This window comes from Phacochoerus africanus, chromosome 10 (assembly GCF_016906955.1).
Source record: "Phacochoerus africanus isolate WHEZ1 chromosome 10, ROS_Pafr_v1, whole genome shotgun sequence".
NCBI lineage: Eukaryota > Metazoa > Chordata > Mammalia > Artiodactyla > Suidae > Phacochoerus > Phacochoerus africanus.
Window position 1 is genome coordinate 2,267,470 of NC_062553.1, and position 68,865 is coordinate 2,336,334.

Sequence of the window (68,865 nt, forward strand, 5' to 3'; positions counted from 1 at the left end):
GGCGCCAGGAAGCATTTCTGAAAATCTGTTTTTACAGCAATTTACACAATTGCTTTCTAGTCCCAAATTTGGGAAGGATTCCACAGGCGTTGAGGGAGGTTGCGGCCTCGTCACAGGAGTCAGTTAAGCAAATTATCTGCAATTCTGGGTCCCTCTGTTCCCGTCAGGTGGCCTCAGATGTCCCATCAAAACTTCGGCCTCCTTTCCACCTGCAGGCCCTCGCCGGCCTCCGTCTCCCCACCTGGACGGCATCTCTGATCGGGCTGTTTGCACCTGCAAAAGGCCTCCCCGGAGACCAGCCCCTGGTCTGGCAGGGCCCCCGGCCTCCTTCCCACTGAAGTCGGCGTAGAGGGCGCTGGCCTCCAACGATGAGCCCGCCCGAGCTTGGGGGGCCTGGGGAGGACCCGGCGCTTGGACCCCGTCTTCCAACAGAAACCAGGGGACCGAGGAACCCGAAGCTCCTGCCCAACGGCTCAGTCGGCAGGTCCCCGCCCTTCGAGATCCAGCGTTTCCTTCTGTCGCCTCGTCATGTGACATTGTCATTCAAAACCCCCGTCAGTCCTCAGCGTTTATCGCAAAAGCCACCCCCACCTGGATTCCCACCCCCGCCCCTGGAAGCGAAGGTTGACCACGTTCAACTTTTCGTCTGTCCTGGCCTTGCTTTGGTTTTGCGGGTCTGGCACTTGGCTCCCAGTTTCCAAAGGACCTGCCATTCTGCTGTGCCTCGCATCTCGTCATCCTTCCCTCCAGGGGGCAGAGAGGCATCGAGCGCTCCCAGAGCCCCGTCCCCCATAGAGGGAAGCCCCACTTTCCATTCAACCTGACCCAACGTTGATCAGTTAGTTAACGTATGGATTAAAAGTTCTGAATGAGGTTCACAGATACATCAGCTCCCCGCTGTGTCTCCGTCTTACTCTCTCCTCGCCCCCAGGGCAGCCCCCGGGGCACGTTCTCCAGTCTCTTGTGTCTCCACCACCAGCTCCTCCCCTGAGCTTTTCCGCAAAGCTGGGAGAACCCACCCTCCTGTGTTTCATGGGGGGGGTGGCGGCTGGTCCAGCCCAGTTTTCTCTCTGGATACATCCGTCTGGAAGGTGTCGTCTCGCCCCTGCTCGCGGGGCTCCGTCTTCCCCTTTGATGACCCCGATCCTGGTCCCACATCTTCCGGCTTGTGGTTTTGAAACTGACAGCACTTAGGACTCAAACCCAGCCTAAACCCTGTTCGGGAGTTGAACCCACGGTTGTTAAATTAGAATCCCTCACCTGGTGTCCGGACTTATGGAGGGTCAGCTTCTTTGTGTCTCAGCACAGGAGGAAATCAACAATGAACTGATAAGCAAGAAATAGATTATGAAGACAGGACACTCGTGAGAGATGCCAGCGGGCAGGCAGGGGGCCTCTGCCCCGAGGGTCGGGTGGGCTCTGTTTCTAATCCACGTGGAGTGGGGCTGGGGAAGGACCCCCGCTTCCTCCTTTGTCAAAGTGCTTTTTCCCTTCCGCAGAGGCGGTCCTTAAACGCCTGCCCTTGGTGCTAACTTGAACGCAGGCCTCATTTTAATGACCTGAGGCATAGCTGGTGCTTTTATTTGTGGTTTTGTTAAGCCAGCCGGCTTCTTTCTGATGACTTTCTGGAGCACCATTAACCTCCGTGGTCTCCCGAAGCCCCCTAGGTTTCCCTGTCCCTCTGTGGTCCCCTCCTGGGACTTGCACAACTGCCCGTGCCACTGTCCTGCTCCATGCCTGTCAGCTGTGTGCTCTCCTTTGCTGTTTGGCCTCCAGGAAGTCGGCGGTGGGGGTGGGGGGCTGTGCATTTTCTGAGTAAGGAGAGTCCCATTTGTCCCTGGGTGGCGGCAGGGCTGGCCTTGGAATTCAGTGTGTGGGAACTTTCTCAGCATGGATGCCCCACCCTCTCCCAGCCTCCAGGATGCAGCTGAGAAGTTCAAGTCTACCATGGCTCGTGGTCGCCTCTGCGACCTGCCCCTGAAAACCATCCTTCAACGGTTCAAAACGCAGTGGAGCTTTGCTGGGATGAAGGCGGTGGCTCCACATCGTGCGGCGGGTGGGGGGGGGGGAGGGCTGGAGACCCCGAGGCCTGGATGGGTGGTCCCTCCCCTGCCTCCTGCCCCTCCCTCTCCCGCCTCAGCGCCTGCGGGCCGGTCCTCCCCCACGCCCGTCCCCATTCCTGCCCCATTTTCTCCCTTTGAATCCGTGTCCTCTCTCCAGCCCATGTCCTCAGAGCTGCCTCCTCAATCTTCCACCATCATCTAATTAATGTGCAAGAGTTTGTCTTTTTTGCTGATGCTCATTTTCACGGGCCGTGTTCTTATTTTGTGAATGCATTATCTCCTCTCATCTCTGAGTCACTTTCTCCTTTTCTGGGGGGTTTTTCCCCTCCGTTTACTCTCCGTTCCCTTTTTAGTTGGGGGTCTGCGTTTCTGTCTCTTGCGCTGGAGGCGTCCTCTGGCGTTGGGGACCCGGGCTCTGTGGCTGTCTTGTGCTTGTGGCTCAGGTTCCGTGACTCTTGGTCTGATCATCTGGCCTGGCCCTGGGCCCTCGTCCCCACCCCCGCCACCCTCCCCGCGCCTCTCCAACCCCTGTGTCCTCGCAGTGGCGGTCCCGTCCCCTTTCTGGCTTTGCCCGTGTTGGGCACTGGCTTCCTCGGATGAGCCCACACGTCCTGCGCCGCTGGGGGACCTCAGAAGACACATCCTTAGCTGTCCAGCCTCGTGACGGATTTGGATTCCAGCAGATTCAGATGTCGCTGTCGCTGGTCTTCTCCGTGGGCAGGAGGCAGGATGGTCCGGGAGGGAGGCCGTGGGTGACTGACGTGCTGTGTGCGTCCCCAGGCCCAGGACGCAGTGCAGGACACAGCAGACCCGGGAGGGGGCTAAGAATGAGGACAGAGTTTGCTCTCAGGCAGGGCAGGAAAAGCAACTTCGAGAGCTAAAATTTGTGTTTCTCTTTTCTGTAAGAGACCAAATAAGAAGGTCCTGGAGTCAACATGGTCCAATTTAAGTAAATGTTAAAAAAAAGTCGCTTTGCAGCGCGTGAAGAGTGGTTTATTTATCTGAGAAGTTGGTGCTTTCCTTCCGGAAGCAGTCAGTGGCCGCCCTGGGGGCAGGGCTCCTTGCTGCTCGTGGGTGTTAAAAGCCTGTCTGCGTATAAATACCCGCTCCATTGTTCACAGTCCTGTTAAACCCATGGGCGGAATCAATGGAGTGTTTCCTTTCCTCTTTCTCCCCCTTTTGAGATAAGCTGGTTAATTGGGAGTTAATTTGTTTTGGAATGATTCAGGCTTTTCTGTTTGAGGCCCGGGACTAAAAGGTCTTGCTTCCAAGGCATAAAATTTCCACTCTCGGCCTGAGAAACGCAGGATGGTTGAATGACAAATGCTATCAGGACTTGGACTTCACTGATTTTTGCTTCCCCGATTTCGGTACCCGTGGTCTGTTCCAGGCCTTTAAAACGCGGGAGAGGAACTTGGACCCTACTTGTAGCCATGGCCTCCGGCTCCCCGCGGAGCAGCCTCCGGCGGTGCAGGCAGCCTGGGGCCAGGCCAGCTCCCCGTTTTGGGTGGGGCATAGCTGCATGGGGCACGGCTGGCTCCTGGCCTCTGGGTGGGGTGGGGGACGGGAAGGGGGTGGTGTTAAGTACAGGGCACCGCGTGCTGGGAGAGATGTGGTGGCCCCAGCAGCAGAGTGTGCAGGAGGGTCTTTGGCCTTCAGGCTCTTGCTGGAGGCCCGAGGCCCAGGAGGAGGAAGCCCCTGGAGGCTGGGACCTGCAGGGCGGGGGGAGGGGGGCCTCCTTCTGGGCTGGCAGAGGGTGGAGGGCCCCTTAGGTCTCTGAGGCTTCCTGGTCCATCGGGGTCCTCCTCCTGGGACGGAGCCCAGGATTGCAGGGTGGGGGTGGGGGTGGGGGTGGGGGTGGGCAGGGCAGATTGTGGGGCGGGGAGCAGGGGAGGTCAGCTGAGATACCCGAGGATGGCCCGCGGGCCTGCGCGCGCCTGGTCTGTGGTCCCCCATCCTCCTGTGTCTCAGGCAGGGCTCCAAGCACAGCGGAGCCAGCTAGCCAAGTAATGGAGCCAAAATGGAGTGTTTCTTCTAAAGGGTGAAATAGCCCATTTTTCTTCATCACCACGGCTGACAGCCTGGAATGTCCTCTGGGCATAGAGCTCTGATGCCAGGGAGGCCGCGCAGTGGACAATCGGCCTGCTGCGCCCCATGGGTGTGGGGAGGGGGCCCTGGCGGGGAGGCCGATACAGACCCTTCTGGTCGCCTGGATGCTGCTTCTCAAAGGGTGGAGCTGAAGGAGTACAGACTCCAGGGCCCCTTCGGGTCTCTGGAGGTGTGACCTGGGAACCTGCTCCTGCAGTGGCCTGGTGTGCAGGTGCACACCAAGGCCAGGCACCTGCAGTGTCAGCCACCCCACGGCTGCCATGTCCCTCTTTGACCAGGGCCAGCTTTGGTCATGGGGCAGAAAGACCTTGGGGTCCGAGGTGTCGTGCTGCCTACGGGAGGGAAGGCCACTATTGGCTAGTCTGGGGACCATGCGACACGGGGTGTCCTGTGAACGACACTTTGAAGGGTGGGGAGCGTCATGGGCAGAGGGGCTGTGAGAAGGCAAGGCAAGGACCAGCTTCCAGGTGGCGGGAGCAGCAGAGGCAAAGGCCCAGGGGGCGAGGAGCTGGGTGGAGAATCGGGGTGCGCCTGTGTAGGCTGCAGCCCCTGCTCCTCATGGGCGGACGGCTGGACCTGAGGCCTCCTGAAGAGAAGTCGTTAGGGGGCCGTGGGCCCCGAGGGATGAGGCTCAGCAGAGCCCGCTGGTGGGGGTGGGGGGCGGCGGATGGAAGGACGCTCTGGTTTGGTGCATCGTCCCCCCTGGCTGGCAGATCCTGAGGATGAGCCTTGCCCCACCTGGATCACAGGTAAGTAGTGAGCAGCCCTCGGGGGTCGCCAGGGAGGGAGCTGCGTGCAGTGGGTAGATGCTGGTGGGACCAGAGCCCGGGTGGAGGGCCAGCCCGCTCCCCGGCTGCTCACAGCTTTCCCTCTGCCTGGGGTGCCCTCTCCACCTGGCCACCCCTGCGGGCTTTAAGGGTCCAGAGCAAGCATCACCTTGCAGAGGTTATAGCGCCGGTCACAGAAATGCCGCGTAAGGAACCCACGTGACTCAGCGGCTCGCAACACACAGCCTTCACGTCCGGCTCATGGGCCCCGCTAAGCTTGGGAGTGGCTGCTCTGAGCTGACGCCACTGGAGCGCCAGGCCGTGGGCTCACATCAGCTCTGCCCCGTGTCCCCATCGGCCCAGGGGTGCCCTCCTCACAGGGGGAGGTGGGGAGCTCCGGATGGACGACGAGCAGCAGTGTGGTGGCCTCGCAAGGCTCAGGCTCTGGACACAGGCACGGTCCCCTCCGGCTCCTTCCATCTGCCGGGCAGTGGGGGAGGGGACCTGGCCACACGGTCATCTGTGTTCCACGTACCTCCTCTAGAAAGGCTCCCTGGGTCCCCAAGATGCTGGCAGGCACCCCTTCTGATCCTGTGCCCCACCCCATCACAGCCCCACATGGTGTCGACACAGGCCGTCTGTCTGTCTAGGTGCGGGGGGGTCCCTGAGGGCAGGGCGGCCTTGATTCCCGTTGACTCTGAATGTCAGCGCAGGGGACGCCCCTCGTGAGGCCTGAGGAAAGAGGGAGAGAGTCGGGGCTGGCGAGGACCTGCCCCCGGAGCCAGATGGAGCCAGGCCCAGCTTCGGGGGGCGGCCACGTGGGGAAATGCCTGGCAGACCCCTCCTCGTTCTGTGCTGCCTCTAGCCCTCAGGCTCCCTGACAAGCCCAGAGGTGCGGGCAGCAGTGGGGAAGGGGGCAGGGAGGTACCCAGGGCGCACCCAGGCACCGGAGCACCTGTGGAAGGGGTGGCCTCGAATGCCAAGCTGCCCCCACCCAGCTCCGCAGCACAAAGGGACTGGCTTTCATCACGAGAAGTGGGGGCCTGGATTGCAACACCTCCAAACGCCTTTAAAGGGAGTAATTGCTTGCCTGAAATTATTTTAGGAGGTTTAACTAAGCCGCATGGGTGCTTTTTAAGAATACCTCTTGAGCTTGAAATTCTGCCCACGGACCCCAGGAGCGGGGGCCCTGAGTGGTGCCTGGGGGCCTGGGTCCCTCCAGGGTCTGTGCACACTCAGCCCAGCCGCGCCCCACTAGGGGGGTCTCAGGAGGGGCTTACGGCAATGAAGCCAGCCCTGCCCAGGGAGGCAGAGGCCTTTGTTACCAAGGAAACGGCCTCCTTTGCACTTGGAGAGGGAGCTGGGCCCCTCCTGGCAGGATGGGGTAGCTGAGGGCGCAGAGCTGGTGGGATGAGGGAGAGGCGGGGGCGGCGGCAGCGGCCGTCTCTTATCCGGCGCTTTTCTGAGCCCCCATTTCCTCGTCGATTAGACGGGGAAAGGCCCTTCCTCACTGGGTTCTTGCGGGGATGACCTAAGAGAACGCACGAGAAACGCCCGACACAGGACCGGCGCCAGGCTCCCCTGCAGGATCCCCGCGCGCTCGCTGGCCGGGGATGGCTGCTCTTCCGACCGGAGGAAGTGGCCACATCCGCAGAGGTGCCATCAGGGCAAAGAGGCACACGTGAGCCAGCACGGCCACCTCAGGATGCGTCAGCCGACGCGTGTGGGCAGACGCTCCGAGAAGGCTTCTAGGTAACAATTTATTTTTAAAGAAGCAACCCCAAAACAATTAAATGCAATTTATGAAATGGTAGGAAGAGATGAGCAATGAGCACAATTAGTGAAAGCTATTTAAAACGTGTCACAACCACAATGTGTCAGCTCAGGCTGGCGTCCTCGTGTTTGGACTTCTTGCTGGAAAAGACGTTTTGAAGAAAAATGACGGCTCTGGGTCCAGCCGTCTGCCTGGGGCTGTGTGAGTGGACGCCTGGCTGCTGGTCCTGCTGGGGGCCTGGAAGGCGGGACTGTGCACTGGGGGGGGCCCGGCCTCGGCCGGCACATCCAGGGGGCCCCCGCCCAGCACCCCATCTTCTCTCCCCACCCGCTGGGCCCTCAGCAAGGACCATAGTGACTAAGGGAGACGAGGCGGGCGGGGCCCCAGGGCTAGCACATCCAAGCTCAGAGCTGAGCCTGGCCCCCACTCCCATTCTACAGAGGGGAAGCTGAGGCTCATCGCGGCCGAGCGGTAAGCAGCACAGACAGGCTTCCGGCTGGGGATGCAAGTGCCAGGCCCACAGTGTAACCATCAGTCGTCCTACCTGGCTGAAAGTGGCATCCTTGCCCCCGCCCCATCCAGGCCACATCTCCCCCTCCAGGTGGACATGGCCATGGGGTGTGGCCGTGGGGGACGGTGGGTCTCAGGGCTGTGTCTGAACAGCCCGCAGGCCTGGGGCAGCCCCCCGATCCCCCGACGCTGCGCCTGCGGGGCCCCGAGAAGTGAAGACATGCCTTTCCTTAGCTCCTGGACCCCCGGATTCAACGAGGACCAGAGAGGGCGGACCTAGTCTGGGCGCACAGCCTCCACTTCCTCACCACGGCCTCGCTCACCTGACTCCCTCCGAGGGCAGAGTCCAGTGGGCATAAAACCCAGCCAGGCAGGCTGTGCAGACCAGTCAACCTTCTCCCCAGTCACGCCGCAGTTTCAATCACATTTAAACCTCAGCCCACAGCCCAGCTGATGTGGCTTTCACGTCTTTTTTCCCAGGGAATTAAAAAGGTTATAACGACGCCAAGCGGGGAGGCTCCCATAGCACGTGACGCGGGGGTGGCTCCTTCCCCGCGAGCCCCCACCCAGGCCTCCGGAGGCCGCTGAGAACCGGTCCTGCTGCCATCCCCTGCCGGCCCGGGGCCTCAGACCCCCGCCTTCCCCCATCAAGCCAGAGGAGGGTCTCCGGGGATGGGCTGCACTCAGGTCTGGGGGGAGCCTTGAGCCAGGGTGCCCATGGCTTGTCCGCAGTGGGGCCACCGCCGCCCGCTCTCCAGACTCACCGCACAGGGTCCCCGCGCCCCTGTCGTCAAGCCACTGGTGGCCTCCGAGCTGGCTGGGGTCTCAGCCGGCCTCAGCAACCTCGCCTTCCCTGCATTTGCACTTCTGACCGTATGATTCGCGCCCCGATATGGCCTTTTGCCAATCATTTGTGACCTGAAGACAAGAGGACCTGACTCCGGTCACTGGAGCCTTGTCCCCTCCCACCCCGGTCACGGCCGTGAGGGACCCCGCCTCTGCCACGTCCACTGCCGCAGCCGGGCAGCTGGGTGCCTTGAAGGTGATTCTCGTGTCCATTGTCTTCTTTCGTTTTCCCACATTTCGGCCGTGGGAGCGGTTTATCTTTGTAAAGAGAAAAGGGAAAACCAGACGCTGCCTTCTGCTGGCAGCGGGTCCCGAGGAGGCTGAGGGGGGTCTCTGCACGTCTCCCGCAGCCCTGAGCACAGTTCCCAGGGCTCCGCTCGCTGACCGGGGCTCTCAGGGCCCAGCCCCTGTGTGGGGTTGACCCCCAGCCCAGGCACAGCAGCCTCTCCTCTCCTCCCCCCCGGCTCCAGCCCCCTGGCCTGTGGCTGGTCAGCAAGTCGGTGGGGGGAGCAGCCCTCCCACTTGGCCCACCACTCCCAGCTGCAACCGGACAGCCGGGCTCCCCCGGTGGGTGTGGGGACACCTGCAACCCAGCTAACACCTGCACCCAGTGACAGCTGCCTCTCCATCCCCAGGGAGGTGGGGCAGTCGAGGCTGCTTCTCTCCAGTGAGCTTATGGCACAAGTCTGGTCGTCCCCCTAGTAGCGCCCTGATGCCTGGGACATACGCAGTGCATGCTGGCCTTGTCCCTGCCCCCAGCCTTGCCCCCACCCCCAGCCTGCCCTGCCCGGTGAACCTGCATCCTTCTTCTGAATTAGCCCAGGTGTAGCATCCTGCCTCTGGCAGGGGTCCCCTCAGTTCCCACGGCGGGGGGGTGGGGTGGGGGGGCGGGCCTGAATCACCTGAGGCCTCACACCGGACTGGCTTCAAGGGCACAGTCCCAGTGTCCTTGGAAATGGGGGCCCTCCCTCTCCCTGCCTCCGCTCCAGCCTTGGCACTCGGCGAACGCCTTACCTGGTATTCCTGTCCCCCCCTCCCCGGCAGGAGGTTAGAATTCGGGAAAACTTCACGGGAGAAGTTTTGTGACACCTCCCCCCTCCCCAAAAAAGAACTCCTCTGGGCAGAAGCCCCTCCCTCCTCTGCCTCTCCTGGCAGGGCGCCATCTGCTTCCTTCTTCGCCTGAGCTTCCGGGGGACAGGACCGTGTCGGTCTCTGTGGTGTAGACAGAGGCGGATGTTCTTACCATCGTCATTGCCCCGGGTGCCTGGGTCGGGGTGGGGGTCAGCAGGTGGAGCGTTGGTGTGCTTCCCCCACCAGGTCCGGGACCCCCGGAGGAGATGCAGGGGTTCCCGGGGTCACCTGAGAAAGCTTTGTTTCACTGGGTCTTCAGTTGACTCCCTGGAGGCAAAGCAAGCATTTCCATGATGAAGCCTAACAGGCTGGCTTCGTGCGTATTCACTCGCCCATCCTTTCACTCTGTCGGGACGCTGACAGTCACTCCCTGGCATTTACTGCCACTCCCTGGGTCAGGGACTGGTGAGGAAAGCATGGGCCCTGCTCCCTCCCGAGACCATAGAACCATCTCTGGCTCCCAGTTCTTTGACACTTCCCGGCAGTCAGTGGCGGAGAAGACCTGCCTGTTGGTGGATCCTGCCTCTGGCATATTCCAAGAGCGATTTCACCTGATCTAAAGCTTTGGCTTTGGTGAAATCGATTTCAAAGGAGAAGGAACTAATATTTCATGAAAGTCACTTAAAAATTGATCGTCCAATTTCCACGAGATCTCAGAGGTGGAGGTGCCAACAGTCGTTTGGGCTGAATTTCGGTCCTTGTTGCTCCAGGTTTAGCGTCAATGCCAGGCTAACAGCCACTTCAAACCGCCACAGCACAGGCTGTTGGCGCACCGGGCAGCTGATGAATAGTTGAAGCTTTGGGATTCCAGCGTGTGGTCTTTCGCTTCCACCAAGGCTGTGCCAGCATGCTTCCTGCTGACTTCCTCCTTGTAAAGCAAAAGGCTCAATTACGATATGCCCCGAAAGCTTGGGTCCGGGGCGGGGGGGCAGCCTGGGGCCTCGTCACAGCCCCCGAGGCCATGTGCTGTCCCCCTGCCCCACCTCCTTGCACCCTGCCAACCCTGCTAAACGCTGGGCTTCTTTCCCTCCCTCCACATCGGGTGCTGGGAGCCCCCCCACCCACCGCTGGGGTGGACCCCAAAGACCAGAAGGCACACAGCCCCTCCTCCCAGCCGGAAACAGGGGGGAGGTCGGGCACCTGGTCCTATGGGCCCTTGGCACCCCCAACCCTCTGCTCCCTGACCCTGGGTTGGTCCTGGGTACCAGAGGCCTGCATTCCCAAGGCGGGGTGGGACACTCACAGGACAGCAGCCTCAGCCCAGACCCTCCAGTGTGGCTGGGGCTTCATGCCCCCCCCACCCGCCGCCCCCGCGAACCCAAGACCCCCCATCTCCCTCTAGCTCAGCTTCCTGGGGGTTGAGACATGCTCAGTGGCTTTTTCATCTTCATCTGTGCTGACGCTGGAGTTATGGGCAGGGCGGGGCGTTTGAAAGTGTACCCCCCACGGGTGCTGAAGGCGGTGGGGGGGGGGCAGAGATCTCTGCCACACCAGCCTCAGCCCTGGGTTCTCACCCGCCTCCCCTCCCCCAGCCACGCAGCAGAGAGGAGGTCACAAGCTTTGGGCCACAGCCCACCTGCAGCAGGACCCCGGGGCCGCCCCTGTGACCCTACCCAGAGACCGTCCACAGCCCAGGCTGGGGCAGGGGAGGGGTGAGGGCTGGGGTCCCGAGACAGAACACCCAGGGGGCCCACAGCCCCTTCACCCAGAAGAAGGGAGCCCTGGGGGCCTGTGGGCGGGCCAGGAGCATGCCAGAGCCAGCTGTCCCTGGACCAGCTCTTCCCAGGCAGCTGCACTTGGTCAGGGACAAGGTCACGCGGTCTCTGGCTTCCTGTGGCAGCTCCCGTGCCTTCTCCGCCCTCTGTAACGAGGTCCGGCTCACCGCCAGCTCGCCCAGCCAAACTCCCGCCTTCCACTTGGGGGAGGAGGCCATCACCAGTCAGAAATCAAATCCTCGCATGGCATGGCTTTCTCGTGCGTGGCTGCTGCCCTGGCCCACCCCCATCACAGCATGGCTGGCACTGGCCTGTCCCTGTGACCACCTGGCACTGACAGGGACGGGGATGGGGGCTTTCAGAGGATCTGGGGTCAGCAGAGCAGGCCCTGCAAGAAGCCAGTTCTTTATTCAGAGGCGGGTGCCACCCGGGCGCCACCATCCTGTCTCCCCTGGGCTGCAGCGGGACGGGAAACAAGGAGAGCGTGTTTCTGGAGGCTGGACAGGCCGCCCCATGAGAGGGGCCCCACCGGGAGACCGTGCTGACTAACTGTCAGAGCGGGTGCCAGTGGACACAAAGGCAGGACTGGGCGGGGCCACCTGCTGGGGGCGGGGGGACACACCTGGTCCGAAGGAGCAGCGGTGCTCAGAGCCGTGGGAGCCCGGGTCCCCTCCAAAGGACCCAGGGCCCTGGCTGAGTGCAATTCCCAGCTGACCCAGCGCAGCAGAGAGCGCGAAGTTCATTCGGCTCCAACACCTCCTTACGCTTCCTTGCTGTGCGTCTCGGGCCAGCTTTTGAACCTCTCTGGGCCTCTGCTCCTGTGAAATCAGGAAGGTCACAGAATCTAGCCCAGAGGGGTGGTGTGAAGGCCACTTTAGTTACCGATGTCAAGCAGCCCTGGTTTAGAGTGAATTCTCCACGGAGGTTAAGCGGGGTCTCAAAGTGGTTTAACGTGGGGAGGCTTGTCAAGAGCCCGCCTGGGGCAGGGTGCACAGTGGGTGTTCAGGACTTATTTGGTGTTCACCTGCCTCCCCGGGGGACCCCCCACCCACCCCGGGAGATAGCTGCTCCCCTGGGAGGGTCCCTAGGCAGGGTCTCTGGGCAGAGATGGGGAGGCAGGCTGGGGTTCCCGGTCCGGAATGGAGCTCGAAGGATCAGGGTCCCCCCTCGGGGGAGGCTGGTTCTGGGGAGGGCCAGGCTGAAGCCGGGGCCAGGGCTCCTGACACCTGCGACCCCCACCCGCCTGGGGGGCGGATCTCTGGGTACACAAGGCCGCGTTCGATCAAGTCGGGCTCGGCAGGGCCTGGGGACCACAGCGACCATGACAACCAGAGCCCCAGAGTTAGCAGTGGAGGCGGGCCAGGGGTCCCTTGAGCCTCGCCCTGCCTCCTTTCCCTCATCCTGAGTCATGCTTCAGCCTCGGGGTGGACAAGGGGCCCCAGGCTCTGGGCGGCTCTGTGCAGGGGAGCCCCCGGGCCCACGAGAAGGACTTCCATTTCCTCTCCGGGGGGCTCCCCTTCACTGAAGAAAATAAAGACAAGCACAATTTGAAGAGTAAAATGTTTGCTCTTCCTAAAAGCTGCAAAAGCATCACTTCGTGGAAGAAATCTGCCAGTTAGGTACTTCGGTGGCTCCGCGGAGATCTCACCCGGTCGGTCGTGAACCGCCCGGAGCGGGAGGCTGTCTCGGGGGCGGGGGAAGTGGGCTCCCGGTCCGGAGGCCAGAGGGGGCGGCGGGAATGCAACCGACCTGAAAGTCGCCCAGGGCGGAGCAGCAGCCGCTCTAACTGGGGCCAGTGGGGCCTTCAGGACCCCAAGTCTCCAGATGAAAATCACCCCCATCCTTGGCCTCCCGGGCAGATTCAAGACAAACCTGCTGGTAGAGACGCTGGTGGAACAGGGATCTGGATTCCAATCCAGCGGGTTCACGTCCACTGCAAGCAGTGCCTGCAAAGTGGGTTCCTTCCCTGCCCGAAGGTGGACGGGAGGGGCCGTGCACACCCCAAGGGGCTTTAGAAATCAGATGAGATGAGGTGTTTGGGGCACTGGCCACGAGATGACCGCTGTCCCCGCTGCAGCCACACCCGAGACCTCCTGTGGGCAGGGCACCTGTTCCCATGGCACAGACCCCTGAGTGGGCATGGGGGGGTTGGGGGGGCCATGCCCATCATTTACCTGTTGTGTGCCAGGCTCTGCTTGGTGCCCACCACAGGCAGGGCCCTGGAGACCTGGGTGGTCACAGGAAAGATGGGGAGGGGCTGTGTCCCCACAGGGACGGGGGCGCCAAGGACAGGCCCACCAGGGCCTCTTGGCTACCAACGCTGAGGCCAAAAAACAGCCTGGGATTTTCTGGCCTGTGTCACTGCTGAGGATCTGGAGACCGGCTCAGCAGGGTCCAGTACTTTCTATCCATACAGGCTGCTGTCCAGGTAGGGCGCATGTGACAGTCACCCTGTCACTGCAGCCAGCAACCCTGAGGCTCTGAAAGACATCCCAGGAAAATTCCGATTGGTTCTGCTTGGGCCAATCACCTTTGGGGGTTGGGGGTAAAGGCTGGGCCATGTGTCCACCCAGAGATGGGGGCCAGGGGATTAGTCACCCCCAAAACCAGGAAAGGAGAGGCTGGTGACCAGAAAAGAGAGCAAGGGCCGCAAACATAATGTCCACTCAAGGCTCCCCCACTGGAACTTGGGCCATTTCTGGAAGCTCAGCTGTGTTGGGGGCGGGAAAGGACAGAATAAACATTCACCCCATTCTCGAGTAGAGGTGTGGGGGTCCCGCCCTTAGGTTTTCATGACACATGGCCCCGACTCCCCCCTTGGCTGAAGTGAAGGGTGGGCCTTGGAAAGACCAGGTGCCCAGGGCACATGCCCAATTCCCTAGAAACTAATCGGCTGGCACATGGCTAACCAGCGGGCACATGGCTTTTGAGCACCGCCCTGAGCTCTTAGAAGCCGGGGGGGGGGGGCAAGTGCCCCTGGGGAGTCCCCCGTCCCCCTGGAGGGGAAGGTCCAGCCGTGGGCAGATAGCAAAGATGAGGCAGCTGGAGGCGGGACCAGGGCAGGCTCAGGAGGGGAGACATGGCAGGTGCCTCTTAAGGGGGGGAGCCAGCGGTCGGCCTGGGCATTGGGTTTGACTTGGGATCTGGGGTGTGGTTGTGACCGGCTCCCCCCACCCCCAGCCCCCGTTGTGCTTGGCCGGTCCAGTCAGCCTTGAGACGTGGTCAGCACCCATCTGGCCGCAGGCTCCGTGGGAGGGTCCGGGCAGGAGAAAACCAGAGCTTCTTGATGAGCCTGTGCTCTGGGGGCGAGACAGACAGAAGCCAAAGAACCAAGTCAACAGAATGAACAAGATCATCACAAACTGGTGCCCTGGAGGTGCCGTCGTGGCGCAGCGGAAACGAATCCGACGCGGAACCGTGGGGTTGCAGGTTCGATCCTGGCCTCGCTCAGCAGGTTAAGGATCCGGCGTTGCTGCGGCTCTGCCGCAGGCTGGCAGTTGTAGCTCCTATTCGACCCCTAGCCTGGGAACCTCCATATGCCTCGGGGGTGGCCCCCAAAAAGCAGAAACAACAACAGCAGCAACGAAAGCAAGTTGGTGCCCCGTTCTGTGAACCCCGCTTCTGCTTCTGCCAGCGGCACTGTTTATATTTACACGGTCAAAGCTGTTGTTAAATGAATACATTAATTAGAAATAAAATAAAAGTCAGTGTCAGAGAGAGCGTGTAGATTGTTCCCACGGTGTGAACAACATTCAGGGCTGACCTAGGCCTGCACTGAGATGACAGCCCCTTTCCACAGGCCCTTTGTCACAGTCCCCGTGTTTCCAAGGAGACTTCTGGAACCTCAGGGCAAGTGCACTTGACAAACCCGCCCTTCCACTCACAGCCGCTGCCTGCTCAAGGTCACTTTATGCAGCAGTTGTTCCAACCCTCTCGTAGAGCCTTCTTGTTTTCCTGGAGCTTTTGATGATATTTATTTTTATTTTCTTAAAATTCATTTATTTATGTATTGCTTCTTAGGGTCGCATCGGTGGCATATGGAAGTTCCAGGCCAGGGGGCGTATTCGAGCTCCAGCTGCCAGCCTACACCGCAGCCACAGCCACAGCCACGCCAGACCCGAGCCGTGGCTGTGACCTACACCACAGCTTGTGGCAACGCTGGAGTTTCAACCCACCGAACGGGACCTGGGATTGAACCTGAGTCCTCCTGAATGCTGGCCACGCCCCTGAGCCACAGCGGGAGTTCTGACATTTCTCTTTAGATACGATCTTCGATATATCATCACTTCCTCCCTCGGAATGGCTGCCTCTGTGTTAATGAGCATCCTGCCTTTTCCGGAGACACCCCCCGCCCTGTCTTGACGGCTGCCATGGGGACGGCGGCCGCCTGGCCTGCTCCGAGCTGCCCTGGGCCTCCCGTCCCCTCACAGAGCCATGCTCCCCGATTCTCAGCTTCCACGGCCTCCTCTGTCTTGGTCGAGCTCCCTGTTTTTGCTGGAGCACAGCCTTGAGTAACTCTCTCATAGCAGATGCATGAAAAAGAACCCCCGCCCTTGCACCCGGGAAAGGGTCCGGGCTCCGTCAATAGCCTCTGTTTCCTCCAGGGTCTGGTTCCCTCGCAGGCTGTTGGTCAGGCGCCTGCGGATCCTGGCAACGGCTTCCCGTTTAGGAGCGAGCCCCTGAGTGGCCGCCGTGAGCCACTCATCTGGGTCCCTGTTTTACCTCTGGGGCAGAGGAGCCACGGTCCCCGGGACAACTAGCTTTGGGGGACAAGCAGGACACCCTTTCGGGACTGGCTTTCCCAAGAGCTGGAGCCTGAAAGGCTTTTGGGGGGAAGACCGTGTCCACAGGAAGTTCATTTTTGTGGTGGGACCTCTCCCCGAGGCAGTGTTTTATTACCTGGGGGTAAGGTGGCAGCCTGCGTGTAAGGGAGGGCCTGGGTGTGGCCGTGGACGCTGGGCCCCTGGGCCCTCTGCTGGGCAGGTGGGCTCCGCCCTGCGCTGCGGCTCCCCCTGCAGATTTCAGGCTCCGGAGCCCCCTCTGTCTCACCCATCCACCCGCTCGCATCCCTTTCATGGTCCTGACGTTTGTTGAAACCTCCCTTTGCTGGCTGACCTGAGTCCCTCCTAAGCTCTTTCCTCCCGAGGGCTTGCCGTGTCACTGTAGGTCCGAGGGGCCCCAGGCAGGGATGCGGGAGGCAAGCCCCAAGCCTGCCCTGCCCTCTGGAGCAGGACACCCCCCGAGGCTTGATGAGCAGGGGGAGGCCTGAGGAGGCTGTCCCTGGAGGGGGTGGCAAAGCCCCGTGGAGGCCACCAGAGAAGAGTCTGGACAAGGCGACTGACACTCCGCGGAACGTGGAAATGGGCTTCTCCAGTGTCCAGGGCCCGAGGACGAGGCTGACCAGCCTCACTTTCTGCTGCCCTCTGCGTAAACAGGCAGAGAAGACAGTGGAGGACGGAGAAGGTGGCAGGTGTTCCCAGCCGGAGGCTCCACGTGGGCCCTCAGGGGAGGGGACATGGACAGCCAGGAGCAGGCCGGGGCCGCCCCAGCAGGTGATGGTGAGCGTGAAGAAGGGGGTGTCTGCAGGGAGGCAAAGGAAACTAGCCGCGGACAGGGAGGCTCCCGGGGCTGGCAGCCAGGGAGCCAGGACCACCCAGGCCTGAGAGCCGAGACAGGAGCGTGGCCAGATCCCAGAGGGATGGCCGTGGCTCTAGCTGAGGGTCAGGACTGCCCCAGAGAAGCTGCGTCCTGGTCAACCCCGCTGGGCAGCAGTGAGCAGGCAACGACACCCCATCTTTCTCATCCTGTCCTAGCCTCTCTGGGGAGCAGGGCGGCTTCTATGGGACAAACACAGAGAGGAGCTGGAGGCAAGGGGTCCCTAGATATGGCCACACGGGTCAGAGGGCACAGGCGGGAGGGAGTCGGCGTGCCGGGGGGTACAACCAGCTGCAGCTGGAGCCCTGCTCCCCGGGCCGCAGCAGTCAACTCGACGAGAAATGTGCCCAGCCCAGGCGAAGGGAACCGCACAGCTCTCCTGCAAGACACGAGAAAAGCCCAAAATAGAAAGGTTAGGACATTCCAACAGCATCAAGATGTCAGTTCTCCCTAATTTAGGGTATAAATTTAATGGGATCCTAATAAAAATTCCAATGAGCATTTTTTCACGAAGCTGGAGTTGATATTAAAGTTCCTATGGAAAAATAAACAGGCCAGAATAGCTAGGGGAGCGGCGAGGGGGAAGGGCTGAGGGGCGGGCGTTACAACAGCCGTACAGACCCCTCCTGACGACCGCGCCGGGACAACGCAGCGAGCGCCGATCTACCAGCCACGGAGCCACGAAGACACAGAGCCAGCGGGGAGAGGAGCCGGCGTGTGGTGAAGGATGCAGTTCCATGCCCCGCAGCGATCATATGATCTGCCAAGTCAAACGGGGCTGGGACAAGTCCATCATTGTTTGGAAAGAAAGATAAAATTAGATCCATTTCTCAAGCCAGGCACAAGACTAAACTCACGAGACCAGAGATCTAAACATACGAAGCTGAAATATCCAAACCCCAGAAGCAAACGCAGGTGAATCCTTCTAGAAGCAGCGTGTAGAGAGAGGCTTTCGAGCTGCGGGTAAAAACCCAGAGCTGATAAAGAAGATACTGATGAATTGGTCCACACACACACACACACACACACACACACACGCGCGCACACACACAATTTGCATGAAAAAATAAGCAAATTAAACGACAAACTAAGAAAAAGCATTTACTTCACTGATAAAAGGTGAATGGCTTTCATATACAAGGAACTTTTTAAAAGTCGAGAAACAAAAGCGCAAAAATCATGGAGAAAAATGAGCAAAGGGCAAGAAAAACAATTTCCCCAAAAGGTTACAAAAATGGCCCTTGGATACATGAGAAGGCATTAACTTTGCTCGTATAAGAGAGATGCTGAGGGAGGCCAGGCTGAGGTGCCATTTCTCCTCCATCCGACTGGCAAAAATGCAGAAGTTTGACACCGTGCTCTGCTGGCGAAGCTGTGGACAAACAGACAAGCTCAGGCACCCCTGGTGGCAATGCAGACTGGTGTCCCCTTATGGGTGAACAGCACCCCACAAAATCTACGGGTGCATTTACCCTTGGACCCCACAACCCCACCTCTAGGAGGTACCGCGAAGATACGGCTCCAAGGACACGAAATGCAGAGGAACGACAGACACATTCATTCCGGTGCTGTGTGGAAAAGAGTGACAGCGGTAGGTGCGCGGGGCGGGGACCAAGCTTCAGCTCACCGCGGGGGCGGGGCCGGGAGGCCAAGGCGCGCGGTCTCCGCTGGGCACTGCGGGGAGATTTCTAGGGCACATTATTGAGTGAAATACTCCAAGTACAAAACAGCACACATGTGTGCTGCCCTGTGTGTAATAAAGGGCACAGCCAAACGTACGCAGGACTGCCTGCGGGTGGGAAGCTACTCAGGCAAATAAGGAGCCAATGAGCAGCCGCCCGGCAGGTGCAGGGGAGGGGGTTTGGGGGGAGGGGGGAGGAAGCAGGAAGCGGCGGCGAGGAGGAGGGGGTTACGCTCCTCTGAGGACCCTTTCCGAGCAGTTGGCCTTTGGAAGCAGATTCCTGTTGGACACATTCAAGGCCCCTCAGTTAATGAGGAGGGAAAGGGGACAATGAAATTGAAAGCAACCTGGATAGAACCAAACTACACTGTCCTTCAAAGGATGTGGGCACTTTATAAACAGAAAAGGAAACCAAACCGAATCCAGGTGACTCTGTGGTCTTGCTGGGTCAGGGGCGGCTGGGGAAAATCAGGAACGTCGGAACAGCCCCCTGTGGGGCCATCATGCAGGGGTCCAGGCATCCCCGGAGATGCTGAGGGCACATCCCCCGTGGCCCTGGGGGAAGAAGAGAACAGAGGACCAGGGGAACAGGGAGGACCAGGCAGGCGCTGGTGGGAGGGAGCGAGTCTGGGTTATCAGTGTGAACGCGCCGTCTCTAAACATGCCTCTGCAGTGCATGTGCTCGTATGCGTGTGCAAACTTGTCTGCAGTGCACGTACACGCCTGCACGTGCGCACACAGTTCCCGAATCTGTCCGCCACAGGTCTGAGAGCCCTTGCCTGTGGCGCCCAGCACCCAGACCTTCGTTTCCAAGACGTCTTCCACTGAAAGGACCCAGGCTTCTCAAGACATGGCTGGTTTTAGGGCTGGGGCAGCAGGGAAAACATACAGTGAGACTGGAACATCTGCTCTGCCAGAAAGTAAGGAGGTACTGAAAAAACAGGGTAGGATGTCACAAAGCCCCAGGAGTGCAGGGCTTTGTGCATCAAAATAATGAAGAACCCCAATGAAGGATAGCTGTTCATACTCAAGAAAGAGAGCGCTCCATCCATCCGTCTGTCCCTGCAATCCTACACACCGGCAAACCTGCACGATGGCTGATATAGATGGACGGACAGGTGGCTAGATGGAGGGATGATGGAAGAGACAGAAGAGCTGTGGCTTTACTAGGTCGCTGGATGCCAGCTTGTAAATGTGCATGAAGTACTGGGTTGGAAAGTCAACATTTGGCAACTTAAGAGTGGATCAGCAAGTCATTAATGGATGCTAAACCTGGGGGGAGGCTCGATGAGCAGCAGACTCTTTCCGCAGTGTCCTTCCCAGACCGTTTATTAGTTGCAAGGAAATAGACAGTATTTACACGGCAGGTAAATCAGACAATTCCTCGACCAGCTCATCAAGACGCATCACTGGTGGGAGGCAGGTGGATGCCGTGGGCTCTGGAAGTGGAAGCTGGGAGGACGCACCATCTATGCGGCGCCGCAGCCAGAATCGAGACATGTGGAAACATCAGACAAACCCCAAGGAGCACCATTCTATTAAAAACCCCCCACTGTAGTCTTCAAAAATGTCAGTGACATAAAAGACAAAGAAAGACTGTGGAAATGTACCAGATGAGAAGGAAACTAAAGAGGCAGACAGATAAACATGCTCCCGATCCTGGGCTAGAGAGACAGGGCGAGAACGACGGTAACAGGTCAATCGGCAAAATGGGAATTTGAGTGGCAGATTTGATAAAGGTATCAGGGCAGTGTTGATAACGGCACGGATGTTATATGAATGTCTCTGCTCCTCAAGAGTGAAGGGCCATGATACCTGCAGCTCAAACAGTTCAGAGAAAACCACACGATCATATGGGGAGAGAGAAGCGGGGCGGGGGGAGGGAAGAGGGGGGGGGAGGCGGAGTGGGAGGGGACAGGAAGGAGGAGGGGGAGGCGGAAGGGGAGGAGGGGGAAAGGAGAAAGGGGAGGGGGAGGGGGGATGAGCAGGGGAGGGGGAGGGGAGGGGGAGGGGGGAGGGTGAGGGGGAGGGGAGGGGAGGGGGAGGGGGAGGGGAGGGGGAGGGGAGGGGAGGGATCGAGGAGACCAGTGATGACATAAACCGGGTAGGACGTTAGCAGCAGTGGAATCCAGGTAAATGGTATGTGTTGTTCTTTGTGCTGTTTTTACTTCCCCAACTTTTCTGCACTTTGAGATTATTTCCAATTCAAACAACCACCGCAGGGTCCAGGTGAGGCTCCCAGACGCGGCTTAGATGTAAGTGGTTGATGTTTGCAACCACCCGTGCTCCCACCCAGCCGGCCGTTCCCGGAACCCTTGGGACAGACGATGCCAGGCGCCCGCCGTAGTCAGAGGACAGCGCGTGCAGGGTGACAAGAGCAATAGGTTACTGCAGCCACAACCGCGCTGCGTGTGTAGCGCTTACCCGTCTACAGAGCACCCACCAGCCGTGGGTGATCTTCACAGCTGTTCTGAGATGCACTTAGACTCGGTGGGATCCGTGTTATATAAATCATGGCTCAATAAATCGTAAACGGTTTTGAAAAGGGGGGGTCGTACCATTTATTTCGCTGGGCTGTGATGAAGATGGGGTGGAATCGGACAGGCATGGACTTTGGGAATTCGGAGGCGCTCAGGGACAGCCGGGGTCCCTCAGTCCGCGGGGTCAGCGAGGGGCTTGTGAAATGCCGATTCCTGGGCTCCCGTCCTCAGCTATCGATTCGGGGGCTGGAGCCTCCACGTTGGCCGTCCTCCCTGGGGAGGCTGGGCCAGAGCCGAGCTGTGGGGAAGGCGGGCAGAGACGGGGCTGCTCCCTGGACAGGAGCCGGGCCAGCCCTCCAGATGCCTGCAGCCAAGCTCTGCCTTCCTCTCCGGCGAGGGCCGGGCACTGCCTCATCCCTTATTAGCAGGGTTCTGCCCTTGGCATCCCGGGGGGGGGGTGCCAGCTGTCAGAGCGTGTGTCCATGCCTGGAACACAGCGTCCTCCCCTGAAACACAGAAGGCCCTGCTCTTTTATTTTATTATTTTTAATTGTGGTAAAATACATATACGATTTACCATTTTTAGCCATGTTTTAAAAATTTGCTTTATTGACCTATAGCTGAATTACAATGTGTTAATTTCTGCTGTACAGCAAAGTGACTCAGTTATATATACATAAGTGTTTTTCACATACTTTTCACTACGGGTCATCCCAGGATACTGCGTAGCATAATTCCCTGTGCTGTACAGTAGGGCTTTGCTGTTTTTCCATCCTGTGTCTAGTAATTTGCATCGGCTAAATCCCAGCTCCCCGCCCCTCCCTCCCTGCTCCCCCTCCCCTTTGGCAACCACAAGTCCGTTCTCTCTGAGAGTCCGTCTGGCAGATAAGGTCCTTTGTATCATAGTTTAGATTCAACAAATACGTGATATCATATGTGTATCTTTCTCTGACTCACTTCACTTAGTACGATCAGCTCTAGGCTCATCCATGTCGCCGCGAATGGCCTTATTTCATTCTTTTAAAATGCCTTCTATGTAAACCGGCGATGATGGAAAAATAAAAATCTTTAATGAAAAAGTGCATTTTAGCCATGCCAAGGGTACAGTGCAGTGGCTTTAGGCACGTTCGTCTTGCTCGAAGAGCAAGATTCGCCCCCCTCCCAGGCTGTGGGGTTTTGCCCTGGGGCCCCAGCAAGCTGGCATAGCGCTGTACGAAGCGGGGTCCCTGGGCACCAAGGAACGAGGGGGCGTGGGAGCGCCAAGTGGCCTGCGTGCCTGGGGAGTGAGAGGATGGGTGGGGAGGTGGCCAGGGGCGGGGCGGGGGTCTGCTCAGGCAGCGCCAGCGAACCCGAACCCTCAAGGAGGGGGAGAAAGACCAGCCACGCCAGCTCTGGCAGCTGGGACCGAGGGGAAAAAGCATCCCAACGCCCTTAGCCTGTCATTGGAGAGAGCGGACCTGGCCTTTTGGAGGGACACTGTTCCTTTCCCCTGGCTGCGTCTGTGTCCTCCTTACTCCAGGATGGACCCCAGCACCGCAGGGATGTCCCGTGTCACCCCTTTCTCAGCTCGCCCATGGGCGCTTCTCAACATGGACTGCATTTTAATTTTGTCCGTCATCGCATTCATTCCAAAGGCCTTTGCACAGCTCTCCTTCCTAATTCTGTCCCTCTTCCATCACGGCCTGTTTCTGTGTTGTGGCTGCGGCGCCCTCTCCCATGTGGCCGAGAACATCTGTCTTGTTAGGTCTGTTCCGACTGTTCTGTTCTCAGAGCGAGTGTGTTACCTCTAGTTCACGGCATTGCCTTTCCTCAAAAGGCTGCTGAACTTTGGGATTATACAGGCTGCTGTACGTGAAATAGCTAATCCGCAGGCACCTGCTGTGTAGCCCAGGGAGCTGGACTCAGTACTCTGAAATAACCTACGTGGGAAAAGCAGCGGAACAGGAATAGATGGATGTTTACATTTAACTGAATCTCTCTGCTGGACCCCTGAAACCAACAAGCTTTGTAAATCAACTGTATTCCAACACGAAACAAACGGATGAAAGAAATAAAAAAAAGAGATTCCCGACTCTTGGCCCCGCTGCGTCTCTCTCTGATGGTGACACACAGGCTGCATCCTCACTGCCCGCCCCGTGGAGGGTTGGGGGCCGTAACTGGGGCTGTGCCCCTTGGGGTTCTGGTGAGATGGAGGGCGGACTGGGGGTCCCAGTGCCCAGGGCTCCGGGGCAGGGGCTGGTCTCCTGAACGTGTGTCCGTTTCCTCCTCAGAGCCTCCTCTGCCTCAGGGTCCCCACTCGGTCTGGCCACCGCCCACCTGGCGGCTAGCCCCGCCCTCTCTGCTGCAGGTGGGAGGAGGTGGGGGAGGGGGTGGGTGGATGGACAGGGTACCTGCTCTTCCTGAAACGCCCCATGAGCACTGTGGTGGGGGGGGGGCAGCCCCCGGCTCCTGGCCTCCCACACTTGGCAGGTCAAGGACCCCCCAAAGTGCCCGACGCTGGCCCCTCCTCCATCCATCCTGTCCCCTTCCACCGCAGAGTTCTGGTCCTGGCCATGGGGCGCAGGATGTATGCACTTGGCTGAGAGAGCACTGCCCTTATCTGTGGGATTCGGAGCAGGGAGGCGGTGGTGTGTGCGCGCGTGTATGTGTGTGCGTGTGTGTGCACACAGGCTGTGCCTTGAAGCAGAAGTCCCTGGATGCCTGCGGGAGGGAATCAGAGCAGGAATACCTTTGTGTGGGTCATTCTGCTCTGGCCCTGGGCTTCTTAAGAGAAAAAAACCCCAACGGGTGTCTACACAGCTGTCCTCAGAGGTCGGTGTTTTGATTCCCGCGAGGCCCACGATGACACAGTGGGGGAGAGCCTCTTCCCACAGGGCAGCGTCAGCACTAGAACCTGGTCTCAGCGATGCCCGGATGCCGTCTGGGCCCCAGCGCGTGGTCCAGTCTGCGTGGCCTCGGGCTGGCCTGTCCGCCGAGGCCGGGATTTCGTTTCCTCGCAGCCCGGATCGCGTCAAGTCAGCCCTCTTCACCGGACCAGCACGCCTGTCCTGCGTCCACTTTGGGCGCTGTCACCGAAGGCAGGTGAGCGCAGGCTGGACACGGCTGGGCCGGGGAGTTGGTGCCTGGCTAGGAGGCTGGGTTCTGGGCCCCGGCGGCCCCCCCCGCCCCAGGCCAGAGGGCCGGGCTGAGGGTGAGCGGACGCGGGCCTGCCTCTGACAGCTCAGGGCCTCTGCATCTCTCTGCTTTCCCCCTGGGGTCGCCCGAGCCCACCCTCGTGACCTGATTCGCTGTTCCTCCAGCCAGTTGCCTTTGAACCATCCCTGGAAAGGACAGCTGAGAACGGGACGCACAGGGGACGCTCAGACCCCAGGGGCAGGAGAGAAGGCCCTGGCTGTGCCGATGGGACGGGAGGGTCACGCCCACCTCTCTCTCCTCCTGTCTGTCCCGGGGACTTGCTTGTGTGCCAGCCAACAGCACTGGTGATGAAAGAACAGGAGGTGAGTGAATAAGGAGCCTCAGCTGATCTCACCCCAAGCTGAGTGCCAGCTCTTCACACAGGCTCAGAGGAGCCGCCGCCGTGTCAGGACCCTGTCGGGGGAAGCAGGGGTCGAACCAGGAGCCCCCCGCCGCTGCTGCTGTGGGCATGGCTCCCCAGGGATGCAGAGAGGCACAGCACCGTGCACGTGGGGGTACCCCTTTCCCTGAAATCCCACATCCTGCTCAGACCTTCGCGTGACAGGCCCTCTGCTCCGTGATGGGCGTGTCCCCACACAACAGGAGACAGTCTCCGCCCTGTGACCACAAGTCCTGCTCAGAGAGCCACCCAGACCGCCCTCAAATAAACCAAGGGCCATACCCACGGCCCAGACCCTTCCCTTGTCAGAGATGGCTTCCCACCAGTTCCGGGAGACTCTATGTACAAAACACTGCTTTCTAGTTGGTAAGCACAACAGTTGCAATGAATGCCCTTTCCTTTTGCAAATTGTAGTCCTGGATGAAGGTCCAGGGCAGAGAACCCCCTGTTACTGGAAATGGGGCACAGCTGGAAAGGGGGCCACCCCTAAGCTGTCACACAAGGTGCCCTTGAGGGGACCTGGAGCCAAACCATGGGTGGATGACCTGCTTCCTAGGAAGGAGCGGGTTCCCTTGCCAGGGATGGGAGCGAGCCAGCCCTGGGGCATGGCACACATACACACGCACGCACAGATGGACGCAGACACAGATAGACACACACACACACACCCTCACATACACAGATATACACAAACATACACGCATCACTCACACGCACAGACACAGACAGCCATGTGCACACACAGATAGACACAGACTCACACCCCAGAAGCCAGGTCTCCTGGGCACACAGCCCGGCCCCCTGCACAGCCTGGCCCCTCCAGCGGGCCTTGCACTCCCTGCTATTAAGAGATGGGATTTTCACTGGCACTTCTTCTTCTTTTTTTTTTTTTGTCTTTTTGCCATTTCTTGGGCTGCTCCTGCGGCATATGGAGGTTCCCAGGCTAGGGGTCGAATCGGAGCTGTAGCCACCGGCCTACGCCAGAGCTACAGCAACGTGAGATCCGAGCTGCGTCTGCGACCTACACCACAGCTCAAGGCAATGCCGGATCCTTAACCCACTGAGCAAGGGCAGGGACCGAACCCACAACCTCATGGTTCCTAGTTGGATTCGTTCCCACGACGGGAACTCCCATTCACTGGCACTTGTGATGACAGGTCCTGGCCCCCTGGCCACCACCTGGAGCCCAGGCTGGGATCCCTCAGGACGTCCTGTTCAAAACGCAGGCACACGTGCACACTCGCAGGCGGAGTGTGTGAAGTCCAGAGAGCCCCGATGGGGTGACCATGCCCTTGCCTCCGCAGCCCTGGGAGGAGCCAGTGTCCCGGGGCTGTGGCTCGTCTTATTCACCAGTGGGGCGGAGCTCCTTCTGTGCCAGCTGTGCTGGGCTGGGCCAGGCCCCATTGGGTCCCCAGCTGCTTAGGGAGGTCCTGCCACGGTCTGAATGCTTGTCGCCCCAAAACTCCCATGTTGAAAGCCTAGCCCCCGTGTGATGGTATCTGTGGGCGGGCCTGGGAGGGTCTCTGATTCACTAGCTGTGGCTGGGATGAGTGTCCCCACAGAGCCCCTCGTGCCCGCCATCCCTCAAGGACCTGGGCAGAGGGCTCGGGCTATGAACCAAGGGAGGCTTCTCACCAGCACGAGCCCTCCCGTGCCGGAAGTGCTCTGGGGCTTCCGGCCTCATGGCTGTTGTTCATAAGCCAGTGGGTCTGCGGGACAGCGTGCGGGCAGGTCACACTCGAGGCCGCTTGGCCGACACGTCAGGCTGTGGAAAGGGTTTCCCTGCCTCCTGCGGTCCAGCCAGACCTTCTGGGGTTCACGTTCTGCCCAGGGCTTGCTGGGGTGGCACCACCGCCCCGAGCCTTCCTTTCCACCATACATTGGGGGCGGCGGGGACTAGGTCATGTGGGTGAAACGTCCAGGCCCCGGCGATGTGGCCTCCAAAAAGTGACTCACTCCCCCAGAAGTCCCCACAGTAGTCACGGCGGGAAGCCAAGTTTTCCCCAGCACCCCGCGCCCCGATAATTGAATAAATATTCATCTGTGTTGAGTACCAAGTACAGTGGTTTCCATGGAGACCCACTCCTAATGTCTTAATTAGACAAGGGCACGGGTTTTCCAAGGCCTAATGGCAGCATCCCTGTCCCACGGGGCCAGCCCCCGCTGACTTCTCTCTGGAAACACTAGAGAGGGCAGGGGGCCGAGGGGGCGCTGCAAGCCCCCGAGAGGAGATGGAGCACAGAGAAATCGGCTGCCACCGTGTGCCACTTTGGCCAGGTTTGTGTTGAACCCAATCCCCAGCGTGGCATCACTGGGACCCAGCACCTGTGGATGCCGCCGTCCCGCCTCCTGTCCCCCCGTGGCTGGTTTCCACTGTGAGCCCAGAGTGGCACCTGCTGGGATGGTGGGTCCAGAGCCCAGGCTTCCTGCTGCCACTGCCCCAGCTGCCCCCAGAGCCACGGTGAAGGGGAGCTTAGCCCTCAAGGACTATCGGCGGAGTCATTGCCACATGCCGTCCAGTTCCATGTGGACCTGCTTCCTCGGCTGCCCTGGCTTCTCACGCTAGCTGGTCTTGGACTCTGCCCGTCTCCGAGTTGCCACCAGAGCACGCTGGGTGAATTGGGTGCACATGGTCAGGAATGCTCTGGCAATGTCGGGGGTGGGGGTGGCGCCGGCATCACCAGGAAGGTGGATCCCGGGAAGTGTCTGGTCTAAACAAACCTCCATCTGTCCACCTCTGCCCAGGGAGCAGGGTGAGCCACGCCCCCCATGCGCCCGGCCCCACCCGGGCCCCTGCCCTCCCCTGGGAGCGGTGCGGGCCTGGGCGGCTGCGGGGGAGAAGAAAGAACGGGGCCCACGGGCCTTCTGGTTTGCCCCTCAGGGAATGAGGGTGGGCACACGAGGGCCCTGCGGTGTGGACAGCCCCCGGGCCGAGTGTGTCTCTTTGCCAGGAGCAGGCCGGGTGTGCTGGCCAGGAGCTCGGCTCTGCCGGCGGTGAGGCCTGCGGGCAGCGGCCGGGCCGTGCAGGTCCCACGAGTGGGCGATGGCAGGTGGGGGAGACAGTACCCTGGTCCTTGACCTCTGCCCACGACCCAGCCGGGGAGCGCAGGCCTCCGCGGGTGCATCCAAGCACATGTGCTGTTTTCACTTAAGAGCACGGGGCCGGTCCCCGCGGGCTGTCCACCAGGGCGTGTTTGGCAGTAGGATTTAGGCCAAGTTCAAGCGACCGTGGAGAATGACTGTCGCGGTCACCTTGCATAAATGCAAGGGGCTGCAGGGGCTGCGGGCCGCCACACGTGTCTCCTCTCAGCCTCGCAGGAGCCTCCAAGCCTCAAGTTCCCAGGTCACGTGCTCACCCCTGGGGAGTGGGCATCGCTGCCCTGTGTCCACAGGAGGCCCGGAAGATCCTGGGTGGCTGCATCAGACCTAACCGGGTTTTCCTAGCTGGGCGGCGCGGGGTCAGCACGCAGATGGCGCATTCAGAGGGGTCCCGGGGCCAGGGCGACGGCGCAGAGGGCGCGGAGGGACCACAGGGAGGTCGGGAGGACGGAGCGGCACCCGGCCTGCGCCTGGAGTGCTGGGGCAGTGCCAGGTCTGGAGACACTGAGGGGGGGGCTTTTCCAGAGTTCCTCTGCTGCCTGCTCACTCACTCTTGCGTCCTCCCAGCGGTGGTTCGGAAGGATTCTGCCCTGTGGCGGACCTGGGTGCTGCAGGTGAAGCACCGGGTTCCTGCCCAAGGAGCCTGAGCGCGTGACCTTGGCAGCCCTCGTGTGTCCGGAGGGGCCCCAGGAGGGCTTCGTGGAGGAGGTGGCTGAGCTGATTCTGACGGTGACAGAGCTGGGAAGGTCGTGCTGGAAGGGGTGCTGTGACCTTGGGGTCACACTCCCCGAGACGTAGAGGTGGGGAGACACTGGGGCCGTCAGGGGAGGGCAGAGCCGTCGGCGCCCCTGGGGTGAAGTGTGCGAGGCCAGCAGGAACAAGGGAGGCACCAGGGCCCAAGCACACTGCTTGGGCTTCCTCCTGCCCACCAGGCACCACGAGGTGTGCTCAGAGTCCCATCTGAAATGATCCCTCTCCAGCAGCAGGGAGACTGGAGGACCCGCCCCAGTCTGGGCTCAGGGCGGCTCCCTGGAGTGGCCGAGGGAGGTCGGGGGAGGAGGACGGACGGCCAGGCGGTCCCTGGGGGTTGAGGACGGCGCCCCAGCCTACAGCTTGGGACCCAGGAATTCTCTGTTCCCCTCAAGCTTCAAGGGTTGAGACCCGTTGGGGGGGCGGGGCCTCGAATGTCGCCCCCTCCTGGACACCAACCCACCTTGCACCCACAGCAAAGGCTGAGGCGCTCAGCTTCCAAAACGTACCTGCTGTCTTTCATCCCCACCAGAGTCAAGGTCAGGGCCGCCGCCCCCCAGGGCCGCCCGCGGGCTTCCTGTTATTGTGGGGCTGTTCTGATACCAGGAAGGGCGCCTCCTCGGGATTGAAAAGGACATGCTTGCTTCCGCACGGGATTCGTATATTTTTTCTGCTATAATTGAAACAATATCTGGAAGGAGGCATCTAAGTTCCCTTCTTTCCTAGAAATTGAACGATAACGTGTCCTGTCGATACAAAGCCTTTGCGGAAGTCACACACGCTTCCCTGGGGCAATTCCTATGAACTTGCAGTAAAAAGTATCTGGGTTTTAAATAGTTTCTCTAAGTATAATACCAGATCCTGATGCTATCAACTTCATCTTTTGTTCTGCTCCATTTTTGAAAGTAACTTTGTTCTCGTGTGTTCCTGCATAACAATAGCTCATAATTGGAGCTTGCCTGGAGAGGAGCCTACCTAATTAGCATTTTTAGAGCTGGGAGGGCCTTGAGAAAAATCAGAGCCAAGGGGGTCAGCCGAGCCCCAGGGTGTGGAGAGGTGCCAGAGTTTCCAGAGCGTTCGATTAAGGTGACCCCTGGGCCCTCGGTGGCAGGACGAAGGGAGCAACGGAGAAACACAAGCTGGCCTCTGCGAGCTGGAGCAGCCCCTGTGACGGGACTGGGTTCAAATCCCACTGTGCCTTAACCCCCATCCCTACCGCAACCCTGACCCCCACCGGACTCTAAGCCTAATCTCTCACTAAGCCACATCTTTAAATACTGCATCCAACCTCAAAATGAACCATAACCCACCCAACACACATTCTATGAATAAACTTCACCCCAACGCCAACAGAATCCCAGCCAAACTCCAATCTAAACTCTTACCTCCGTACCAACCCCAAAGGCAACTAAATCCTAACTCCAACCTTAATCCCACCCCCGCCCCCAGCTCCGCGAGCCCGGCCACCTTCCAACCAGGGGAGCTCACACCCCGTCCGCCCCCCGCGGAGGAGCTCTGCGTTCCCCCAAGTCCCCCACGTCCTTTGTGCTTTTCTGCATCCCTGGGTCCCTGACCACACAGTGGTCCCTTCACGGGTATTTGCCGGGTCACCCGAGTGAACAAGCCCGACATCCACGGCCACTTAACGGGCACACCTGCCCAGCAGTGCCCGTTCAGGCAGGCCTTGTGCTGTCCCCAGGAGAACGGAGTCTCCCCTTTTGCAAGAGGAGGAAACCGAGGGTCTGAGAGGACCTGGCACACAGGCGGCCACAAGGCGGGAGGGGCCTCGTCCTCCATGTGCGCAGTGCCAGTCCTGCTCCAGGCCAGGTTCTGCGGGGGACGACAGGCTCAGGCTGGGGTGGTTTGGGACAGCCCCTGTGGTCTGGCATGTCTCGCTGTGTCAGGGGCCCCTGAGGTAAGGGTCTGACAGCCTTGCGTCCACTTTGTACAGCTGGGCTCAGGTGACACGCTGAAGCCAGAGCCGCTCGTCCAGCTGGGGTGTGGTCGAGGGACTCCAGGGACCCTCCGGCCCAGAGGCACGGAGCAGCGTGGGACCACTGCCTTCGTTCCCCGAGGCTGCCGCACCAACGCCGCAGAGCAAGAGAAGTGTAATCTTGCAGCTCCGGAGGCCCGGGTGGAGGTGTCTGAAATAAATCAAGGTGCTGGCAGCGCCACCTCCCACTGGAGGGCTCTGGGGAAGGGTCCTTCCTGCCTCTTCCAGCTCGGGGGCTCCAGGCATTCCCAGGCTGCGGCGGCATCACCCTCACCCCTGCCTCCGTCTTCGGGTGGCTTCTTCTTCTGTCTCCTCCCGTGAGGACAGGGCCTGGCTGAATCAGGACCCGCCCCATTTCAGTAGGACGTCACTGACCTCCATCTCATCTGCAAAGGCCCTATGTCCAAACAAGGTCACGTTCACCGGTTCCAGGGCTTAGGACTTGAGCATGTTGTGTGTGTGTGTGTGTGTGTGTTTGGCTGGGGGGCGGGGGCAGTCCTGGGGACACAAACTCACCCGTAGTGACCACACACACACAGCTTATTTGGTGTTTTCATTAGGCGTCATCCATAAGCAACAGCATGCTTCACGTTAGGGTCTGGACCTCTGTCCTCCTGCAGCACGAGAACTGGCAAGAGTAGAACCCCCTCCTGAGGGGGGCCGCTCCCTGGGCTCCCCGCAGCCCAACCCGGCCCTCCTCCCGCCTGCGCCCTGCGGACCCTGGCGACTGGACCACTTGATCTGACCCCGTGGTTCTCACCTAGGAGGGATTCTACCCCCAGGGACGTCTGGCAATGTCTGTGGATGCTTTTGGTCGTCACACCCGGGGGATGCTACTGGTATGGGTGGGTAGAGGCCAGGGAGGCTGCGAAACATCCCGTAATTCATAGGACGGGCCCTGTGACAAAGAAGTGCCCAGCCCCACAGGTCAGTGATGCCCAGGTTGGGAAACCATCAATACGTTGACCTCGGCACACGGCTGCCCTGTTAAAGACTACCTTTCCCAGCTTCCCTTGCAGGATGACCATGTGACCACATTCTAACCAATGGGATGTCAGCATAAGGGTCTTGGGCACCCTCCAGTCGAGGATGCCCTGTGATTGGCAGGCCACGTCCTCCCACCCACCCCGCTGAGTGGACTGTGGATGTGCTGGCAGTGGATGGAGCCAGAGCAGCTAACTGAGATCTCGAGGCGAGGGCTGCCTGCTGGGGACGGCCCAGGAAATGTGGGAAAAGCACCAAGAGCCTACGCCCTGTCAGGCTGCCATGCGGGCCCCGCCTAGACCTCTGTGTGGAGAGAAATCGACCCCTGTTTGGGGGTCACGTTGTTACAGCAGCATCACCTGTACCCCGACTTACTCACAATCCTAAATCCCAGGCCAGTCCTGTTCCCTCCCGTGATGAATTTCTGGTTTAAATCAGAACCTTTCTGGGAAGGAAAAACTCGGGAAGAAAACATAGCAGATCTTGCTGAGTTCGAGCCCAGGGTCCAACACAAACATTCCAGTTCCCCGGGGCGGTGGCGAGGGCTGCAGAGCCTGCCCCCGCTGCCTTCCAGAAATACATGGGAATGATGGTCAACATAGGAGCCGGAGGAGCTTCGCGGGGTTGGGGTGGACGTGCGCATTCTTAGCTTGTTTTCCCAAACTTGTCAAGGGTTCTTCTGCATGTCCCTATCTGAAAAAAAATCAAAGCCAAACAAACCCAAACACTCTCTGAACCCCCTCCAGCTCTGGAGCACGTGTCTGATATGGTCAGATTCCCAACCCATGGGCAGGAAATTGCTTTCATTTGTTCAGCCGTTGCTGCCAGGCCTGGTCCCCAGGTTCTAGGAGGGGACAATGCCACGAGAGGGATCAGGCCTCAGGCTGGAGAGGGCGGCCCCTAACGTGCACACGGCTGCACACGGGACCTGGCCTCTCCGGGCACCCAGCTGCACAACCCTCTGCACAAGAGTCGGGGGCAGCCCAGGCTCCGGGAGCTTTTGGTCACAGTTAGAGACAGGATCCGCGTCACCCTCTCCGCTTTTGAACGCGGCACCCAGTTGGCACTCGGCAAAGCCGAGGCAGCAGGGCAGAGGCAAAGCAACGTGGCTTCAGGCGAGAAGTCGGCTTGGCCGCCCCTGGGTCTGGACCGCCTCAGCTGGGACGCGAAGGCAGGAGAGGCTTCCTGGGGCAGGGTCTACAGCCATCCCTCCCTCCATTCGCTTATTCGCCGTACTGGGTGCTGGGATGAAGGGCTGAATGGTCCTGGAGTGCCCGTCCTGAACAGCAGCCCCCAGCAGTGGGACAGATGTTGTTACACCGGGAGTCCCCAGGGAGACCACTCTGGGGAGGGCAGCGTCCTGCATGGAGCCGGGTCCCTGGTCGGGGGGGGGGGTGTCTCTGCTGGAGTGGGTGGTTACCATGGAGATGTCCACTGTGGGCAGTGAAGCTGATGGAATGTGGGTCTGGGCCTGAGCCCCCACCTTCCAGAATGCTCCTTGGGGACATTCCGCCCCAGAAGTATCCCTCTTCTTATCAAGCGGCAAAGTGAGGGTGTGGACAGCACCCAACTCTCAGAAGTCCCCCGAGAGCAACGTGAAATGTGAAGCTTTCAAGTCTGCTGGACATCCTGGCATCTCCCGGGGAGGGGGAACCTGGAGGGCCCACCCCTGCGGGAGGCCCTGCGGCCAACGCCAAGGTCATGCTGGGGGGCTGGAGGGAAGCTGCCGGGAAGCGGTGGGCTTCTCCAGGGAAGTCTCCCTCCAATGGTCAAGGCCAGGTACAGAAACCCCCTTGCCAGGGAGCCCCTCCCACCGCTCAGTTCTCCAGTCACCACACACTTGCCCAGGAAGGCAGGTCAGACTCAACTGCAGGCATGAGACTGAATTTCCCCGTGTCCCCAAGGCCAGCACAGAGCCCAGCAGAGAGGGTCACCCCGGAACCGTGTGCTTGATGCGAAAAGTCATCCAAGCTTCCCTAGGATGGACTGGGTTGTCCAGAGAGCAGGGAGCTCCCCGCTGGCTGGCTGTGAAGCAGAGGCTGGACACTGGCCTGCAGGGACATTGCCCCGTGGACTCCTTCTGCTGGGATTTGAGGTAAGAGTGATCAGCACGCTGACAGTGTCAATTAGAAGGCACTGGGAGCTTTTTGCCAAGTGCCAGCAACGGTAAGATCTTAGTTCTCTTTTGTTCGAATTTTTTTTTTCTTTTGGCAAAGGAACTCAAGCTCTCGGAACAAGTTAAACAATACAGAGATATATAAAGAAAAATCTAACATCAGCCTCCTCCAAGGCCTCCTTCCCTCCCACAGGCCAGGTAACCAGGGCTGACAGGCGAAGGTGTTATCTTTCCAGGCACCCAACACACAGGCTCCCACTTCATTCTTCAGATGCTCTGAGAGGCCAAGCCGTCCCCCCCAAGGCCCCCCAGCTGGCTAGAGAGTGTGACCCAAGCAGGTTTACGCTGCATCTCCAAGCTCTCCTAGGAGCCTCGAGTCCCCCGGCTCAGCCTGGCTCCCCTCTCCTCTCCTCGTGGCACGTGCCGTCCTGCAGGATCCACTCATCCCCCTGCTGAAACGGCCCCGGCCTCCAGCATCAGTCTACCGAGGCAGGACTGAGCAGCCCTGGGCCCCTAGCCCCACCTTGCTGGGACTTGGCCAGGCTGGCATTTTGATCTCCTTCTGCTGGACTCCCCGGAGCCAACAGTAGCCCCCGAGACTCAGCGCCCAGGAAGACCACTGAGTCTTGTGCCTCAGCTTGCAGGCGAGGAAACTGAGGCTCAGGGCAGGCGACCTGTCCAATGTCACTCAGCAACTCGATGGCTGAGACAGGACTGCGGTCGGTGATGGCAATCCCTTGTGTTTAATTCCATGGTTTGTGAAGGCCCACTACCTACTGCACTCATGCGCTCATGCATCTGTTCATCCCCAAACACAAGGTCTGAGTTCGCTTCCCATTGCCACTCTAACAAACCATCACAGACTCAGCAGCTTCTAACAGCAGATTTATTACCTCGTGGTTCTAGAGTCCAGAAGCACAAATGGCCTGGCAGGGCTGGTCTCTAGATTCTCAAGGATCCGTCTCCTCGTCTTTCCCTTCTAGAGGAGCCCGCTCTCCTGGGCTCGTGGCCCTCCTTCCATCACTCCACCCTCTGCTTCTGCTGCCACATCTCCTCCAATGCCAACCCGCTTGCCTCATTCACTTGGAAGGACCTCGTGATTATATGTGGGGTTGACTTGGATAATCCAGGGTAACCCCACATCCCAGAGGCCTGAGCTTAATCTCATCAGCAGAGTCCCTTCTGCCATGTAAGGTCACACAGGCCCACGTTTTCCAGATTAGGGCATGGATGTCTTCGGGGGTGTTATTTTGCCGACCACAGCCTGGCACAGTGATTCTCAAAGGAGGCAGGATCGAGCTGGGGACAGCAAATCCACGAGGGTACATTCAGCGGCAGCGGAACCCTCCTCCCCAAAGCCCTTGAATAACGAGGCCACTCAGTGCCTCCCTGGGCAAGAAATCTGGCCAAAGGCTGGCGGCAGGGTGAGTTCCTTTAGAGGCTCAAGATCAACAGCATTAGGGACACAGACTTTGTCCTCTGAGGGTTGTCATCTTTGTAGTCAGCTCCTCCTGGTCCCAAGAGAGCTGCTGTGGCTCCAGGCATCACATCCTCACACATGACCAAACAGGAGGGAAGGCAGTGAGTCCTCTCGTACCTCTCTTGCTTGTCCTCAGGGAGCTCTTGCTGGCCGGGACTGGGTCATGCGACCTTTCCCCTCCAGCCACTGGGGAAGGGAAAGGGGTCCATTACAATAGGCTGAGCAGTGTCACGATCTCCCCCCAGGGCTGGGAAGGGGCTCTTCTTTCCTGGCACATGCCTGCTCCCCCACCAGAACAAACCAGGTATGCAGGTGTATTCGTCATCTGGGCTGCGTAACAAAGTACTCAAAATTTACCAGCTTAAAACAACACACATTTCGTATCTCACAGTTTCCATGGGCCAGGAGTCCAGCACAGGCTAGCTGACTCCTCTGCTCATGGCCTGGAGGCTGAAATCAAGGTGTCAGCTGAGGCCACATGCTCATCTGAGGCCCAGGGATCCTGTCCAGGCTCACAAGGCTGTTGGCAGAATTCCGTCCCCTGAGGCTGGGTGGCCGAGGTGGCCTTTCTTGCTCAGGGGCTCACTCAGCTCCCCAGAGCCCCATTCAGGTCCTCACCCTGGGGCTGCCTCTCACAGCCCTGCTTCCTCTTTGTGGCCAGCGGGAGAGCACGTTTTAAAGGGCTCGCCTGATCAGGTCAGGCCCGCCGGGATAACCTGCTTTGTTAACACGAAGGCACCTGGTTAGGGGCCGAGCCAGGGCAGTGATGTCCCCAGCGCTCACGCTTGGGAGGGGCTGTCCCAGGGCCGGGTCGCTGGGGGCCGTCTGAGAATCCCTCTCCTTGGGGTGAGGGGGGAAGCGCCAGCCGCCGGGCCCACAGCTTGTGCCACCTTTTGGACAGGCTGCTGCCTCCTCACCCTCTGGTCTGAGCTGAGCCCCAACACCTTCCAGAAAGTCCTCCCTGAGCCCCAGGCAGGGAAGAAGTCCCCTCGGGTCCCAGCAGGTGCTTCTTTGGCCTCCTGGCCTCTCCCTGGAGGTCAGGCCTGTGCCTGGTGCCCCTGGGCTGGGCCTGAGTGGTGCTGAGCCCTCCACAGACAATGGCCACAGTCCACGCCCAGCCCTGAGCGGCTGTGCCCAGGGGACACCTGCCAGGCCGGCACCAAGGTCTCGTGTTCCCAGGAGAACTCTGATGCTTGGAAAGGCGATGAGGGGCCAGGCCTAGAGCTCCAGCCCCAGGAGGGCAGGGAGGGCCCCCGGAGGGGTGGGCAGACTCGTGGGTGGGGTCACTTCAGGCCTTCAGGTGCCCTCCCTCTGGGACTCTGCTTAACTGCCCCTTCCCCAGAGAGCCCTTCCAAAGCCCCCCCACTGACCGAAGCCAGCGGCTGGGGACGGGCGAGGCAAAGGTGAGTGGACAGCAGGCACGTGACAGCCAGACAGGGGACCACACACGACCTGGGGCAACCTGGGCCCTACCTTCACCTGCAGAAAGGGACGGCCACGCGGCACACGCCCTGAAGGGACACAAAGAGGGTGAGCTGGCCCATCGCCCACGGACGGCTCAGGACAGGCCCTGGCCTAAGGGTGGCTACCGGGAGCACGGCTGATGGGCAGGCCCAAGGGACAGATGGGAGTAGGGCGGAGGCTGCATTAGGACGCTTCCTGGGGCAGTGACTCCAGGAGAGGCCCAGGCACCCGGGTGCCACCACCGGCCATGGAACCTTGCGGGGGATTCCAGGGAGCCTGGTGCGGAGGGAGTGTGGAGCCGTGCGGTGAGCAGGTGAGCAGCCAAGTCAGAAGCAGGTGTTCCAGGCCCAGGGCGGGGCAACAGGGGTGGGGCCGCGCCTGGGCACCCTGGCCTGAGAGCTCTGGGCACCTCATCCTGGAGACCCTGCAGGTCTGCCGCTGACCGGGGCCAGGTGGTGGGGGGGCTCTCAGACTGCCATTCACGAGCGCCCGCAGGGTAGGTCCCAAGGGAACAGCTAGTCAGCCCGAGCCCAGAGGAGGCCAGGGCCAGGAGGGCCTGGAATGCCAGGCTCAGGCATCTGGGCAGCAGCGAGGCCCTGGAAGGGGCACCGCTCAAGCCTGGAACCGGCCGCAGAGGGGAGAGCCAGGATGGGCGGTGGGGGCGGGGAGCAAGCTTGAACCCCAGTGGGTCCCAGGCTGGGTGGGGTACACAGCTGGTGCTCAATCAGAGAAACTGACCTGCTGCCTGCCTCTGTTACACCCACTGCAAATCAAAGCCGGTTCCCAAAGCAGTTCTTTCCCCAGAGGGACTTCCGCCAGCTCTGGAAGAACTCAGCTGTGCCAAATCCATCAAAGTGACCGATACTGCAATGGATTCGGTCTGCGCGGAGGGCCAGGCCCGGCCAGCGGATCCCAGCCGCCCTCTGACAAGACAAAGTGGTTCTGGAATTCTTTAGGGAGGGGCAGGGAGCGAAGCCAGCCTCATTTTTCCCCCGCCTCATCTTTGAAAATGAAATTTCGAATAAAAGTGGGGAAAAATGGAGACACAAGCTGTTTGGTCTGGAGTCTAGGAGTGAGCCAGGCCTCCCCTCCGCTGCTGCACCAGCCACCCTGCTGGAAGGGCTCTCCTCATCCCTGCAGGCAGCCACCAAGGGCAGGGGCGCGGACAGACAAAACACCAGCCCCAGGAGCTCGAGGCAGGCACGGAGCTTCCATCCAGCCAATACCCCCACTTTACAGATGGGAACACTGAGGTCCCGGGAGGCAGCGGGGGTCCAGGCTGCCAGACAGCAAGCAAGGGGGTGAGAGGAGGCTTAAGCTCATAACTTCCACAGGAAGGAGGCAGAAAGGGCCCGCTGGCGGGGGACGCTGGGTCCGGCATGGGCGGCTCTGTGCGAGGCAGCACTGCGCTCTGCTGGGCTCCACCTGCACCGCCTACACTGCAGGCAGCTGGGGCGGCTGGGGCGTATGCAGGACCCCAGGCCCTTCGTACCATCCATCCCTCTGCCACGCTGTGACTGAGTTCCCACTATGAGCTGCGAGCCCAGCTCCGCAGAGATACGGCCTCTCCCCTCAAGTGCCCACGGCAAAGAGACGTGGTCTGGTGGTGGCATCCAGGCCAGTAAGGGCCCCACTGCGGCCTGTAAGCCCGGGGCCTCCGAGGGAGGCATCTGGGGCAACATGTTTTGAAGGGACGGAAGAGTCCAAGGGACAGACAGGACGGCGTGGCCAGCCTGGAGGAGGGCACGTGCCAAGGCCCGGAACCATGGCAGGCGGTGATGAAGGCGGTGACAAAGGGGCCCCAGGCTAGAGGGAGCGAGCTGGAGGACGCTTCACACGGGGCAGGCCGACGAAACCTGGGAGGAGCCACCTGCCACGGGGTGATGGAAATACAATCTCCCTGCAGCCTAGGAAGGCGAGCGAGGCTACAGGCACGTGCACATGTGTGGGTGTGCTGGCACAGAGTGGGTGTGTGCAGCAATGTGCATGCCCTGGTGCACACGGATATGTGCACTTGCACAACTGAGGCAGGCACCCCAATTCATGCACGTGTGCACATGGCGTGCGTGTGACTGTATGTGCATGTGTGGACATGTGTGTATGCAGCATATGTGTGTGCATGGAGACGTGCGTGTGCATGGAGACGTGTGTGTGCACACGTGGGTGGGTATGCGTGCATGCTGCCCGCAGGGGCAGGTACATGTGTGTGTGCGCTACATGCACACATGGATATGCATGTGTATGCACGCTCATGGAAGCGGGTGTGCATCTGCATGGTCTGGTGTGTGGCTGGTGAGGATGCAGCATGGGTGCACGTGCATACGTGTGTGTGCATGCATCACACATGTGTGCAGCACACCCGTGTGCGCAGGGAGCTGGTTCGAGGAGACAAGCCCCCCTCCACCTGAGTGGAGGCCCTTCGCAGAGCAGAGCACCGCGCCCAGCAGTTGCGTGCCCCGATTCCGCCCACAGCAGCGGGCCCCGGAAACAAGGTGCCACGGCCATGGGTCACGGGTGGGATGGTGGCAAGTCCACGCTGGCAGCCCCAGGATGCTCCACTTCCCTGCGGTTTTCCTTCTGAGATGCCCCACACCCCCTCCCCAACGTGCCCACCGCCCACCAGTGCGGCCTGGCTCCCACACCCGTCCTGGTCCAGCCAAGCCCGGGCCAGGCCACCACGACTCGCCAGGCAGGCAGTCTTTCTGGGCGCACACTGTCGGGCCTGTTCCAGGGCAGCGGGGGCAGCTCGTCAAACCTCAGTCTCAGTGCCTGGGCTAAGACGCCTCTCCCGTTCCTCTGCGAACAGCTCGGTCCCTGGGGCCTCCGGTGCCTGCAAGCAGACCTGCATTCGGTGCAGCCCCGAAGCCCAGACAAAGCCCTCTACGCAAGGACTCCTCGGGGACCCAGCCCTCCATCCCCGCAGCTCCGGAGCTGGGCCCCCAGGAGAGGCGCCTCCTCCTGCCCCTTCCCAGGCTATGCCAGCAGTGCCACGTCTGCTGCCTGAGGTCAAAAGCCCGGCCAGGCATCCCCAGGGGCCTGGGTTGCTTGGCCAGCCAGGCACTCCAGGTGCCCCCAGTCTGGCCTGGCCGGAGAGCCACTGCCGGGGCAGTGGGACGTCCTGTCTGCTTTGGGCCCCACGGGGCTTGGTGTCCTTTCCCCCCAAATTCCTCACACCAGGCTGGCCTTACCCGTGAACACACGAGGTATCGAGTGGAGCTGGGACCCTGGACACAGCCCTGAAAGTGCTCCTCCAGAGACAGGGAGCCTCGTGGGCAGGAGGAGGCCCACGGGGAGGTCCCGCTGCTGGGAGAAGGCCGGCTCTCCAAAGCCACATCCAACCACCGCCCCGTCCCTTCTGGGATCCCAAACCCCACCCCCACCGCAGGGCGCACAACCAAGAGGGGGCGCTCCCTCCCAAACGGTCGCTCTTTAAACACAGCGCACAGGTCACCTCCTCCAGGAAGCCTTCCTTGACAGCCTCACGCCCAGGCCAGGGGCCGTGCCCCAGAGCATTGACCGCATACACTGCACCCACCTCTGTGAGGCTCCCTCTGCCCCAGACGGAAAGCAGTCGAGGCGGAAGGCCTAAAACAGACAGGGCCGGCCCCTGCCAGCGACGGAGGATCAGGTGTGCAGCGGCCTTCCCAGCAAGGTGTACCCCTAAAGTACCCTGACTGGTGGCACCTTTTAGGCCTCCAGGACCACAGGACCTTTCACAAGTATGGTGCCTCTACCTTCCCCGGGTCGCGCGTGGTCCTGGCTTTGCTCCCAAAATTGCATAAATGCCAAGGACTGGCCTGGGAGGCTTAACCTTCTGGGGCAGGTGTGCCATCTGGAGTGTTTGATTTCCAGCCTAGCCCTGGCCTGACCCCCCCCCCCCCCACGGTGGTTAACAAGGATGCGGAGCACCACGTGGGCAACTCTGCTGGGTCCGCCTGCTCTCCTTCTAAGGCCTCTGAGCCCTTCTGGAGTTCAGAGAGGAAAGAAGCTGCGCCTAAGCCCGGCGCCTTTCTAGGCATCGCTGGGGAGTGGGGCGGGTCCAGTCCCTCCCAGAGACTCCCTCCTAGCACCCAGAAGCATCCAGCCCCCTGCCCCAGCCACACCCCCTCCCCCCACCTGAAGACGCAGAGACAGCTGTCAGCGGGCTTGGGTGCCTTTCTGCTCTGCTGGGAGGAAAGGTCCTCCGGTTCCTCCTGGTGAGAAATCGGGGGCCTGGGAACTGCAAACTCCTTCCGGGGGTGGGGTGGGGTCTGTCTCCCAGACCTCAGGCGGCCCGGAGGCGGGAGCAGCACCTGACATGGGCCAGGATCTACAGTGCGCATCTGCGGAAGGCACGGGGATGTGGGACGGGGGGCTCTGCGGGGGTAACCCCAGCAGCTCGTCCCTAAGCCGGAAAGAGGCACCCACGCAAAACCGCCCCTCCTCCGGGCAATCCAGTGTTGGGTGTTTGTCTGAGGCAAGATGTTGCACATCCCCCAGCCTTTAAAAGCGGGGCCATGAAGCATAAGAATTAAACTTCAATAATTGCCAACATGGGTGTAGAGCCTGGGAGCCCGCCCAGGGCTTCCACTGGCACCGCCGTCATGATTCATGCTCCAGCAGCGCTTGGAAGCGGGCAGAGGAGGGAACCGAGCCTGGGGGTGGGGAGGTGGCTCTGCCCCAGAGCACGGACCAGAGATGGGAGCCGGACCGGCACTCGGCAGCACCGGTGCGCACCCAAGCAGCATCGCGTCCTCCGCCAGGCTGCGAGTGGCTGGCTCTCCAATCAGGCCGCGGACCCGGAGCCGGCCGGTGCTGCGCGCCAGTGTGCGCGCCCGCGTCTGCGTGTGCGTGTGTCCGGGGGAGGTGAAGAGGCTCCCGTCTTAGAAAGAGCAAGCTTCTGGAACTCACCGCCCAGGCCAGCCGCCACTCAGCCCCGTCCCGCAGGCTGCAGACGGCCCTGGAGGGGGCGCCTTCGCCAAGCGCGCGCGCCCCGCGCCACCGCCCAGGGCTCCTCCCCGGCGCCGCGCGGGCAGGTTCGCCGAGGCGGCCGCGGGCTCCGGCTCCCGGGCCCGCTCCCCCCGGGCCGGCGGCGCTGGCCTGCCCGCCAGGCCGCCCCCGCCCGCCCGCGCCCCGCCCCGCTGCGCAACTCTACCCAAGTTGGAAGCCGAGCCCGGGCGGCGACACTCGCGCCGAGCGCACGGCGGCGGCGGCGGAGGCGAAGGCAGAGGCGGCGCAGCTCCGGCGAGCCGAGGCAGGCGAGGCGGCGCCCGCACGGCCGAGCGCGGACCGCGGGGGGCGCCCGCGCCGGGAGCAGCAGGAGGAGGAGCAGGAGGAGGACGCGCGGCGGCGCCGGCGCCCTGCCCGGGAAAGTAAAGTTGGAGCCGGAGGCGGCGCGCGGGCGCGGGGGCCCAAAGGAGCGGCGGCCCGCGCCCCGGCGCGCCGAGCCCTAGCCGGCCGGATGGGAGGCGGAGCGCCTGGGCCGCCGCCGCCTGCAGCCTGCGCCCCGGCCGGGCGCCGGGGCCGCGGGGCCGCTCGGGCACGCCCGCTGGGGCGCCGAGTCGCCGTGGGCTCGCGGCCGGGGCGCTCTCCGTGAGCCGGGACGAGGGCGGGGCCGCGCGAGGACCCTGGGACCTGCCCCCTCCCCCCGCCGCCGCGTCGCCGCTCGCTCCGGGCGCCTCCTGCTCTGCACTTACGCGTGTGGCAGCGGCGGGGAGCCCGGCAGCCGCGCTCTCCGGCGCGCCGCTCGCCCGCCGAGCCACCACGGCCGAGGGCCGGCTGCGGGGCGCCGCGGTCCCCGGCGGGCGCGCCCGAGGAGCAGGCGGCGATGCGGGCGCCGACCCGGGCTGCGGGGCGCCCGAGCTGCCGCGGCTGCGCCCCGGCTCCAGGCGGGACCGCGTAGCTTACGGGAGGACCATGGCGTCCCCGGCGCTGGCGGCGGCGCTGGCGGCGGCGGCGGCGGCGGCTGGCCCCAACGCGAGCGGCGCCGGCGAGGCGGGTAGCGGCGGGGCTGCCAACGCCTCGGGGTCTGCCTGGGGTCCGCCCCCGGGCCAGTACTCGGCGGGCGCCGTGGCGGGGCTGGCGGCTGTAGTGGGCTTCCTCATCGTCTTCACCGTGGTGGGCAACGTGCTGGTGGTGATCGCCGTGCTGACCAGTCGCGCGCTGCGTGCGCCGCAGAACCTCTTCCTGGTGTCGCTGGCCTCGGCTGACATCCTGGTGGCCACTCTGGTCATGCCCTTCTCCCTGGCCAACGAGCTCATGGCCTACTGGTACTTCGGGCAGGTGTGGTGCGGCGTGTACCTGGCGCTCGATGTGCTCTTCTGCACCTCGTCCATCGTGCACCTGTGCGCCATCAGCCTGGACCGCTACTGGTCCGTGACGCAGGCCGTCGAGTACAACCTGAAGCGCACGCCGCGCCGCGTCAAGGCCACCATCGTGGCCGTGTGGCTCATCTCGGCCGTCATCTCCTTCCCGCCGCTGGTCTCGCTCTACCGCCAGCCCGACGGCGCCGCCTACCCGCAGTGTGGCCTCAACGACGAGACCTGGTACATCCTGTCTTCCTGCATCGGCTCATTCTTCGCGCCCTGCCTCATCATGGGCCTGGTCTACGCGCGCATCTACCGCGTGGCCAAGCTGCGCACGCGCACGCTGAGCGAGAAGCGCGAGCCCGCAGGCCCCGACGGCGCGTCCCCGACCACGGAGAACGGGCTGGGCGCGGGGGAGAACGGGCACTGCGCGCCCCCGCGCCGCCCGCGCGCCGACGTGGAGCCAGAAGACAGCAGCGCAGCGGCCGAGAGGCGGCGGCGCCGGGGCGCGCTGCGGCGGGGCGGGCGGCGGCGCGCGGGCGCCGAAGGGGCCGCAGGCGCCGAGGGCACGGGGACTGAGACGGGGACGGCGGAGCCGGGCACGCTGACCGCCGCGAGATCCCCGGGCCCCAGCGGGCGCCTGTCGCGCGCCAGCTCGCGCTCCGTCGAGTTCTTCCTGTCGCGCCGGCGCCGGGCGCGCAGCAGCGTGTGCCGCCGCAAGGTGGCCCAGGCGCGCGAGAAGCGCTTCACCTTCGTGCTGGCGGTGGTCATGGGCGTGTTCGTGCTCTGCTGGTTCCCGTTCTTCTTCAGCTACAGCCTGTACGGCATCTGCCGCGAGGCCTGCCAGGTGCCCGACCCGCTCTTCAAATTCTTCTTCTGGATCGGCTACTGCAACAGCTCGCTCAACCCCGTCATCTACACCGTCTTCAATCAGGACTTCCGGCGCTCTTTCAAGCACATCCTCTTCCGACGGAGGAGAAGGGGCTTCAGGCAGTGATCCGCACACCCTCCCGGGTGCCGAGACCCTGGACAGCTCCCGGCGGAGCGGGGCTGGGGGGCGGCAGGCGTGGCCTCGCAGGAGAGAGTGGGAGCAGCCTTCCCAGAGACCAAGGATTGGCCTCCAGGGCGCGCGGCGGGGCTGGAGCGAGGGCTGGGAGCTCACGGGGCCCCCAGGGAGGGGGAAGGAGAGAGGGGAGACCCCTCTGCCCTCCCATCTCAGCAGGGGGCTGCCTCTAGGGTTCCAGGCCTGGTTCCAGCTCCAGGGGTCTGCCAAGGTGCAGCTGAGAGGTCAGAGGCACAGACCGCATTCGCATCCTCCCAAGTTGGTGAGAAAGGAGCCAGCCCCCTGCCCCAGCACACGCCCCCCCCCTCTCCCGCCCCGCCCCCGTCACTTCTGAGCAAGGGCTGACTCCCCAGGACCGGGGGGTGGCTGTCCCAGGGGAGGAAGGAGGCCACTAACAAGCTTTGGTCACTGAAAGTATTTAAATGTTTGCCAAAAATGACTGACAGCCAAAACAACCAAACTCTTTTCTAAATAAACCTTTGTAATCTAAGCGCTGAGTGCGATGGTCAGTCCTTCAGCGTGAGGGTGGGGCACCTTCCAGACCCTCCCCCCCGACCTCGAGTCACGGGTGGAAGGAGGGTGCCCCAGGCCAGAGTCCATCCTCTCCTTGCATGGGGGGATGGGCGGGGGGGGTCTCTGTTTAAAGCTACTGTTACAGACAAAATTCGTCCTTAAGTTCTTGTGCTGTAACTGGCCAAGCGCCAAAGGAGATCAAGAGACCCCTAATTAACTCCCACTTTAGCTCCTGAAGGACTGTCCTCTCTTCCTAACTGCCCCCACCCCCATCTGGCTCTCAGCTTCCCCCAGAGCCGCCCGGCCTTGCCCCTTTGCTCAGCCCTCACTGCCCACCCCCCCGGGGGGTCTGTGAGGCCAGCCACCCTGGGAGGGAGGCTAGAGGAAGGCAGAATGAGACATTAGAGACGCCCCCTGCCCCCTGCCGCCGCTCTGCGCACTCTCTTCCAGCCCCCATCACAGCCCAGGAGGTCCTGGGACAGCTGGGCTGGAGGGGCTCATGCTGGGATCCCTGCCGTGACCCTCAGAACCTCCTGTCCCTCTCTGTGCCTCTCTTGGCCGTCCTGTAGGTACCAGCCCCTGCCCAGCTCTCTCCCAGGTCACCACCCATCTGTCTTTGGCCGGGGGTGGTCCAGGGTCTGCCTCCGGAAGGGCTCCGCCCTGGGTCCTGCCCCTTTCCTGGAGTGGCGTACCAGGCCTGTCCCTGGCAGAAGCCCTCCTCTGCAGGTGCCTGGCCTCATCGCTCCAATTTAGGGTCCTCCGGATGCCCCAACCAGGAAGACCTCTCCCAGATGGCAGCCATGGTGGGGACGGGGGTGGAGGCACTGGCCGGTCAATGCCACTGAGACCATTCTGACCTCCTACCAGCCGGCAGGGGCCTGGACGGAGCGTCCATATTGTCGGCCGGCCCTGTGGCAGCCTTGCTGAGCTGGCTCAGGCAAACGCCTGCCCTCTCTGGACCTCAGTACCCCTCCTGAGGCCCGTCGTCTGTGGTCCCAATGCCAACCAAAGGGGGGCCCAGCAGGGACCTTCCCCCAGAGAGAGCCTGGCACACTGTCCCCACCCTGGCTCTTGGGCCGTGGATCCTGAGTCTCCCGCAGGAGCCCGGAGCCTGGAACACGGCCCATGGAAGAATGCCAGCAACCTTTCTCTTCCGTGACCCCGAGACTTGCACCTTCCAGGGCTGGGGGGCTGGGCGCTCCAACCCCATTCAGCCAACAGATGTTTACCCCTTGATTGCAATCGCTGCCCAGAGAGACTTTCTTTTCAGCTGGATAAACAGACAGAACCTGGCTTCTCACCCCGCCTGGCAGGGAAACACGCCAGCCGCCTTGCCCGAGCCTCCAGCTCCACGGATGAAGTGGGGGCGCTGACGCCCCCCCAAGGGTGCCTGGGAGCACTGACTGCTCCCAGCTGGATCTGGGCGCCCCGTGCTGGGGAATTTCTCTGGGGCACAGAGAAGGGGTCCAGGCCTCTGCCAGCGGCTCACAGTCCCTCACCCAGGGCTCCCCCTTCTTAGGGCATCTTGGTGTCGACTCCACAGCACCAGCTCATCGTCAGCCCCCATCTGTGGCCGAGGAAACTGAGGCTCAGAGCCGACCCTCTGGCCCAGGACCCACAGGCGTGAGAGGGTAGAGCCGACGTGAGCCCAGGAACATCCGGGTTAGGCTAGCTCTGCCCCAAGCACCCCAGCCCCAGTGTCCCATGAGCACGGCCATCTCTGGGCCTCGAAGCATTTCACTCGGCCACCGTGCTGCCCCAGGCCTCCCCTTGGGCTCTCGGGAGATTTCTGGCCAAATGTAACACCCACAAGGAGACCAGGAGGGCAGGGCCCTGGAGCAGGGAGCAGCTTCGACACAGGACTGGCCCGAGCCCACGGCTGATGTGGCTCTTACAGACATGCCTCAATGTACATTCATCTAAATTAACTCCTACATTTTAATTGGTGAGTTTGTAGAAAAGGGGGAGCCGAATCGCCCAAGGATTCCGTTATAGCTCAGCATGGAATTCAAAAAAAAATCCAGCAGCATTGTTAATACTTTAGAAGAGCAGCTCCAGTCTTTGAATCCTGCCCCCGACTCCGGGGGTGGGGGCTGAGAGATGGGAGAAAACTCATCGCCGAGGCACTTGCTGGCGAGGAAGCGGGCCTTTCCCGGCTGTGCTGGCAGCCAGCTGTATTTTTATATCACATCCGTCGGCAGGGCTCAAATATTCCAGTGCAGCCTCGGATCAAAACACTCTGCGCCTGCAGGCCCATCTTGAGTCTGGTTGGGCAGCAGCAGTGCTCTGCGAGCCAAACCCGGGCAGCCCCTGCAGCCCCCCACGTGCAAGGGGGAGGCGGCGCAGCTGAGGATGCTGCGCCCAGCAGGCGAGGAGGGTGTGGGGTCTGTGTTAGCAGAAGCCCAGCTCTTTGGAGCTGAGAAGTAGAGAATTGGGGGACCCAGGTGAGGGTCTCCTGCCCTGAGGACCCCGAGTGCCTGCCCTGGGTGGGCCATGAGCACCCCAAGGGGACTCAGTGTGCACCCCCCACCCTGCCCCGCTTACGAAGATCGGCCTCCCGTTTGACCAGTTAGACTGTTGAAAGCATCAAATGCAGCTGGGTGGGAGGGAGCAGGAGGGTGAGGGGTTTGGGTGGTAGAAGCATCCGCTTTGCCTGAGAGGGACCCTTTGAGTCTTCTCTCTGTGTGACCCCCACCCTATGTCCCCCTATCTGGGAACAGGGTCCGCGTCCTCTCCTGGCTGGGTGGGGATGCTCCGAGAGGGTACGTGACCTCCTGGCAGGGCACAATGACTCTGAAATCTGTCTGGGGAGCAGAGTCTCCTGCCAGCCCTGAGCCGAAGGGAAGCCCTAGGGACCAACGCCTTTCCCAGCAAAACCTCGGGCACAATGGGACCATTAAGATAAGGGATCCCCTGGCAGGGTGGAGTGGGAGTGCCTGCCCAGGGGATCTGCTCTCATGGCTGAGCCCAAAATGTGCCCCGAGCTGCCTGGCAGCAACGGAGAGAAAGGAAACCCGGCACATAGCTGCTGTTCTGCGGCCAAGGTGGTAGGAAAAGCTGTGCCCAGGGGGGTAGTGGCCGGAAAACCACCTGTAAGACTGCCCAGGCCATGTGCCATCCGCAGGCCTCTGTGACCTGGGGAGTGCTCCTCTGGGGGTGGGGATTTTGGGGACCAGGCTGAACCCTGGACTGGCGTTCATGCCATAGTCCTGTCGGGGTGGAGCAACGGCCAAATCTCAGCCCCCTGGGTCCAGCCTCCATCACCAGTTGCACAGACAAGGCCGTTTCCTATTCCTCTCACCAACCCCCGAGCCCACACCCAGCAGGCGGCCCTGGCTCTGAGCTGCGGGGCTGAGGAGCAGGGCTGTCCCAGGGAGGGCCTCTCTGGTGACTGAGCCAGTGGCCCTGTGCTCTGCGACCTCCACACCCTGGTGCCAGATAACACCTTAGGGCCCTGCAAAGCCGAACTGGTACCAGCCCCTCCAGCCCCTCCCAGCCCTGGCCCATCAAGCTCGGACTCCACGGCTCTCAGGCTGGCGATCGCCCGTCCCTCGTCCTGCTTCCTTTATTCATGTTCCGCCTTCTGCCGGGAGCCCCTTTCCCATAGCTACCTGAGCACCGCCCAGCGGCCCTGTAAGACTCAGACCAGGCTTCATCTCGAGAAAGGCTTTAGGGCCTCCTCCCACCCCCTGCTCCCCAGCTGCAGGTCCCCGAGGCTGGCCAGGCACTGCCCCTCCCAGTGCGGGGAGCCCAGCGTGGGGTCAGTGGGGGGAGAGACTGGACACTGGGACCGAGTGGCACCGGCCAGGTGACTGGCTGCGCAGACCCCCCCTTGGGGATGCAGGCCTGTCCTTCGTCCACAAAAAAGATCCCGAGGGCCATATCCCTGGATGCCAGCCCCAAGAGCTGCCCAGGGCAAGTCCCCCGGGCCAGACCCCCCCCCCTCAGGCCGTGCAGGGGTGCGGAAGGGGACACCCCACAGTCTACTCTATGGCTCTTGGGGGAGGCTTGGCGCAGCAGAGGCAGGCTGGCTGGTTCCCGGGCTGGGCTCGGGGGCTGCGGGGGCTCTTCGGCGGCACGTGCAGGCCCAGCTGTGGGAGCCGGCTGTTCACATATTGGTGGGCGGGTTTCTCCCCCCATTTAATTAGCTCTTAACTGACTCCGCAGCAGCCAGGAAAACAGAAGAACCTCCATGCGGGCTTCCGAAGTGGGGCTGGGCCCTTGAAGAGCTCGGCGTGGAAGTTACCCCGGGTGGGGGGGGGGGTCCAGTTCATTTGCCCCCTCCCCACTTCATAGAGGGGCCCTGAGCGGGGAGTCATTAAGGAGAATCATCACAGAATAGACGTGACTGTGAGCCGGGCAGCCAGGGCTTGCTGCGTGCCCTCTGCCTGCCAGCTTTGGGCCCGGCACTCAGGGCTGTTTGCCAGGTGCGGGTGGATGGTCCCGTTTTACAGACAAGTAAACTGAGCTTCGGAGAGGGCATGCTGGGAGGAGAGGCTGCCTCGAAGGCAGACGTCGGGCTGTTGGCGCTACTCCCCCCACCTCGTTGAATCCCCACCAAGCCCTCGGTGTAGATATTAACGAGCCTCATCTCGGGGACGAGAAAGCCAAGGCTTGCGTGGTCTGTGCCCGCATCGGCTTGCCTGCCTTTGAGCTCGTCTCCACCCTTCTTCCACCGGGAGCAACCCTCCGATTAAACGTTCAACGAACAGGATCCAACAGGGCCCAGGAATTACATATCTCTGGGATCGCTTCCTTATTTCTGATGTAATCCGCCCTCTAAAACCTCAGCGTCTATGTACAAACCATGGCATCTTAGTCTCGTCTGGATGGGAAGAAGAGGCTGGCTTTGCTTTTATTCTGTCATTTCAGAAACGATTCCCCATAATGAAACCACTTTTGAAGCTCACCCCACCCAGGACATAAAATGCCAAAATGTTTGTGGTGAACAATAATTCAGTTACCCGTTTTCTCGAGTGTGCTGCCATCGCAAATTGAATTGAAAGCCACATCAGTCCTCTCTTAATTGGTTCAAATGAAGCTGTTATTCAGAATCGGATCGCTGCTGTTGCTTCCGCGAGGATTCAGCACGAGGCCAAACAACGGAGTGGTTCCTTTGCTTCGGGCTTCGCTCAGCGAGCCCCAGGGCCCAGCAGCCCTGAGCTGGCCTGGCATTTCTGTGGGCAGGCCTGCCCTGGCTCAGGCCCACAAGGCTCTTCCCACTGGCCTCTAGGGGCTGGCCACCGGGGGAGGCCACGGACCTCTAAAGCCCTGGGCATGGGGCTAGGACTGGCAACATCCCCGGCCCCCTCTCCTGTCCCGGGACCAGCCCTCGGTGGCAGGGAGGGACCCATGCACAGCCCTGTCCCAGGACAGGAGGGGGTGTTCAGGCCAGACCACCAGCCTCCTCCATGGCCTGTGGGTAGTGGGACTAAAAGCACCCAGAGGAGTTCCTGTTGTGGCTCAGAGGAAGTGAATCCGACTGGCATCCGTGAGGATGAGGGTTCGATCCCTGGCCTCACTCAGCGGGTTAAGGATCTGGTGTTGCCGTGAGCTGTGGTGTAGGTTGCAGACGTGGCTCAGATCCTGAGCTGCTGTGGCTGTGGTGTAGGCTGGCAGCTGCAGCTCCAAATGGACCCGTAGCCTGGGAACTTCATATGCTGCAGGTACGGGCCCAAAAAGCAAAAAATAAAATAAAATAAAAGCAATCAGAGACCACCCGGACCCATTTTACTGATGGGGAAACTGAGGCTCAGAGAGGATCAAGCACTGGTCTCAGGGGCAGAGTCAAGGCCGCAGGTCGTCGTTCTCCCTGTTGTGCCCCTAAATAACCAGAAAGCTACTGAGGGAGGACCAGCCAGGGGCTTGGAGGGGCAGCCTGCCTGACCTCGCCCTGTGCCCTCCGGTTGCGGGCCTGAGGCCTCAGCAAGAAGACAGGGTGGAAGAGCTCAGGCTTCAGGATGGAACCGCGGGAACCACGGGTCCCACATCCCAGCCCCTGACAGTGCCCTCCCCCCTCCGCACCCCCAGTGCTGGAGCCCGCAGCTCGGCCCTGCGACAGGCCACGCCTTACAAGCATGGCCCCGGCTTGGGGAGTTTTCCATTTAATGAAGGGGGGTCTGCCCGCCTGAACGTTCAGCCCTAGACCCTGGGACGAACTTCCGAGGACATTTTGGGGGCTGGCAGGAAGTCAGCCAACACGGCAAACATGTCTTTCCCCCTCTTCCCACGGGCTCTCTTTAAACCCATGTTTGTGCCCATGCTGTGGCCAGAGCCGTCTGGGAAGGAAGGGGGACCAGAGTTCACGGGGCCACCCCGCACGGAGCCGCCAGGGTGCATGGTCTCTGGGAGCCCAGGGCTGGAGGGTGGCGGGTTTGGGCGGGGAGCGGGCAGCCTGGCAGCCGTCCTGGGACACTGGGGAAGGGAGGGTGCATGCAGCCCGGAGCCTCCACTCTCCCAGGGGGCTTTACACAAACGCAGCGTCAAAGGCAGTTGTTAAGAAGTTCAAGGTGGTGAGCGCCAGGCACTGACCTCCCAGCTCGGCCCTTTGGGGCCCTCCCAGCTCAGGGCCCAGTGGGACGTGCTGGTCATACAGCAGGAGCAGAACAGCGCTTTTCTCTGAAAGCAGCGGAATATCTAGATCTGACACTAGTTCCAACAGGATTTTGCCTTGAATGACCCAGATCTGTGAGGCCCTTCACTGGTTGGTATCTGCCTCTGGCTCTGGCGCCCTGGCCGAGGTCGCCAAGGGGACGTTCGTGAATTCATTCATTGGTCCAGCCAGTCGTCCACGTGCCTCATTTAGGGAGCATTCATGCGACCCCAGCTGCACATGGCCCCCCGGGGGACAATCCCAGCGACACCCTGCCGGAACCCAGGTCCCCCTCAAATGGCTGTGTCATTGTGGCGACAGCACATACTGAGGCTCATTCCTTCAAAGACCTCTGCGGAGAGCCCCCAGCCCCCCCAGCCCGGTACCCGCTTAGCAAGATAAACATCCCCCACCCCCAGAGAGTGTGCCGCCTTTGAGGGGACAGGCAGTGGCCACAAAACCACACAAGCAAACCTAACGTCACAAACTGTGCTGTGCTGGGTGCAGGTGGCCTGACCCTGGCGTGAGGGGTGGGGCTGGGGGACCAGCGGCCGATGAGCGCCTCCTCCTGGCGGGTTGGGACACAGCCTCCCCTGTAGGTGGAGTCCTGGAGCACGTGCTCTGGGGTCAGCCCTGCTGGAGTGTCCTGGGCCACCACAGTGCGGTCGCCCAGATGGGGAGGGGGGACAGCAGAGATGGGAATCCCCCCCTGCCCCCCCCCGCTGTCCTGGAGACTGGAAGGCCAAGCTCAAGGTGTCCACGGGACGGGGGCCTCCTGAGGCCTCCCTCCTTGATGTGCAGATGGCCGTCCCCTCCCTGTGTCCACGCACGGGTGTCCCTCCGTGTCCTAACCGCCTCTTCTCATGAGGACACCGGCCAACTTGGACCAGGCCCACCCTAGTGACCTCATTTGACCTTTGTTAGCTCTGTAAAGGCCCATCGCCAAGCGCAGCCATATCCCGAGGTGCCGGGGGCTTCCACCTGTGAATGTGGGGGACACAGCCCGTAACACCTCCTGGGTCCTCTTCCCGGCTGCACCCCCAAGGCCTGTCCCCTTGCTCTCCTGCCTTGCCTTCCCACTTGTGGCAGAGGGTGGTTGAGCACCTGTCTCACGGGGTCGCAGAAAGGCCCCAGGAAGGGTGCCCAGAGCCCGGTCAGCCCCCGGGAGGTCAGGCAGGCTCCCTGGGAGCTTCTCTAGTCCACACACCCAACCTGAGGGGGTGGGGAGGACCTGGGGGCCCTCAGGCAACTCCCCAGGGACCTGCAGGTGGCGCGAGGCAGGGCTGGGAGGTCCCAGGCTCAGGTCCCTGGCTGGCAGGACACCGCTGGGCCTCAGCCATCCCTGCCAGTCGGAAGAGCCTCGTTCCGTGTGGAGCTGGGCTCTGCTGCCCACCACCCCTTTGACCCTGGGCTGTTTAAACAAAGAATGTTTGTAACGGGTTTATTCATCAGAGCCAAAAACCGGAAACGATTCGAGTGCCATCAGCCGGTAAGTGGAAAAATAGACCGCGGCGCATCCGGGCAGCGCGGACCGTTCAGCAATACAAGGGGACGGACGAGATATAGACGCGGCAAACACGCTTTCAAACGCCCTCCGTAAGCGGAGAGAGCCAGACTCAAAAAGCCACACACCCTAGGGTTCCAGTCCCATGAGTTTTTAAAATAGGCCTTACATGTGAGAGCAGCTTTAAGGTCACGGCACCATCGGGCAGAAAGCACCGCGAGCTCCTGCGCTTCACTTGGGCGGCCGCTAAGGTCGTGATGTGTCGGTTTTCCGTCTGTAAAAGGAGGTACAGACCCAGGTCCGGATCTGGCAGGAGGGGCAGGGAACTCCACCACGTAGTGGGGTGTCAGCGGCCACACCCAGGGCAAGGGTGCTTCTCAAAGCTCAGTACACTTCTGGTGGAGGTGGCTGGCGGGCTGCCGGCCCCCAGGGCTTGCTGAGGGTGGGGGAGGTAGGCTCCCCAGGGTTCTGGAAAGGTGCCCCCCAGCCAGGCTGCTCAGAACTGAGGAGGAGGGATCCGCCAGCCGTCCTGGCCTCCTGCGAGGGTCATCACTTGCTGTGAAGACGGAAAACTACCAGCTTGCCCTCAGGGCTCTAGCGGGAGCCAGGCTCTTATCTCCCATCAGCAACTGGGAGACTCTGGGGCTGGCGGGAAGCGGGGGCCCTTTCTGCTCCTGGAGAACCAGGGCAGCCAGGCTGCACGCGACCCCCAGTGGCAGCCACTATCCATAAGTGCTGGACTCTAGTCGGGTCCCCATCTGGCTGGCCATGGGCAGATGGCAGGAGTCTGGAGCCATCCTGACTGTTGCCTCCTGCTGTGTGACCTCGGTATCCTCCTCGCCCTCTCTGAGCGAAGCTCTCCGTCGGGGCCATTTCTCCAGTGCCTACCACCTGCTGGTGGCGCAGGAACCCACCACCCCCTAGGGTACCAGGGAGGCTGAGACTTGGGCAAACGGGGTCGCCCAGGGCTGCTGGACCCTGAAGCTGGGGTTTGAGCCTTGATCTCAGGCCAGTGCTCCTGTGTAAGGGGCACCAGGATCCCTGCCGCTTGGGAAGAGGTGCTTAGGAAACAGGAGGCATCCCTTGCGCTGGCTCCTCTGGTTTCCCAGCTCCCAGCGGCGCTGCTGACCTGGGGGCCCGGGGAGGATGCTGCGGGAAGGCGGGCATCCCCAAGGTGCACCCACAGCTCAGAGGTGGCGCCTCCGCAAGGGGGCTTCTCAGGAAGAGCCCGGGGACAAGGACACCACAACGCAGGGCTTCTAGTGCCCTGGGACCGCCAGCTGCGAAGCAAGATATCAGCGTGAGCCAGGGCTCAGTGACGTTGTCTGCAGCCTCGGATCAGCACCGGGCTGGAGGAGCAGAGAGCACTGGAGGGTAAGCAGTGGGGGGTCGCCCGGGACACCAACCAGATAAACCAGCTCCCGCCCTGCTCAGCCAGCGGAGGGAAACCCATTCACATCAGCTTGGGGGAGAAAGCTCAGGTCTGTCTCTTCCCATCCCCCTCTGCTTGCCTGCCTACCCCTCCCCTGCCCCCCCCCCCGTCCCCAGAGACCCTGCAGGGGGCGGGATGGCCTCCCAGCCCAGTGGCCCCAGGAAGACGGGTCCTAGATCAAGTCCCAGAAGCCGGGAGGGGATCAGCCCCACACGACCATGTGGACTGAAGGTGGGAGTGGGGAGGATTCTGCCCGGAAGAGTCAGGCACTCTGACCAGGAGGACGACGGGCAGCGTGGGTGAGAGGCAGCCCCACGAGGGCCCCTGCTCTGTCCCTCTGGCCTCTGGGCAGCTGCAGGCACCACCACTGGCCTCAGATGTCCCTGCCACGCAGAGCCCCCTTCCCCGCCCCCAGCCTGGGCACCCCCCGAGGGCAGGGGTTGGCGCCCCGGGAGCATTGAGCTCTTCCTGGGGTGACAAAAGGCCCAGTCGGCCTCGGGTCTGTCTTTGCACCTGCCGTGGCTGGAGAAAGTTCTTCCCTAGACCGCACCGTAGGTCCTGGGTGGCAGGCCTGTCCTCCGCCCCGGATCACCCCCGGGGCCTCTCCTGGAGTGATCCTGCCTCAGGGCTGGGGCCCTAGCCCCCCCCCCCCCTAGTTTCTCTCCCAGTCTGGGAAGCTCTGGGCCACACAGATGTGAGCCCCATGCTGGGGTGCTAGCCCTGTTCCCAGGGACAACTCTGAGCGGCCGCGTCCTGGCGGGGCCCGAGCAGCGGACCCCCTGCTTCTGATGGAGGAAACCTCCTCAGGCCGCTGCCAAGCGCAGCCACTGAAACCTGCCCCCTGAAAGGGCCTCCCGCCCGGACATGCGGCTCCTCCGTCTCAGGGGAGAGATGCCCAAATGGTCACCAGGGCACTGCAGGGTGGAATGGGCCGCGCTCGCCCAACGAATAGCTTTCATTTGAACTCTGGGAAGGCGGCAGACGATGGCGCATTCCCTCTGGGCTGAACCCCGGGCGCCCAGCTTATGCCTTTTTCAATTTTTTTTTTAAGTCATGGTGAAATACACAGAGAATTGACCATCATCTTCCTTCCTAAGTGAGCGTCCAGTGGCATTAAACACACTCACTTTGCTGGGCAGTGGTTACCGCCCCCCGTGCCCTGAATGCTTTTCATCTTGTAAGACTGCAACTCTGTCCCCGTCCAACTCCCACTCCTTAGCCCGCCCCGAGCCCCTGCCAGCCACCTGACAGTCGCTGTCTTTATGATTCTGACCATCTAAGTAAGCATAGGGTTTGTTTTTTTGAGTCCAAGAAGCCCAAATTGGCAGATTCGTATGTCACAGCTGTTCTGGTAATGTCCCCGCCGGATGGTTTCCAGGTCCCCTTGCACACCCCCAATGACGAGGGGGTCACTACCTCTTGGTGTGGCCCATGGCTGAGACTCTGAAGGACAGGAGACTCGGGGGGTCATGTCAGCCACCTCCCTCCTTTCTCTTCACAGATCCAAGAAGCGCTGCTGAGCACCTAGGACGTGCCAGGCCCTGTGCCAGGGCTGGGGACGAGAGCTTAAGGCAGCTGCTTGTGGGGAAGGGTCTGGCCGGCTGCAGCTATTGGACAGAACCCACTCAGGGGCCGGGGCTGCTGGGCTCTGATGTGTCCCCTGTGGGCACCTTCCCGCGGCCCCCTTGTCAATTCTGGCCCTCCAAGAAGCACATGCAAGGGGGCATTCAAAGAGAGAGAGATGGGGCGGGCAGCGGGGGGAGCAGGCCAGCGCAGCTGATGGGAGGCTCTAGCCAAGGCTGATGACAGGGGGTGCGCACTGGGTAATGCTGGCTTGGGACCCCTCCGCAGGACACCAGGCTTTGGGTCAGGGCTTCAGACCTGGTGGCTCAAAAGAGTCAGTGTCTCAGGGACCCAAATTGACCTAGGGGAGCCCTGGCTGAGAGCGGGAGTGGGGTCCCCACATTACAGAAGAAGAGTGGGGTTCAAGAGGCAGCCCTGCTGCAGTGGGGATGTGGCACAGGAGTGGCAACCCTCTCTCATGCCACGTGTCCGTGGCAGCACCATGCACTGGCTGACTGAGTGTGTGCCCTGGGCCCCTCCAAGACCACCCAGCTCTGGGTTTGATGAGAAAATGCCTCATTAAATAAACACAGCGAATACAGCTCTGGTGCAGCTCCTCTGCCCAGCTCTGCCCACCCAGGAAGGATGCTGCTGCCTGAGGACCTGACCTGATGGACCAGGGGCTGGAGGACAGCTTCCCTGGTCTGATGGATCTCAGGGAGCACAGCACAGGGCTGGAGGCAGGATGGGAGCTGGGACAGGGGAGAGACCAAGGAATAAGTGGCGAGGAAATGAATGAATGAGTAGACGAATGAAAGGGGGAGGAATAGAGGGAATGAGGAAGTGAATGAAGGAACGATTGAATGAATGAGCAAGAAAGAGAGCCAGGGAATAAATGCGTGAAAGATTGAGTGAGTGATGAATGAGGGAGGGAGGGAGGGGATGAGGGAGGGAGGGAGGGAGGGGTGAGTGAGTGAATAAACGAGTGAGGCAGTGGATGAGTGATGGGGGCTTCAGGCCCCTCAGCCTCCGGCAGATCTCCCTGCCTCTCTCCCTCCCTCCGCCCCTCTCCTCATGTTTCTGATCCCTTCTCAGTGGGACGGGGGTGGGGGGGGGGTCCTGAGCCTCCCTCACTCCAGGGAGGTGGCCCGAGGGAGTGTGGAGAGGCGAGATGCGGCAGTGGGGGACCAGGGCCAAGCCTGTTCTGTGTGGATTTGCTGTGCCCACCCGGTGGCTCAAGGGGGAGTCGGGCAGAGAGACTGAAGCCCCCGCTCGGTACACATGGGGGAGCCCATCTCATTGGCTCACAGACGTGGGGGGCAGCAGGCACGTGGGGACACGGGCTGTGCCCGGGACAGTGTGAGGGACAGTCTGGGGCAGGTGGGCCCTTGGGTGGCCCTGGCTGGATGTTGGCCCGTGGGCCCCTGGGGGGTGGGCCTGGGAGGCAGCATGGCCTCTCCCAGCTCCCCGGAGGCAGCTCGGAAGTGAACAATAAAAGCCTTTTTGTGGCCTTCGCAGCCCAGACAAAATCAATAAATTCTGGGAACCTGAGAAGAGCCGACCTTTGAGATTTTCTAACAAAACTTCGGGGTTTCGCTAGGGCTCCAGCTCAGGGCTGGGGCCGGGTCTGGAGGTGCTGGGAAGCCCCGGGCATGGGGACTGGGGTGCGGGGAGCGCGGCGGGGGGCGAAAGGACCAGCAGGAAACCACGCGTCTCTGCCCCAGTCCTGGACATGCCACCTCCGCTGGCCGCTGGGAGCGGCAGGCATGTCGGGGGTCTGCCGAGCCTTCCTGTGCATGGGACACTGGGCCTGAGGTTTGGAAAATGCGTAAGTCATCTCTGGGCCACACTGGTCTGCGGGCTGCTGGGTCGCCCGGGAATGGTCTCCGGGGAGCCCTGGAGAGCCCGCAGGCGGCACCCTGCAGCCTCCGGCCACGTGGAGCACATCCGAGGTGGACTTGCAGTGCTGGACTCGCCAGGGCAGCCCCGGGGCCAGGGAGGGGGAGCTGCACCAGGGGAACAAGGGTGCTCACCCCCACCCCCACCCGCAGCAGGCTGGCCCCCTGCACCCCAGTAGTGCTCCACCCCCAGCCCACCTCCACCCGCTGGCTGGCTCTCCCGGTGGTGAGTCCTGCTCCCCAACAACACACACCCCAGCCCCACCTTCTGGGCGTCTCTCCTGGGGGTCAAGCCGGCCTCCCAATGGGCTAGTTCTCCCCCCAAACTGCGGCCCCAGCACGTGGTGTCTTTGGCCCCAATTCTCCTCGTCTGGGCTCCCTTTCTTCCCACAGCCCTGCGGTCTAATTCGCCCTTCTAACAGCGATTGAAGGGACAGCACAGGGCCCTCCCAGTGGGTCAGACGTGGGTTGAGACTTGCAGAGACGAGTCCTCTACAGGGAATGCTGGCAGGTGGGGACGAGGGCAGGGCCGCAGGAGGGACACAGTCAGGCGAGGCCAGGCTCATGTGCCAGGCTGAGCAGGAGGTGCCTGGCATATGTGCCAGGCTTGTGCACAGGAATCACTGGGCCCGGCGGGGATAGGGGGCCCCAGGAGCAAGGGTCCTGTGGCAGACGGGGCAGTGCCAGGCGCTGCATCTCAGGGCTCAGCCACACAGAGACACGGAGGGCTGGTGATGCGATGAGGTCAGTACTGTCGGCCAGTGTGGACACCGAGGCAGGAAGATGGGACATGCCTGCCCCTTGTCACTGAGGGAGGTGTCCCAGACAGTCCCACTACCACGGGAGATGCCTGTGTGCGGGGAGGACCCCAAACATGTTGGCATATTAACTAGGATGAAAGGAGAAGCCCCCCGGAAAAGCAGGTGTGAGGGGGCAGAGCAGTGGGCAGGCGCTGTCCACCGCGGCCGAGTCCCCAGCCCCTTCTGAACCCAAGGTCTCAGAGAAAGCCTTTCTGAAGAGCGCCCTGGTCCTGGGGGCAGTTTGGTGGGGGTGGGGTGGCTCTTCCTTAGGGGTGCGGTCTCTCCAATTTCAACCAGAAACGAGACGGTTTTGGATCATACAGGATGGCACCTGTGGAGAGTGCATGCCTGTGGGCCTTTCGTGTGTGTGTGTGCGCGCGTGTGTGCGTGTGTGTGTGTGTGTGTGTGCATGTGTGCCCAGGCGGTGTCCTGGTGGGCCTGCACATGGCTGCAGGTATCTATTTTGATATATTCATATAAATAAAGCCTTTTCTTAGGTTACATATCCAGAGACAAGATGCAGGCAGCATTTCAAGTTTCCTTTCTCTCAAAGAGACCAAAGCAAACACTTCTCCCGGCAACTGCGGAGTGAGTGCTGGCATCGGGCTGGCATTGGCAAAACCAGGCCGGTGGCTACAGATTCCTATTAACTGCCCAGCATCGCAGCGCTTGCTGGCCCTCGGCAGGCTAACGCGGGTTCTCCCGATTCTTCCCAAGCGGCAGGCACCATGGGGCTCCCCAGTCTTGCCTCCTCGCCCCCTGCACCCCCTCCTTTTCTCTGCACACCCATGAATTGTCATTTGGTTGACAGATCAGCCGCTCTTCCGGGACCAGCTGGGCCAGAGCCTCCTCTGGGAGGCAACACAAGACGCAGAGAAAATGGTTCCCCTTTTGCCCCTGACTTTTCATGGCAGTTCAACCAGGTTAAAATTAACGTCACGGGCCCAGGATGGGAGAGGACCTTGGCCGAGGATGTTCCGTGGGTTTCCAACGCTGTGGCTGGGAATCTGAGGCTGCATTTGAGGCCGTGGGGAAGATGACCACATCAACTAGTGATGTCTGCCAAGGGCACGGGAAGGAAGTGGCGGCACAGGTGCTGCGTGCTGAGCAAGCTGGACTTGGTGTCACGGGAGTGGCTGGAAGCAGTGCAGGAGCCTGGGGTCTGGTCCCACATTCTCAGTGTCACCAGAGCCCCTCCAGCACCCCAGGCCCGGGTGCCTTTCACGTGCTGCCCCTCCGCCCGGGACGCCGCCCCTCGCTCTGCTGACGCCACTCCACTCTCCTTCCAGCTCAAGGGGTCCTCCCACCTGCCACTGCCTCAAGCCCCTCTCCCTCCCCGTCTCAGGCAGATGCCAGGCTCCTGGACTCCCAGTGCTCTGTCTCCACCGTGTCTGCCCCACATCCCTGCTGGACAGGGGTGCTCATGGTATGTCCTGGTGTCCAGTGCCCTCCAAGGAGTCTGGCACCAAGCAGGGGTGCCGCCCTTCTGCCATTGGCCTTGCTGTCTATCTGCCTCTGGGCAGGCAAATGTCCTTGGCTCTCCAGAGCCTCGAATCACCTCGACTCACGTCTCCAGGTCTCTAGACTGGTCGATCATGTGTAGAGATTTGAGGTTCACTCTTCAGCGAGGCTGTAAGTATTTTAAATGGAGCTCGGGGCAGGTAGGAGCCAGTCATTATGATATTGCGGGAGCCCGTGGGCAAACTGCTCCAGGCTGCATGGGGAAAAAATGCAGTCTGAGCAAGAGATAGACGTTTATTGCCAGGGGCCACCGGGATGGTGAATGTTTGTCACTGCAGGGGACTTCGTCTACGCTGCCAGAGACACCGCGGTCGCTGTTATATAAGCCGTCTGGCCTCAGCTTCCCCAACAGGAAAATGGGGTAGAGACAGACCCACCCCCGGGCGAACAACTGCTTTTGTGTAAAGCGCTTGGCATGAAGCCCACGCTCTTAGTCGGAAATAGGAGAACCTGCTCTTTCCTGTCAAGAGATCAGCCTCGGTTTGGGTCCCTCGGTCCAGAGCCCGTTCGCACAGTGACTCTCCACCCTGGAGTCCTGCTGAACCCTCTTTAGGATGCTAATCTGAGCGTGCGCCCTGAAAGACGCACCTGTGCACAATAAGTTGGAAAATTCCGAGTTACACACAATTAGTCGATTCTAATTGCCAGGCTTCTTTGAGTCTTTCACGTGCTAATGCGCCTTTGACTTCCCGAGAGCCTCGTTCCCGTGTGTGGTCATGATGTGTGCGTATCTGTGTGTGAGCATGTGTGCGTATGCATACTTGTGGATGTGTGCATTGCGTGCTGTGTGCACACGTGTACTCGTGCATTGGGCAGGTGGGTGTGCTCGTGTGTGCATGTGCACGCACGTGTGTGCTCTGAGGTACGTGGCCTTTGAAGGGGGAGAAAGGCCACAGGGGCAGGAGCTGCGCGAGAGCCCAGCTGACCCCCTCCCCGAGGTCAGGACCAGTCAGAGCTGCAGCAGCCCTGGAGGGGGAAGGGCGGGCGGGGTCCTGGGAGCCAGGCAGGGAGGGTGTGGCCGTCTGAGGACATGGATTCAGGGCCTGGGGGAGTGGGTGAGCCTTCAAACTCTGACCCAGCTGCAGAATGAAGAGGAGGAGGTAGAGCTGGGGAGAGAGGACAGAAGGGGCAGTTTGAGGGGGCGGTCAGGGGCGGGAGAGGCTATTTCGGAGGAGACCCGAACCTCTGTGTTTAAGAAGGAGGGGATGATTGAAGGCAAAGGTGATTGAAGGCGTGCCAGGGTGCTGGGGTGGGGGGCAGCCTTGGGTGTCTGGGAGGCAGTATGGGGAGGGGCCCAGGGGGCTTAGACCTGCCAGATGCTCGCTAGAGGCTGCAGGGGGCGGAGCAGGGCTGCTTCCCGCCTCTGGGTTCTGGTCCAACTTCTGCTGCCCAGAGCCTGAGGGCCCACACTTGCAAAGCCTGGCTTGTTCCCTTGTGCTTGGCAAGTGGCTCAGGCAGTGGCTAATTGGATCTGTGAATTTGGCGCGGCGGTTTACAGAGAGCTTTTAGTCCCCAGGACTGGGTGGAAATTGGATTTCAGGCTCCTGGTTTGAAGATGCTCTGATTCCTGACTCCCAGCCTGCCTGCGTGTCGGGGGCTCGGACAGCTTCCTCTGTCCGGGGCAGATTATAAATTATGCAGCCACTTAATACCCAGCTCAGGCCAGATCGATGCCAGGGGCTCAAGCTGTCCAGCATCTCTCATCTCTAAACAAATCCATCTTACTCATAGGAGCCATGGGGCTCCAGGCTGGCCCGAGTCTGGCGGTCACTGGAGAAGTTTCCCCACTAGGAGCACTGGCTTGGGTTGTACACACGGGGACCCCACGGGGCAGACCTCTGTGGACCGAGCTACTGCAGGGGATCCTGGGAGGAAGAATGGAAGCGCCCAACGGTCCTGGGCAGCTGACCTTGGCAAAGACGCTTTCAACGTGCCAGCTGGAGTTCCGGTGACCTTTGAACTCTACGTGAGACTCTTGGACTCTGACTGTGCATCCACCCTCCGCTTTCCCATTTCAAGCTGAGAAGCTGCCTCCTTCAGGAAGCCCTCGGGGAGTTCTCTCTCTTCTCTGACCCGTCACAGTTGGAAATACTCACTGCTCAGTCACAGGCCACCCCGGGATGCCTTTCTCTTCTCAAAGGTGAGGGTCTCCTGAGGGTCGTTGGGACCCTCTTTCCCCCTGGAGATCCGCCCCCTGGAAACCCTCCTTGAGCCCAGAGAGGCAGAGAAGGGGTCTCCAGGGAGAAGAGGGGCTTGAGTGGACTGGGCAGAGCTGGACTCCACCACCTGCCTGGAGGGCCAGGCCTTGGCACTCTGTCTCCAGCTTCCGCGAGAATCTTCCAGAAAGGTGTGCCCTAGGACTGTTTGGAAGGGGAGAAACCTGAGGCCCCGGAGGGAGGAAGGCGGTTTGGCCGAGGCCACCGTGCAGCAGCAGGACAGACTCCCCACCCTGGGGGCCTCCCGGACCCCAGCTTCCCCCCTGCTGGGCCAGCCCCTGCTCCCGCCCACGGGGTGCCTTTGTGCAGAGGCCCCATCCCTGGGGCCCCGCCCCCCAGATGCAAACACAGTGACACAGCTCAGGGGACAAGTGTGCAGCGGCACTATTAATGTGATCGGTTTTGCTTTGCGAGCAGAGCTTCAAATCATCGAATTTGGGGGCAAGTTGCTTTAACCTCCCTGGCTGCAGTCTTCTCCGTGGACCAAGCCTCGATGCCACGAGGCTCACGGCAGGAGCAAGTTTCTGAGGAAGGACACAGGAATGCCACCTGCTAGGCACCTTCTGTTCGCCCAGGGATCACCCGGAGCCAGGAGCAGGGGGTGTCCTCAGCAGCAATCAAGGTCTCCTAGGGCCACAGGGCATCAGCGAGGGCACCAGAGAACCGCCTGCCTAAACGCCAGGCTCACATTCAGCCTCCGGGTAAGAGGAACGCAGATGAGGGGTGAGATGGGTGGTCCCTCCCCTACTGAGGTGTCAGGGAGCTGGGAGCTGTGGAGCGAGCAGCGTTAGAGAGCTGCTCATCCTTGGATCCCCCCACGCGCTGCCCCTGCTGAGTGGAGCCCTGCCCTCGCCCGCAGGTTCCCCCCCCCCGCCCCCGCCGCCTCTGTTCCAGCAGATCACCTAGGAAATGATGGGGCTGCCACGAGGAGAGACAGGGTATCCATAACCACAGCCACGGAGAAGCCCTAAGACGACCAGTCCAGAAAAAAAAAACAGAAACGTAGCTGCTAAGAGGAGAAACTTGCAGAAATGCACATGCACAGCAAAGATGAGAAAGCGAGGTTTTGCCAAGCTGAGCTGGGCTGCTAAGACCACAGGCACTTTCTTTCTCGCCTCCGCCCTGGCCCCTGCACCTTCTCCCCCCAGTAAGGGCAGCAGTGGCAGGTGGTGGGGAGGCGGGATGGTTGGGGGTGTTTCTGCGGGAGGGTCGGGAAGCGTCATTGCAGAGCTGCCCGAGTTGAGCTGCAGACTCAGGACGTGAGGGCATTCCTGGGGTGGGAAGACCTGCCTGCTGGGGGCTGCGAGGGGGCAGGTGTCCCGGGATGGTGGGAATGACAGGGACGGGAGACGCAGGGTATTAGGCTCCCAGGGAAAGACCAGAAATTCATTGCCAGGGGAGGAGCTGATTTAAAAAAAAAAAAAAAAAAAAAAAGATCAGGAATCAAAGATGCTGCCACCTGGAACCCGGCATGAATGATGAATAATAAATGCCATTCTTTTTCTGGAGGTGACAACTCAAAGCTGTGATTGAGTAATTACCACATGTCTTTGTTTAATCCTTAAAAGGGTCCTACAGAGAGCTCCCATCAACGTGTTGGATTTTCAGAGGGACAAGGAAAAGTCCAGAATGGGACTGGCCTAGGGTCCACCTGAGATGGGTCAAGTGCCAAGTGCTGGTTCCACCAACAATCCTTGAATCACTGCTTGTCCCCACAATGCTCCTTTTTAGAGATGAGGAGACTGAGGCCCAGAGAGGTTAAGTCACCGTCCCAAAGATGCACAGTAAAAATGGCCAACCCAAGATTCAATCCTGAGACTGTCTCATCCCCAAACCTGTGCTCAGCTAAGTCAGAGGGGGGCGGTGTCCAAAATAACACTGCCTCCGCCAGATGGAGACGCTGCTCAGCACTGGGGCCCTGGAAGCCAGAGGTCGAGCCCACCAGCTCCCTGAGTTTCCAACTGGATAGTGGAATGGGCCAGATCGATCAGATGAAGGTGAAGAGCTCAGTCAAACTTCATTTTCAGATAAACCATGACTGAACCTTAAGTATAACCCATATGCAACATTAGGAAATACACTAAAAGTATATTCATTGATTATTTGAAATCAATATCAATCTGGATGTCCCTTTTATCTGGTGACTCTGTTAGGACTGAGGTCGGAGTGTTCACCTATGACAGCTTTCAGGGTGGCTTGAAATTCTCCGGGCAGCTGCAGGGCTGTGTGTGGGGCACACTTTGTCCCACTGCTCCGGGGGCTCTGGGCTGCTGGTCCAACCCAGTCAACGGGCCGGGATGAGGAGGTAGAGCCCCTCCCTCTTGCAGCCCCCTGGCCCCCGGTGTGTCAGAATGGCCTTGTTTCCGTGTCGAGGCTTTTAGCCCAGGACAACCCCGGGAGGGCAGTTTTTATTGTCACTGCTGTTCTCATCTTCCTTTTCTACAGACAGGACACCAGAGCTCAGAGGGGAGGGGCATGGCTCCTGCGACATCCCACAGCAGGAAGGGGCACCTGGCTATGTTCCCAGAGCTGAGGCCTCAGGACGGGCACCCTGGCCGGGAGGAGGCTGGTTGGCTGCCCGCTCCTGGAGCCATTTTCTGGGGTCCTGGGGAAACTCCCCTCCCTGCCTGCTGACGGGTGAGGGGGGGGGGGCTCCTGGGAGGCACACCTGCGGCTGCTTTGTGTTTCGAAATAAACCGAGGCTCTGGGGGGGAAGGTTGCCGACTCTGCAGCCAGAGAAACAAGTGGAAACCCAGCTTCAAGGGCTGCTCCAGCACCTAATTCTACCAAGTAGCCGCCCGCGGGCAGGGATGGAATAGGAGCAGCCCCTCTGTCGGGGCTGGAGCAGGGAGGCGGGGGTCCCCCCCGGGGGCAGCCAGCATCCCTCTCCCCTCCTCCTGGAGAGCTGCAACCCAGCTGTTCTGCAGACAGTATTCCTGTCCTCCTCGAGGTCTATGTCCTTTTGGGGAAGAGCAGGGAGTGGGCGCCAACTGTGTGGTCAGAGCCAGACGGACTGAGGTCCCCTCCGCCCCGTGGCGGAGGCACTGCAGGCCCCCACCCTGACTCTGACCATCCTGTCTCCTTTTTGTCATTTTTCTTAATACATTTGGTGGCAGAACCTGTCCCAGGCTGCCGTGTAAACGTCCGTGGTCTGAGTCTTCTGCTTGCTGTGTCCCCGCGCTGCTGCGGGGCTGTGATGCATTTGGTTACAAGGGTCCCCGCCCCAGGGTGCTGGGAAACCAGCCCAGTGTGCACTATAGCATTTGTAAAGACTGAGTTCTGAGGCCCACCTGCCCAGGACCATCTGGGCGGGGTCCCGGACCTTCTGTGTGCTTCCCACACCTTGGCTGAGGAAGCCGAGCCCGGGCGGAAACCCCCCCCCCCCCACACACACACAGAGAATCCTGGCAGCGCTGACCCAGGACCTGGCTGGACAGAGCTGGGCACAGGGGCTGGTGTGCCCAGGCTGCTGGGGAGCAGGCCTGGGAGGGCCAATGACAACACAGGGTCAGGGGCTGATTCTGAGGCTGGGGCAAGGGTCTCCTCCCAGGCCCCAGCCGAGTCGGGGAGGTGCAGTGGGGCGGGAAGATCTGGGATCAGGTTAGGGCTGATCAGGGCTTCTTCCAGGGTGGTGATGACCATGATTATGAAAAAAATAGGAGTGGTCCCCTGACTGAGGGTCCCTTGAGTGCCAGAGCTTTCCATGGGCCACAAGGCAAATGCTCTCGGCCCTCCCCCACCCACCGATCCTTCACCACCTTGACTTTCAGGCCTGCTGCTCCTCTCAAGAGCCAGAAGCTCTGTCCCCTGGTTGGAAGGTGGCCCTCAGGCTGCCAAAGTCTGCTTGGCCATTGAGGAGAGAAGGCAGTGCCCAGGAAGTCCGGCGAGCTCCCCCAGCCCATCCACCCCGGTGCCCGCCTCCAGGACTGACTGACTGAGGAGTAGGCCCTGTGGCTCCTGGGCCCTCGCCCTGGCAGGAGCTCCGCGGGACCGAGCCCATCCCCGACATGGGGGCTCCCTGCTCCGCCCTCCTTGGCAGTTTCATCTTTGCCTTTGCGTTTTGTGAGTGACAGCTCATGCGACGCAGAGCACGTGTGGCCGGGCTCAAGGGCTCCTGCCTTGGGTCACCTCCAGACCCGGACTGGCAGGGATGGACGTGCCGCCCGCCCTCGGCCCCGCCAGTGCCCCTCCCCCTCTCTGGGGCGGGGCCTGGGGCGGGGCCGAGGCTCTGGATTGGTCGTCCCGGTCGCGGGGTGGGACTCTGGGGTCTGCACGCCCGCAACCCGGGGAGGGAGAAGGGGACAGGTTTCTTCCGCCTTTTTCTCTTTTAATTGAAATAATGTTGATTTATAACGTCATATGTTTGGGCACCACATTGCATTTCTACTTCTGTATGCACGGCAGCGTGTATACAAAATCCGGTTTCCACCCGTCTCCACGTTTATTTATTATTTTTTAATTTTATTTTTTATATTCCACATGCTGGTGAAACCAAATGGTATTTTTCTTTCTCCATCTGACTTCATCTCACTGAGCGAAATGCCCCGAGGCCCCCATCTTCCTGCCTTTAAGCGCGTGGGGCGGGGTGGGGGGAGGGGGGTGTGCCTGCTCACTGCCGCGGGGACACCCAGTCCGCAGCCGCCCTGCCCCATGGAGCTGGGGTGGGACCCTTTCCTGGGCTCCTTCCACTCCCCCGGCCAGCTGGCCCCAGCTCACCCTCCTGGGCTCTGCCAGGCGGACACCTCCTGGGAAGCCTTCCAGAAGAGATTCTGGTCCAGCCTCTGCCTCACACCTTCCTGGCTGATGTGCTCCTGGCCTCTGAGATGTGGCCTCCTTTTCCTGTCCCCCAAGAAGCTTGCTCCCTGGAGTGTGGGCTGACCTGTGCCCCCCCCAAATCTGATGTTGGAGCCCTGAGCCCCCCCCCCCCCGTAAGGCTGTACTTGCGCACAGGGCCTGGCAGAGGGGACAAAGGCAAAACAGGGAGATTGGGGCGGCCCTGATCCCACCCGGCTGACGTTCTCATCCAGGAGGTGAGGACACAGACACGCCCAGGAAAAGGACCTGAGGACACAGAGAAGGGGTGGCCGCCTGCCGCCAAGGACAGAGGCCTCGGGAGGAGCAGCCCAGTCCTCACCTTGACCTTGGCCGTCCCGCCCCCAGGGCTGCGAGGAAATAAGTTTCTGCTGGTGAAGCTGCTGGTCTGGAGCTTTGCTCTGAGGCCGGCAGTGGACAGGCCAGGGCCCTGGGCAGCTTGGCCGGTTGGCCTCAGGCATGAGTGAAGGGTCCTCCCCGGGGGACCTTGGGACTGTGGCTGGCACCTGCATGCCATTCTCCCATCTTGGCGCCCCTCCTTTCCATCCAAGCTGCCCTGTGGAAGGAGGGGTCCCCAAGCTGAGTCATAAGAAGCCATGCACCCCACCAGCCGGCTCCTTGGAGCACTCGCTCTTGGAACCCAGGCACCATCCGAGAGAAGCCCCAGCCACATGGAGAGGCCATGTGGAGGCTCTGTGGTCAACGGCCCCAGCTGAGGCCTCACCCACAGCCGGCATCAGCTGCCAGCCACGCGTGCCACCACTGTGGACCTCCAGCCCAGTCAGGCCTTCAGATGAGGCAGCCCCTCCATGTCCCACAGCAACCGCGTGAGACACCCTCGCGAGAGCCTTGTGGCTGACCCCACTTAACCCCAGACCCATGGGAGGTGAGGGTAGGTTGGGGTTTGAAGCCAGTGACTTTGGGCGCAGGTGGCTACATAGCAGCAAATGACCAAAACACCCCAGTGGCCCTGACTCTGCCTTCGGGGCCACACAGAACCCATCCTGTGGCCCTGAGAGCCCTTCAGGGGCCAGATCCCCACTCCTTTCTCCCGGTGAAACCGCCCCCATTCCTCTAAGGACCAAGCCTCAAGTCCCCTCCCCAGCCTGCTCACTGCAGATAAACCCACTCTAATCTACCAAGGGCCAGGTTACCCAAAGAGCCCCACAACCAGCTGCAGTGAGAATGTCTGATCAACCCAGGATGCGGCAGAGCCATCACCTCCTCTATTCCAGACACTCTGCTCCTATTATTAGAACCTGAGGTTAAATTTTCTTTCTTTTTTTCTTTCTGGCTGCACCCACGACATGTGGAAGTTCCCTGGCCAGGGATCGAACCCGTGCCATAGTAGCGACCATGCTGGATCCTTAACCCAGAGGGCCCCAAGGGAACTCCTACGTTTCCTTTCTGATAAACCCCGCTCCATCATCTGCTTCAACGGAGCTGGGTTAGTTTCATCCTCTGGACCCTTTTTAACCAAGCGGGCGCCAAGGCAGTGTCCACACTTTTCCTGGGAGCACTGGGAGACCAGCAGACTTCTCACACAGCTCTCGACAGCAAAGAATTCCAGGGGCCCAGGGGGATCTGCCCCGGAAGATCCAGGGGAGAACGGCTCCCACTGCCAGCAGGGAGGCGCTAGGGAGTGAGAAGGAAGAAAGGGGATCTCTGCTTCCGACCCCCCCCCCAATAAAACCTGATGCAACCAGAGACAAAGCAATTTGTCACACAGAGTGGTGTACAGTTTTAAAACAATTTCAGATTTAAAAAGAATTCACTGATTTTCCGTCACCCGTCTCGAAAATGCCAGAGAAAAAGAAAGAAACTACATATTCTGTCATTTAAGAAATCAAAATACTTTCTCTCCCAGGGGTTGAATCACCACTCCCCAGCGCAAATGTGGGTTTTCGGAGAATGTCTGGTTCATTTAACTCTTTTTCAGCCTGGAGGATGCATTGCCAGTCACGTGCTGTTTCGAGAACGGGAGCGCCTACGGAAGGTGCCGAGGAAGCCCTGAGCATCCTTGGCAGGGACAGAAGCTCGTCCCTGCCAACAGCGCTGCTGCGGGCAGGGGAGGCCCCCCTCCCGGGCTGCGGGCACAGAGATTACCCACTGATCGAACTGGCCTCTGGGGACCCAACCTCCCCTGCCCCCGCCTCGCGGAGCCCAACAAGCTCTTCTCAAGTTTGAGAAAACCCCCGACGGAGGGTGTTTATCTTAAAGGTCTGGGCCCACCACCCCCTGCGGCAGCTCCATTGCATTCTGGAATTGCTAAACCTCTAGCCACTTAGGACAACAAAGAGAGGACATGTTTTGAAGGGGAGAAGCAGGTCGGTTTAATCTCAGAGCTGTAAGGCAGAGGTTCAGAGCGGATTTAAGTGGTTTTAGCATATGCCACTTTCCGCGTGAGAAATGTGAACGGAGTCGCACAAGCAGCTTTTCTGGGCGTTTTAATGCATTATATAAGCACGTTTATATAA

General features: G+C 61.1%; 2 protein-coding genes across 2 annotated transcripts; one reads left to right on the forward strand and one right to left on the reverse strand.

The window, feature by feature from the left end:
- Positions 1 to 34,118: 34,118 nt before the first annotated feature.
- LOC125138134 (basic proline-rich protein-like) lies at positions 34,119 to 42,087 on the reverse strand. The gene is made up of 3 exons (XM_047799398.1): positions 42,077 to 42,087; positions 41,325 to 42,040; positions 34,119 to 34,912 (listed from the first exon to the last, which is right to left on the reverse strand). Exons 1-3 carry the CDS (start codon positions 42,085 to 42,087, stop codon positions 34,791 to 34,793), a joined length of 849 nt encoding a protein of 282 aa, XP_047655354.1. The 3' UTR covers positions 34,119 to 34,790.
- Positions 41,855 to 44,027, forward strand: ADRA2C (adrenoceptor alpha 2C). The gene has a single exon (XM_047799454.1). It carries the CDS (start codon positions 42,086 to 42,088, stop codon positions 43,469 to 43,471), a length of 1,386 nt encoding a protein of 461 aa, XP_047655410.1. The 5' UTR covers positions 41,855 to 42,085; the 3' UTR covers positions 43,472 to 44,027.
- Positions 44,028 to 68,865: the final 24,838 nt, after the last annotated feature.

Bases quoted from the DNA above. Each gene is read 5' to 3' on its own strand.
- ADRA2C (XM_047799454.1), top strand. From the start codon at position 42,086: ATGGCGTCCCCGGCGCTGGCGGCGGCGCTGGCGGCGGCGGCGGCGGCG.
- LOC125138134 (XM_047799398.1), bottom strand. The intron at 34,913-41,324 runs GTAGAGTTGCGC...TCCCTTCCCCAG, and splicing joins GGGCTCGGCTTCCAACTTGG to TGGCTGGAGGGGAAAGGTCG.